At 43.8% G+C, this 72,089-nt stretch overlaps 1 protein-coding gene across 2 annotated transcripts; it reads left to right on the top strand.

The window, feature by feature from the left end:
* The first annotated feature begins 12,646 nt into the window (after positions 1–12,646).
* On the top strand, positions 12,647–54,073 carry LOC147619926 (thylakoid lumenal protein TL20.3, chloroplastic-like). 2 transcript variants are annotated; one of them, XM_086825784.1, is made up of 7 exons: positions 12,647–12,894; positions 51,451–51,613; positions 52,941–52,970; positions 53,092–53,198; positions 53,309–53,343; positions 53,434–53,562; positions 53,711–54,073. In XM_086825784.1, exons 1-7 carry the CDS (start codon positions 12,696–12,698, stop codon positions 53,903–53,905), a joined length of 858 nt encoding a protein of 285 aa, XP_086681910.1. In that variant the 5' UTR covers positions 12,647–12,695; the 3' UTR covers positions 53,906–54,073. The 2 variants fall into 2 exon arrangements, with proteins under 2 accessions (XP_086681910.1, XP_086681911.1); XM_086825785.1 differs by lacking the exon at positions 12,647–12,894 and adding an exon at positions 45,726–46,693 and having other exon boundaries at positions 51,438–51,613.
* Positions 54,074–72,089: the final 18,016 nt, after the last annotated feature.

Genomic DNA, 72,089 nt, shown 5'->3' with positions numbered 1-72,089 from the left:
AAGAGCTATCAGAAGATGTTGATATGGTGCAGGAAGTAGAACTTAGCGGAGAGTACTACAAGGAAACGGTGGAGGTCACGCCTAAATATATTGTCCTACAGAATAACACGACACTACCTGTGTTACAAACCACAATACAATGGAAGGGTAAGGACATGAACTCGAACTTGAGAAGAGGACCGCTCTATAATGTTTTGGCTACGGAGGGCCGCATCGAGTCGCCGAGTGTCCAAACAAGAATATGGTTCATACGCACCAACCCCAACAAGTGGCTGTTATGCCTAATGACATGCCAGCACTCACCTGTACTAAATGTGGGATTGATCATTTGATCAAGGATTGTCCATACCGCGCAAGTGGTTCAACTTCTACTGCCAACAATTAGGCCACCATTCGGACCATTAGTGTATAACCTGGAAATATCACACCACTCAATGTCCTAACAAGAGCGCAAGCTCAATTAGAGACAAGGGAAAGAACTGAGCGTGAATGTTTCCAGAACAAGCCATAGGAGGAGTGAAAAAAGTGGGTAAGGGTGACACAAGGGTCACAATCCAAGATGGATCCTAAGAAGACACAATCGACACCGGATCCATCCAATCGACGGAAGAGGGGGATCAAAGGATCAATCACAAGGAGTCAAGCCAAGAAGAGCAAAGGAAGTAACCAACAACTCCTAAAGCGGTTGGTGAATACCCCAATGCCGACAACGAGGAAATAAGAAATCTCAAAGCATCAGCACCGTAGAAGAGTGCCAACGGCTTCATGAAGCCAACAAGCTAAGGGCCAACCAAGTCAAGGATACAATTTATCCACACAACGAGCCAACCAGGGAAAGGGGGGGGTTAGCATCATCACAAAACGTTGTTGGGAAAACTAGGGGAAACCTGATCTAAAAAAGCAAATCTAATCATTAAAATGGCTAACAGAACATTTTCGAGGCCCATTGGACTTTTGGAGGAATGTGAAATTCAAACTCTTTACGTTTCGCTACCATTATACATTTGTGGTCATGGACTTCCTATGCCAGCCTGATTCATATGACATAATATTGGGAAGACCCTTCGTAAGGGAATCCAAATTGGTACATGATTGGGCCTTAGATCACGTGTATGTACGTAGGGATTCACAAATCTTAAAGATTGATCTGAGAACATGGAAAGCACACCCCATGGAAGGGTAACTATTTGGTAACGATTCGATCACGATGGAACGGACCACCTCTGTACACAAATATGCAAGCCTTCGGTGGGAGATCCCAAGGAAGAAGAGGAAATGGAAACGTATGCGTCACTTCCTCCTTCGGACTTCAGTGAAAACTAGATGCATGTGTTGGCCACCATAGATGTGATGATGCGACCCAGGGGAACCCATGATGTGGAATTTGGAACTGTCCCCACCACGACCTCTATTTGTATGTTTAATTGGCAGACCATTGATGAAGCATCAGAAGAGGAGACATCGAGTACAAAATGGAAGGCCATACGAATCCCCAACTCCTCAAACGGTGGCGAAAACAAAAACGATATATAACCTGACGAAATGCCCTATTAAGAAGAAAACCCATTGATGCCTAGTGGTGGCTGAGATACCTTGAGGCCACTAAGGTACACGATGAGTTCTGGGGTGAGGAGTTGAGTAAGATATCGCTGGAGGAGAAAGTCGCCCTTCAAGAGTTAGAAACACCCAAGCTTACAAAAATAGGGCACCGAAAATGCAATAAAGCCTTGGAAGAAGCAGAAGTGAGGCTAGAAAGATCGTGGCTAAAACCAAAAGTGAAAATAAGGACAAACGAGACTTGCTCTCAATACCCGACCACTTCATAACCTATACTATTGGTGAACGGAAAGTGGTCCGCCGACTAACAGCAACAAGGGTCAAGGAGGATGGGCTGTCCACACATCATATGATAGCCCGGCAGTAGAAGTCAAGGAAGTGGATATTGTGGGACCAGGGGAGGAAGCTCGACCCGTATACATTGCTAAGGACTTGACTTTGGCTGAAGAAGATGAGCTCGTCGCTCTCCTTAAGGAATTTAAGGGCTGTTTCGCCTAGAATTACAAAGAGATGAAGTGGGTACCACCTAAGGTAGTACATCATACGATTCCAATCATGGAAGGGTCGAGACCAACTAGGCAGAAACCATACCAAATGAATCCTAAGTATGTGGAAATTGTAAAGGAGGAAATAGACAAGCTCATTGTTACTACGGATTCCATCTATGAAATCGAACATACGGATTGGTTGTCACCAATCGTGATAGTGCCAAAAAAGAATGGAAAACTTAGGGTATGTGTTGATCTTAAAAAGGTCAATGCAGCCACTAGGAAAGACCATTATCCACTGCCCTATACAGAACATGTCTTGGAAAGAGTGGCTAGGGAAGAAGCTTACAGCTTCTTGGATGGATTCTCCGGTTACAATGAGGTGTCCATAGCACTAGAGGACCAGCACAAGACAACTTTTAATACAATGTGGGAGACATTTACATACAAGGTTATGCCCTTCAGCCTCACCAATGCCCCAGCAACATTTCAAGAACGACGATTGATATGCATAGCCTTCAAGGATTACTTACGAAAGTGGTTGGAGGTATTCATTGACGATCTGTGTGCACACTCTCGATGGGCAGACCATCTGGCCATCTTGAGGAATGTGTTTGAGCGATGTCAATTATATCGCATATCCTTAAACCCTTTAAAGTGTCAATTTTGGGTCAAGCATGGTGTGATATGGAGACACATTGTCTCAAAGAATGGTATATCCACGGATGATAGCAAGGTCAAGCTGATATTGGAGCTGCCACCACCCACCAATTACAAGGGTGTGCAAAGATTTATGGGCCATGTGGGGTATTATCGCTGCTTCATAATTTTCTATGCTGAAATAGCTAGACCATTGTACAAGCTCCTCATTCTCTTTGAATGGACTGAGGAATGCCATGAAGCATATGATCGACTGAAGCAAGCATTGGCCAACGTGCCAATTCTACAACCCCCCAATTGGGATCTCATATTTCACGTGCATATTGATGTATCAAATTTTGCTATTGGTTGCGTGCTAGCCCAGCCTGGTGAGTTCAAATTGGACTATCCAGTCTTCTTTGCTAGTCAGCTAAATGATGTGGAGGTGAACTACACCACCATAGAGAGGGAAGGATTGGCCATGGTTTACGCCGTCAAGAAATATCGACATTACGTCTTTGCCAATAAATTTGTATTCTTCGTGGACCATCAAGCCTTATTATACCTAGTGAATAAGCCTTACACCATGGGGAGAATCACACGATGGTTGCTATTATTGTTGGAGTTTGACTTTACAATCATGGTAAGAAAAGGAATACAGCATGTGTTAGCCGATCACATGTCAAGAATTCCAAATGGGGAACCAACAACTAGTGTTGATGATGATCTCCCTCATGCTTGTTTGTTCGTTAGATATGGTACCCGAATGGATTGAGGAAATCTCAGATTATCTAACTTATGGTTTTTCGCAGGAAATACCTTTGAACAAAGATAAAATGCGACGGCTTATCAAGCTTGTTACACCTTATCAACTGATTGCGAGAGACCTATATAAGCTAGGAAAAGATAATGTGGTAAGAAGATGCGTTAGAGAAGATGAGTTCATCACACCATATTGGATGAAGCTCATTCAGGGATAGCAGGAAAGCATTTTGCTGGAGAAATCACAGCTTGAAAAGTGCTTCAAGTAGGACAATGGTGGCCTACGTTATTTGGAGACGCCATAGAATTTGTCAAAATATGCAAAGAATGTCAATATTTCGCTATCCCACATCAAAAGGACAAGATGCCTCTCACCCCTGTTTTTGTAAGACAACCATTCGAGAAATGGGGAATAGATTTTGTGAGACCTATTAGTCCAGTGGCACATCCATCCCCAAGCCCAATACGTGATCGTGGGCCACGGACTATTTCACAAAATAGGTAGAAGCCAGAGCCTCAAAGAGAGCTGATGCACGAACAACAGCAAAATTTTTATACGAGCAAATTATCTTGAGGTTTGGTTGCTCATTAGAATTAGTCAGTGATCGCGGCTCACATTTTATTAATGAGGTGATTGATCATTTACTTGCGGGATTCTTAGTGGTCCATAAAAAATCATCACCTTATTATCCACAAGACAATGGTCAAGCAAAGAGTACAAACAAAATTTTGTGTACTATCTTGACAAAAACCTTGGAAGCAAGTCGAACAGACTGGGAACATAAGCTGACAGCAGCCCCATGGGTGTATCGTCGAACCTCCTATAAGGTAGCAACGGGGTACACTCCCTTCCGTCTAGCTTATGGTGTTGAAGCATTTATGCTCATGGAATCCTTATTCCCAAGCTTAATGATTGTCGTACAAGAATGTCTGACGAAGAATGCATTAGCTTCTGAAAGGCTAATTGATTTATAGAAGCTTGATGAGACCATGTTGATAGCATCACATGGACTCATGGTCGAAAAACTATGCAAGAAACATTGGTTCGATAAAAATCTAAAGCAAAAAGAACTAGAAACGGGGGACCTTGTCCGCATGTATGGTGTTGGAAGCACAAGGAAAAAGAAACTTAAATACCGAGGCCTGGGACCATTCCGAGTATCAGAGATCATACCTCAGGGGTCTGTTCGAATTGAGATAATTGACGGCATATAGATGGAGGGTTATGTTAATGGAAGTAAATTTAAAAAATATTTTGGACCACTGACCCAAGAGATGCTCTTGCAACAAGGACATCTCTTAAAACAACAAAAACAGCTTGCAAAGGAAAAAATCCAGCAGGCTCAAGAAGAAGCTAAGGCTAGGGAGGCCAAAGCCAAACAATTACTACACAATAGACTGATACATGTCAACATGGCTTCTGTGACTCTCTTGGATGAAGAGGAACTAAACATTAAGCTAGTACGACTCAAGGTGGGACTTACGACAGCTAAAGGCCATGCAACAAGCATTGCATTAATAGATACGGGGTCAAATCATAACTTGATCTCATATGAAACTTGGGTGGCATCAGATAGACTACACTTTGAACCCACATGCGAAAGTACGTAGTGTTCACTTGATAACTACGAGAGCTGAGGGATTTTTAAATGTTAACATTTCCATCAAAAATAATTCCTTGGTTGGGAATGTGTTTGTCATGCTTGTAGGTTCCATGGAAGAGGAAATGATTCTAAGGACGATCTTGGATCTGTGCAAGTAAATGCAATATCCAATGGGAAGAAAGTACAGCATTGTTAAGCACGGGCGACAAGGTCATGTCCATACCCTTATGGAGCTTGACGACAGAGGGAAACACATCATAACTGATGAACAAACAACAACGAGTGTAGTGGCAACACCTCATAAAAAAGAACCAACATCAGACAGGCCCACGAAGCATGCACACACAATACCCAACATCTAAGGGTACACAGAAGTGGGTGCCAAAAAATCAACCCGACACAAAAAAGACACCATGGATGATATATGGAGACCACAAGAAGAATCTGCAAAAAATTCAAAAGTCAGACCTTGCTGACACAAATAGATTGGCAGGACTCCAAGCATCCCAATAGACCTCAAAGGTTCCATAAGCAATGGGTCCAAAAGGACTTACTCTGTAAGCCCAAGGATACTACCAAGGCAATACGGTATTATGGATACCCAAACCCCACTCAGTGTGGCCAATACCACAAGCAATTCAAGTCATAAAAAAGAGAGTAGTAAGAGCATACAACATCAACTCCCAACTCAAGCAAGAACCTCGACACAAATAGATTGGCAGGACTCCAAGCATCCCAATAGACCTCAAAGGTTCCATAAGCAATGGGTCCAAAAGGACTTACTATCTGCGAGCCCAAGGATACTACCAAGGCAATACAGCAATATGGATACCCAAACTCCACTCAGTGGTGGTGGCCAATACCACAAGCAGTTCAAGTCATAAAAAAGAGAGTAGTAAGAGCATACAACATCAACTCCCAACTCAAGCAAGAACCTCGTCAACCCCTGTGTGGAGGAAAAAGACAACTCAGCCAAATGGGTTGGGAATTGCCACAGCAAAACGAGAAGTACCCACTCCGATTACAGAACTGAACAAGGAACCTAAAGGTAGAAAAAAAGAAGTTCAATAAAGAGACACAGATAAAAGCCCTCCACCACAAGGCGCAGTGACAACATTGTTCAGTTGGGTGGAAGGAACAAATTGTTCAATTGGGTGTGGAAGGAACAATTAAAAACTCCCACATAGAGCTAAAACAATTGCATCAACAAATGCCCAAAAGTGCCCATGTGACCCCTTGCTTCTCGTGGGCAATAAAATGGAAGGGCGTCCAATGGTTGCACAATGGTTAAGAGGTAAGCAAGGTATCATTCACTCATCATGTGCATGTTTGATTGCTTGAGCATGAAGGAAAAAATGAGAAGGTATCGATCTTATGCATTCAAACTTCGAAAAGATTCATGACGTGAAGAAATTCCAAAATGTTCACGCCGTGAATAGCGGAGAAAGAAGACGAATGGGCATACTATGTCCATAAGGGAATGGAGAACTACTTGAAGGCCCACCAATCCAAAATCTGTAACCCATACCTACTCACACAAGTTCTCAATCACATAGAAAAAAGGCCTCCAAAGGAGCCCGAACCATAGGAGCACATGCAGTTAGCACTACTACCAAACTAACCCAAATTAGCAGTTGAAGATATACAAGAAGGGCAGGCTATCTTGATGGAGACCCAGGAAGTCATGAAGTAGATCAAGAAGGGGAAAAAAAAGAAGATAGATAAGAAGTGCTTCTAAATATAGCTGTTGAGTCACATAGATTAGAGGAGGTGGCCCAGGAAATCCGCACATACTAAGAGGCATTGCAAGAAACCACTCTCAGCCAAGCCACACAGAAGCTCATGCAACAAGTTACTCCTTTGACAAGCCCATCTCAACTAATCTTTATAAATCTATCTCCCCTCAAAGAATCAACTCTCGCAGACACGCCAACATAAACAACGCCCAAACAAACAACACCAATACCAGGCTGAGGAAAGACAAGGCGTTGAGGTGGCCGCAGCTCCAATACAAGAAACAAAGGCCCTAATTGATGCAAGCAAAAGGCAACAAAGTCCAGAGCCATCCAGTCCAAGCAAGAGAAGACAGTTGAAAGATGAAGTAAGAATACCCCAGCTGGCCTCCTTGTTGCAGAACATCGACTATCAACAATTCTTGCAAGAGACCATGGAAGGACAACATGAGAAGCACACACAAGTGCAATCTGGGAGAAGCAAGAACAACAGGTCTGGCAGTGCCACCTCTTGACAACGTACATGCTCCACGATCGTAACGCTGCCCTCTGGAAACAGGTAAACAATGCATCCACACAAGTGCAAAAATTAAAAGCCAACCTGGAAGCTACCCCCATAAGGATGTCATCCTCACATGAAGAGCTTGAGGAGCAAGAGAAAAGGTATAATGCCCTGAAGAGCAATAACATGGTCCTCAGCCAAACAATCGTGCAAAGAATCAAGGGGACAATGTGGACCTCAATGCCAAATTAGAACAAGCGAAGGAGCAGCTTCAAAAAGAGGTCACCCACACAAGGCTTGATGGTCCACGAAGAATGCGAATTTGTTGGCCAAGAGGTAATGTCGATATTTCTTGATGGCGTAAACCATGGCCAATCCTTCCCTCTCTGTGGTGGTGTAGTTCACCTCTCCATCATTTAACTGATGACTAGCGAAGCAGACTGGATAGTCCAATTTGAACTCACCAAGCTCGGCTAGTACGTAACTAATAGCAAAATTTGATGCATCAATATGCACATGAAATATGAGATCCCAATTGGGGGGTTATATAATTGGCACGCTAGCCAATGCTTGCTTCAGTCGATCATATGCTTCCTGGCATTCCTCAGTCCATGGGCGGTGGCAGCTCCAATATCAACTTGATCTTACTATCATCGGTGGATATACCATTCTTAGAGACAATGTGTCCCATTATCACACCATGCTTGACCCAAAAATGACACTTTAAAGGGTTCAGGGATATACAATATAATCGACATCGCTCGAACACTTTCCTCAAACAGGCCAAAATGTATGCCCATTAAGTGTGTGTACACAGATCGTCAATGAATACCTCCAACCACTTTTGTAAAGTAGTCCTTTGAAGACTGTGCACATCAACTGTTGAAATGTTGCTGGGGCATTGGTGAGGTCGAAGGGCATAACCTTGTATATAAATGTCTCCCCACATTGTATTGAAAGCTATCTTATATTGGTCCTTTGGTGCTATGGACACTTGATTATAACCGGAGAATCCATCTAAGAAGCTGTAAGCTTCTTCCCTAGCCACTCTTTCCAAAACATGTTCCGTATAGGGCAGTGAATAATGGTCTTTCCTAGTGGCTGCATTGACTTTTTTAAGATAAACGCGTATCCTAAGTTTTCCATTCTTTTTTGGCACTATTACGATTGGTGACAACCAATCCGTATGTTCGATTTCATAGATGAAATCCGTAGCAATGAGCTTGTATATTTCTTCCTTTACAATTGCCGCATACTTAGGATTCATTTGGTATGGTTTCTGTGTGGTTGGTCTTGGCCCTTCCATGATTGGAATTGTATGTTGTACTACCTCAAGTGGTACCCTCTTCGTCTCCTTGTAATTCTAGGCAAAACAATCCTTAAATACTTTAAGAGTGACGAGCTCATCTTCTTCAAGTCCTTAGCAATGTATACATGTCGAGCTTCCTCCCCTTGTTTCGTAATATCCACTTCCTTGACTTCTGTCGCCGGGCCATCATATGGTGTGGACATCCCATCCTCCTTAACCCTTGTTTGCGTCAGTCATACCACTTTCCGTTCGTCAACAATATAGGTTTTGAAGTGGTTGGGTACTGAGCAAGTCTGGTTTGTCATCATTTGCACTTTTGGTTTTAGTCATGATCTTTCTAGCCTCACGTTCTGCTTCTGCCAAGGCTTTATTGCGTTTTCGGTGCCTCGCTTTTGTAAGCTTGGGTGTTTCTAACTCTTGAAGGGCGACTTTCTCCTTGTGTCTTCCCTCTAGCAATATCTTACTCAACTCCTCACCCCAATCCTTGGAGAACTCATCGTGTACCTTAGAGGCCTCAAGGTATCTCAACCACTGGGCATTCGTGGGTTTTCTTCGTAATAGGGCATTCGTCAGACTATATATCGTTTCTGTTTTTGCCACCGTCTGAGGTGTGAGCATTGGTACGGCCTTGTGCTATGGTCCCTTTTGTACTCAACGTCTCCTCTTCTGATGCTTCATCAATGGTCTACCAATTAACCATACAGATAGAGGTCGTGGGGACGGTACCAGATTCCACATACTGGTTCCCCCTGGGTTGCATCACATCCATGGTGTCCAACACATGCATCCAGTTTTCACTGAAGTCCAAAGGAGGAAGTGACGCATACATTTCCATTTCCTCTTCTTCCTTGGGATCTCCTACAGAGGGCTAGCATATTTGTACAAAGGTGGTCCGTTCTATTGTGACCGAAGCATTACCAAACAATTTCCCTTCTATGGGGTGTGCTTTCCATGTTCTCAAATCAATCTTTAAAATTTGCGAATCCCTACGTACATACACGTGATCTAAGGCCCAATCATGCACCAATTTGGATGAAGGGTCTTCCCAATATTATGTCATATGAATCAGGTTGGCGCAGGAAGCCCATGATCACAAATGTATGATGGGAGTGAAACGTAAACTTTGAATTTCACATTCTCCAGAAGTCTAATGGGCCTCGAAGATGTTCCGTCGGCCATTTTAACGATTAGATCTGCTTTTTTTAGATCAGGTTTTCCCAAATTTTCCCAGCAACGTTTTGTGATGATGCTAACCCCCGCCCCACCATCCAAGATAGCTAGTGCCTGCTGTGCTGGTACCCATTATGATGAATCGAGATTGTCATCATTTGTGTCATCGCTTTCGTACATAATGCCCAGTTGATTAACTGGTATCTTAACGACTCGGGTTTTCCTTGTATGTCTGAAGGTTCTTTCTACTAGAGGTGGCAGAGCCTCATCTATAGTATTGATTGGCTTTAGTCCCCACCTTCTACCCATTCTTTTATATCTGTCCATAGGGTTGGTGAATTGTGTAATACTTGCCCTAATGGCATTTGTACATGCGTGGACAGTACAGCCATGCGACTTTCTATGTCTCTGGATTCTTTGGAGATAGAGGGTTCTCCCCATGTGCGTGACTCACATTCCTCCATAGGAAAGGAATGGATGGACTCCCCCAACACATTTTCCTCAAACATTCTGGACATTGTGTTTGCTTAGGATCCCTCTTCTGTTTCTTCTGGAATTGGGTTAGGTACATCCAATTCCCTTTCCCTGGTTGGCTCGTTTCGTGGATAAATTGTATCCTTGACCCGGTTAGCCCTTAGCTTGGCTTCATGAAGCCGTTGGCATTCTTCAACTAAGGCCCTGGCATCTTCGAGCTTTCTTATTTCCTTGTCGTCGGCATTGGGGTATTCACCTACTTTTTTAGGAGTTGTTGCAAATATCAAAATTAGCAAGAAAAAACAGTGAAGCTCTATTTTAAGACCACTCCACCACACACGTACACAACATCACAACCAATTTCACACGATTTCTTACTACCACACAAATCTTATCCATTCATTTTCTATACAATGCACTACCAGAATGCAAGGGCAATCATGAATCTTATGCAATGGGAGCTGAAACTCCAAGAGGAAGGAAGAAACGAAGGTGTTTCCCCGACAGCGGTGCCAAAAATGTTATGGGCTACCACACCTCCAAGAGGGAACTCAATGCATTCACCTGAAGGATGAGCAATAGATCACAACCATCGTAGGGCACTTACCAATGCTTCGAACTTGAGTCCCTTGAGGCCTCCAAGCTCACTTATTAAGCTCCACCTCCACGCTGTCACCGTAGAGTCGCTCGCTTATTAACCTCCAACCTCCAAGCTCACTTATTAAGCTCCAACCTCCAAGCTCCACCTCCATGCTGTCACCGTAGAGTCGCTCGCACTGTCGCATAAGGCAATCACTCTCTCTCACTCTCCCACACAAGCATGAATCATACAAGCATAGAAGAGGAACAATGCTAGAATTCTCTCTCTCTCTCTCAATCTCTCTCAAGACACAAGGAAGAGCTCTCTCTCTCTCTCTCAATCTCTCTCAAGACACAAGGAAGAGCTCTCTATAGCACAAAGGGGATTGTGTCTTTTCATTATGAAAAAATGCCTTATATACATTTGGCCCTTATTCACACTTGGACGCCCAAAACTTACTTAACTAGGCCTTGGGTGGCCAATATCTCATAATGTACAACTTTTATAGTGCCATTTCATGACACTTATTAATGTCCTCAATTGGAGGATCATGTTTGTTAATCCAAAATGGGATTAACATGCATTTATTAATATGAAGGAATTGATGAGGAGTTGTGGGGCCTTGACCTAACCCCCTCCTGGGGTCCCCACTAGGTGACCTTCATGACCAAGGTTGGATACAGGCTTGAGTCTCCTCCCCCGTTTCCTCTATAGAATTAAGATATATATTCTGCTGCTTATTTAGAAAAGTTTTAAAATGGGCAAAAAGATTTGGATAATACTTTGTTGAAACCCCCTTAGGTTCGGAGGATCATCCATCCTGATCCCAAGTGGGAGGCACACAACTACCCATGAGGGTGATCCCAAGAGGGGGGAGATGGGCTGGGCCTCACATATAACGTAGCACCTAAGTGCACTGGGGGGGTTGGGACTAACATGTTGTGAGGGGATTATACAAATAGTGTTTACTGCAATTTATTTATGTAAATTTAGAGAGGAGAGTTTTAAATTCAAAATCCAAACACAAAATAACAATTGTAAAAAATGTAAAAATTTAAAAATAAGAGTATTTTAAAATACATGCTTGCATGCACATGATGTATGGGTTTTTTATAGAGCAACCCCCTTGAGATGCCAATCAACACTACTAGAGTTCTTGAGGGAGGAGTTAGAAATACCCTTAAAAGCATATTCACCTCTATGAAGAAGTACCATGACACCTTAGTTCATATGAAGTCTTTTTGAGTGAGACCAAAATGTAAATGGGATACCCAATGGTTCTTTTAAGGGGCAAGGCTCATGGCTCATAAGCTATTATTGACGACTTTAGCAGCCTTACCTTGAGCTAAGTGTTTAAAGCCATATAGCCACCATATTGACTAGATGATTTGGAAAACAAGTTTGGAATTGGAGAAATATTGAATAACCCAAGGGAAAAAAATTGTTGGTGCTTGTGGTGGCGGGACTAAGTTTAGAAAGTGAGGGGTTGCCACACCTTTAATCCTTCACACATGTTACATGCAAACTTGTAGGTAGGCAAACACATAGGGTTTAAATTAGGACCAAAGGGCTTCACACATTTCCACTGCCCATCAGCATCCCATGAGGCAGCCAAGTGTGAAACAAAGATTTCCACTGCCCATCAGCATCCCATGAGGCAGCCAAGTGTGTAACGGCAAGCAATCTTAATTTCCAATGTAGAGAAGTCTACATTTCCCAAGTGTGAAGGCCCCATGGATAATGAAATGGTGACAAGCGATCAAAACAAAGGATCATGGCTGCTATCAACATGGCCCTCCCATCGTCTTCCTCCCAAGTGTGAAGGCCCCAATACATATGGATAATGAAATGGTGACAAGCGATCAAAACAAAGGATCATGGCTGCTATCAACATGGCCCTCCCATCCTCTTCACTGCGTCTTGGGTCTTTGAATGCCAATGGAAATCTCATCTGCAGCAGCAGTAGCAATAACAATACCATCATCAGCAATAGAGCGACCTCTCTCTGTATGATCAAGTGCGAGTCCTGCACTCCTAATTCTGGCTCCAGCATCTCCAGCACCAACCCACTTCCAGGTTTTCTTACAAACAACTTCCGTTTTTTTTAACAGAAAACTTCTTATCGACCATCTGCTTTGCAATGCCCTTACCTTATTCTTTTTTCCTCTTTTTTTTTTTTGGTTTTTTTTGGTTTTTTTGGGGAATGAAGTTTCAGACTCTATTGCTTAAGTTCATGCCCTTTTACCCTTAGGTTTAGGCTGATAAGATCGACAAAACAGGACAGAGAAAGAGTGCAGTGCAGTTGACTAGCCGTTAGAAGGGAGATTTTGATCTTTCCAAGCCATGTATATCCGTGTTTTTTGTCAACGCCACATCCATTCATGCGTGAATGGCATCCAAAAGAAGCTAGAATCAGCTTATAGTAAATTGTCTGTAGCTTTTAGTGGGGGGCTTACCATACTTGTCCTGCTACAATGTCGTGCATGCTCTCACTAGCCCATGTTGCATTGCTGGCCATCTTGAGTCCCCTGTCCAGTGCAACCCAGTAGCCAGTGATAAAGTTTCTATTGATCTTTGGTATCATATGCTATAAGAGTCACGATAATGTTTCTGGTGTGGTCGTGGTCCGAAATGCCCAGGAAGTTCCTTTCCCAATAAAAGTGACAGAATAAAGTATGAACGAGGACAATCAACCTTTGTAGATATAGGATGTGTAAACCCATCGTTGCTAGCTAGGTCAGTTGCAGGGTGCAAAAAGCAGTGCCAGAAAGTTCCGGAAGCACCCAGATTGAGTGGAAAAGGAGGTGTAAGGCCATGAAAAGGCGGCTAGTCAATGAAGAATCCTGTTGTGTTAGGAAATGATCAGCAAAACCATGTCAGTGGAAAAGGTAACATGATGGATTGTAAAATCAATCTCTCTCTCTCTCTCTCTCTCTCACACACACACACACACACACAGAGGGTGAATGCACAGGGGCAGCATCTGGCAGTGATGATGTCAGCGGTACGGTGGTACTGTAAGGAACAGCAGCAGGGTGTACAGACCAGCAGCCGGCAAGGAGATGGTGTGGGTACATCTAGGCACAGCAGTATCACCAGCAGCTGTACTGTTTGGCAGGGTATGAGCAGCAGCCTGGGTGTACGGACAGCAGTCGGATTTTTGTATTTAACAGATGCGTGCCCCTGCTGACTAGCCAATTTTGTAGGTGATGATGATTTTCCTTGTTTGATAAGAGAGAGGAGAGAGAGCCTTGGTTGGCCATGCACCAACTCTTTTGTCACGTGTGGGCCAGCCCACACACATGGCCCCACTTGCCCCTTTGGGTATTGGGAACCCATATAAGGGTGCCCAAACACACTCATCCACCATCACAAGAGAGAAGATGAAGATGCCCCTTAACAAGCCTTTTGGCCGGCTGGACTTGCCTTTATTTAAATGAAGTGTCCACCCCCTATTAAACCGGTGTGCAAAACCATCATAGCTTGCAAACCTGTATAAAATAAACCAAGGTTTAGAAACCACACTTACCACTTGTTCACATGGCCACCCTCACATACATGTTTAGGCGGTGTCTCTAAGGGTGGCATCTATGAAACCATCTGATGCCTATGTAAAAGCATCAAACTGTCAAAGTTAACATGCCCAAAATGTGCATGCCAAAGCTCTGCATTGGGCATAGCAGATGTGGCAATCATTGCATGTGCAACATAAGCAACTTTGACATATTTGTCTAACTTGTATAACCCATGGCATAATGTACCAGATGCCACAATCATATCACCATCATTCCTGTCAAGAACTTGTCATGTGCACAGTGTGTATCTACCGTGTGCTATACGCATGCAAGACTAGTTTCGAGGCTTGGGGAAGCTTGGAACTAGGCAGGCTAATTGACGAGCTGAGTTAGGGAAATACTAACGAGCGGGCACCCAAGTATGGACGGGCGGGCGGCCAAGTGTGGATGCCCGATGACCGGCCAAGAGCCTATAAAAGGGTAGCCAAGGTTAGTTATTGTAATATAGAGAGTCTCGTGAGTTTGTGAGAGCTCTATGGTCTTGGAGCCTGGATCTAGTGCAGACGTGCACCTGCTTTGTGCAGCCGAGGGGCCGGCAGCAGTCTCGAGGCCCGCGAGGGCAGCTTCGTGGCGGTATGGGACGTCGCGAGGAGGAGATTGGTCGGTACGTCATCCTAGTTAGCTCAGCTCGTGGCTCGGTGGGGACAACCAAGACTGTGGGCTCGCCCACGGCTGTCATGGTTGGGAGGTGAGTCAGGCCTGCACCCCCTTTGTTGTTTGTTTGTTCGTTTGTTTGCAGGATTCGAGTTTCGAACCAAGATCGATCACGAGGGGATCCGTGGGGATTTGACAGTGGTATCAGAGCATACCTCGTGAACGAGCAAGTCGATAGGTAGAGAAAAAGAGGTCGAAGAAAGGTACGTGTTAAAAAGCTTGCTGTTTTTTTTTTGGTGCATACTGCAGATTTCAGAATAGTATGTGTTTTTCTTCATCAAAGACACCCATGTTGATGGGGAGATGGTAGATGGAAGGGTTGATTGCGTTGCATGAAGAAGAGGCCTGAATCGTTTGTGCAGTCGCATGTATTATAGAGAGAGAAAAAAGAAAAAAAAACACGTTTGCTTTTCGTTGAACACGTAAGAGAGAGAGAGCGACATAAGTGCTGGTTGACGTGTTGCTGGCGGGTGTGCATACTAGTCGAGTTGGGCACGGTTGACAGCCGCCCAAGGGGTTGAAAGAGGTCCTGCTGGGGGCGCCCACGGCTGTGTAGGCAGATGCGTAGCCAGCCCAGGCAGCGCAGCAACGCCTACGCTAGGCGGCCAGGCCTGCCAGGCATGCGGCCAAGCGTGCGCAGCTAGCCCAGGCAGCGCTTACGCTAGGCGGGCAGGTACCCCAGCCAGGCCAGGCAGCGTAGCCAGCCGGGCAGCGCCCAGACCAGGCCTGCGTAGCCACCCAGGCCACGTGGCTTATGGCCAGGCCTATGAGAGGATGACGCAGGCGACGACAGCGCATCCAGCGACGGCAGCCAGCACGCCGGCGGGTGAATCCAGGGGGGAAGACAAAAAAAAAAAAGCTAGGAAAAGCTTACGTCATTTTTAGAGCTTTCGTTTTTTTTTTTGAGTTTTTAAAATTTTTTTTAAGGTTTAAAAACTCCTCCAAGGTTTCCAAGGTGTTTTATTTTTTTTAAGACAATAGAATATATATATATATATATATATATATATATATTCAAGAAAAAAAAGCACAAAAGCAAAGAAAAAGCCAAGCATAGCTTTTGGGGGCTTTTAGTTTTTTTTGGGAAACCTTTATAAACCCCCTCAAGTGGGCTTCTTGCCACACATCTCTCAAGTTCTCAAGTTTTCAAGCTCTCAAGCTCTTAAGTTCACTCGCACTTTTTGTGTGCAAAGATCGAATTTTCTCTCCACGTACCGTCTTCACGATGTCGACCCAAGAATCGGAGTTGGAGCCTCTTGTGGAATGCGAAGGCTTGCCGGCTACGGAAGGCACCGATGCTGATCTTTTTGACGAAATCAGATTTCCAAGAGTTCAAAGTAGCTCTTGAAGCTTCTTCGACGGAACGTCAGGCACAAATCGTAGCCCAGATGCAAGCTTTGCAGAACTCCATCGCTCTATTAAGCACTACCCTCTCTACTTTCTCGGGAATGGATACCTTGGCCTCTGCTTTAGGCCCTAACATTACTTCGGAACCGTTCGGGGGCGAGCAAAAGCAGCGCACCAAGGAGATCGTGGACACGTGGCTACACAAGTGGCAAGTTCACTTTCAGTTTCATCCATATGATGATGGAAAGAAGATTCAGTTAGCAGCAGCTTTCCTGTCCGGCAAAGCTTTACTTTGGTGGAAGGAACTCAACCCTAAGCCAACGACTTGGGCACAATTCGAAGACGTTTTCAAGAAAGAATTCCTCAAGAAAGAGGATGATTATGATGTTGTTGCCCGGTTTTCCGCTTTGACCATGACCTCGCAGCACCTCACTTATGAGGTCTACCTCGAGAAGTTTCGTGACTTGCAGATGAAAGCTACAAAGATGGATCCCACTTGTCATGACCCTGTGAAAATGGAACAGCACAAGTGTGGGCATGGTGGTTGCTGAGCAAAAATATTAAAAGATTCACATTTGGGGTGCCCGGACAAATGAGAATGATGTGTGGACACTTCAGATGTGAAGGGGGACCAAAACATTAATGTTTTTAATGTTTTATTTATGGTTGCCCCTAGGCCTTAGTGGCCCCTAGGGAACTTTAATGTTTATTAAAGTTGGGGCCCTAGGATAAGTTTGGAGAGGGGGCAACTCCACTTTTGGAGTTACACGCCTCTCTCATCCCTCTCTCTCTCTCTTTTGGAGAGTCGTGCAAGTTCTCAGGCGTGGGAGAGAAGCTGGTGGACTGCATACGTTTTTGTTGCTGTGAGAGAAGAACTGCTGATTACTGTGTGTGAAAACAGGCCGTACAACACTGGGGAAACTGCCCGTACAGAGCTGTATGACAGCAAGTACTGCTGCAGGCCTAGGCGGCGGTTGTGGAGCAGGTACAGACCTGTAGGTACTGTTGCAGGCGCAGACCAGTCCAGCAGGTACACACACGTGCAGCTTGTACTGCTGTAGTACTGTCCAGACAGTTGCAGGCGCAGAACTGTCCAGCAGGTACACACACGTGCAGGGTGCACTGCTGCAGTTCTGTACAGCTGGTACAGATAGAGCCGTACAGTGTTGTACAGCTGCAGGCTGCGCCTCACTTGGTACAGTCGGCGCATCATCAGAGAGCTGCAGGTACAGCACTGAGGCGGCTGCAAGGAGGAAGGTACAGATAGGTACACACACGTGTTGCACATGCAGATTTGTACAGTCAAGTGCACGTGTGAAGCAGAGTTGTTGAAACAAGCGACTGCAAGTACAGACAGGTACAGTCACTTCCTCCGGTGTAGATTCACGAGCTGATTTTGGTAAGCTCTGAACTAGTCCATCTATCTTTCTTTCCATTGGCTTATGTCTGCTGCAGAGTTGTGCTATCTGGCCCCTTGTGAGAGGAGGGGTATGGCAGATTGAAAGGGTGGAAACAGAGATTGGACAGTGAATGTATGTATGTGCTGTGTTGTGGAACCATCTACATGGGATATGCCAGATGTGTGCTCAAGGCTGCCCTGCTGAATAGTCTTGGTTGATTAGAGGGGAACACAGAGTGTTGCTTTTGTGGGACACAGATCTGTGTGTGTATCCTCTGTGCTAAGAGGTATTGTGGGCTGCCAGATTGGACATGCAGGTGTACTCTCCTGGCTGGTTTTGTTGTACTCAGCTTTACATCTTTTTGAAATTGAATAAAGAAATACCGAAAGGGGCGCCAAGCTTTGGGGCCAATAGGTGTCGTTCTCTTTTAGTCTACCGCACTTTGGTTTCTACCAGAGGCCCGTTTCAAGGTTCTGTCCCCGGGACCAATTATCAACTTTCTTAAGGGGGTGAGCTCGTGGTTGACTCGAGGAAAGTCATCGCTGAAAAAAAAAAATTCAGCAACATGTCTGATACAGAAGATGAGTACTTTTATCATGAAGAGGAAGAGCAAGAGACCTCTCTTGAGAGAAATGCATCTGAGGATATTCTTGCAGGAGAACAGGCGGCAGATGATGAGCATTATGAGGATGTAACACAGCCAAGAGATGTGCTTGGTAAAGAGGAAGATGATGCTCCGTTTAAAAATCGTTTGGCTGGTGTTATGGATGTGTTTATGCAGCTCACACAAAGTGAGAAGTTTGCTGAATTTATGAGATCCCGTACAGAGCCTGAAAAGAAGAAGAAGTAGGTGCGTTCTAAGAACCTTCCTCAGGGTCATAGTGGTGCCTTCCCACAGGCTCCATCTTTTGGACAGTTTCCAAACATGCAGCATGCTTATGGTGCTAACTCTCAGAGTTCTTTCTTTGGACAGCCATCTATTCCTCAGCAGACAATGCATCCAGGTTATTTTGGTGGTGGCTCTGTGTTTCAAACTATGACAGGGGGTTATCCTCAGGGAGGCATGGGTATGCCAGGGCCTTTTGGAGCTAATTTTCAGCTTGGAATGCAGGGGAATATGTATGGTGGTATGCAGTCCGGAATGCAAGGAAACATGTTTGGGGGCATGCAACCTGGAATGCAAGCAAATATGTATGGTGGTATGTAGCCCGGTATGCATAATGGAATGTTTGGAAACATGGCTGGAATGTATGGCATGCCAGGTGTGGGAATGGGTAATGTTGACCCTATGATGGGTATGAATGTTGGGGGCAGCAATCTTGCGAAGCCACTTCCATACGATAATCTAACGCCTATGGGAAAGGTGAAGGATTATAAGGAAGGGGGAGTTGCAGTGAAATTTGATACATTCAGTGGGGCCAAAGATAAGTTAAAAGCACTCACCTTTTTACAGCAGTTTGATGCAGCTTTTTCTGGTGGTAAAATTACACAAAGTCCTCAAAGGTGAGAAAAGCTGCGACTTTTCTCAAAGGCAATGTATTGCAGTGGTGGTCTACTCTTCTTTTGCAGGGCATAGCACCATCTACTTGGGTGCAATTTAAACAGGTTTTCTCTTCCGTATGGCTCACATCTACGTTTGAGGTGGATGTAATGACTGCATGGCACAAGTTGGATGCTTCAAAATGTGAAAATTTGGAAGATTACAATAAGAAGTTTTGGGAAGCTTTACTCCCAGTTACTTCTTACCGTGCAGTGCCTTTGTCTGAGCAAGTAGAGAAGTATTGTTGTGGGCTGCCCAAGGAGGTGCGTGACTATTGTATTAAGACTCCAGTAACGAACATGTCACAGATGATTGAGAATGCTATGACAGCTAATGCGTTACTCACTGGAGTCTCATCTGGATTTAAAGGCAGTAAGAACTCGAGCAAGAAAGCTGAAAAATCTGGGCATGCTTCGCGTGATGCCAAAGGGTCTACAGAGACACGGTATAAGAAGTTGCCAATGCCCAAGAGAACTTCTGAGGAAAGACAGGCTTTGAGAGCTGCTCGGAAATGTTTTTACTGTACAGAAGAGGGACATATGTCTTTTAATTGTCCCAAGAGAAAGTCCCAAAAGGACTCTGACAATAAAGGAGAGCCCAAGTCAAAGAAACCAAAACCTTCTGTAGGGTTAGTTCCTGATCTTGTTGGGGAACAGCCAGGTGGTGAAGAGACAGAGTTGTGCAGGGCATGGGGCAAAGTGAGATCAGAATGCCTTGATATTCTTTGACACAGGTGTTAGAGCCAACTTTATTTCACCAGATTTGGCTGGCCGATTGGGGATTCGTGCAGAGGAGATGGGGCCGTTATATGAGGCTAACATGGCTTGTCCAGGGTATGTAGAACCTGTCACTCCTATCATTGGGAAGCTCAGGCTTCATTTGCAGGATTATGTGGATAGCGAAGAATTTTTCATCATGCCTCTTGATGGCTGTGATGTTTTGTTGGGTATGTCATGGTGCCACAGAGTACATGCGGTGGTGGACACATACAATAGGAAGATCACTTTGACTCATAGAGGAAAAGAACATGTATTGGATGTGAAACTTAAAGGGGAATCTGTTCCTATTGTATCCGCTTCGGCAATTTCATCAGTAATGAAAAAGCATCTTTCCGCGTACTTGATTTATGTAAAGGATGCACAAGATGATGAGTCTAAGTCTAATTTGTCTATGTTAGATAAGGAGAGGACTGATTTCTTATGTGGGTTCCGAGATTTGTCTTTCCGAGTCATTGCCAGGGGAACTTCCTCCGGAGAGGCCAGAAGATCATGCCATTGATCTAATTCTTGGTAGTACTCCACCGAATAGACCGTCGTACCGTGTTAGTGTAGCCCAACAAGAAGAAATTATGAGTCAGGTGCAGGAGCTTTTGAATAAAGGGTTGATACAGCCTAGTTCATCACCCTTTTGCTCACTTGTACTCTTAGTGCAAAAGAAGGATGGTTCTTGGCGCATGTGTATTGATTACAGGGCGCTGAACAAGAATACCATCAAGAATCGATTCCTCATTCCGAGGATCGATGACATTTTGGACCGCTTACAGGGCTCCACAGTATTTAGTCGCATTGACTTGAAAAGTGGGTATCATCAGATACGTATTAGACCCGAGGATGTGCATAAGACAGCATTCCGAACCACGTTCGGGTTGTATGAGTTCTTGGTTATGCCCTTTGGTTTGACAAATGCACCTGCCACATTTAACAGAATGATGGACAGGATTTTCAGGCCTCATAGAGCGTTTGTGGGCACATTCTTTGATGATATGATTGTGCATTCACAAACTGAGGAAGAGCATAGAAGGCATTTGGCCATTGTGTTTGCAGAACTCAGGAACCATCGGCTGGTTATTAATGGCAAGAAGAGTGAGTTTTTCTTGCAAGAGATACACTTCTTGGGGCATATTGTGTCTAAGCATGGAGTCCGTATGGATCCAGCGAAGGTGGAAGCAATTCTAAATTGGCCAGATTTGAGGACCGCGTAGCTTTTTGGGATTGTGTTCCTATTACATGCGGTACATACGGTATTTTGCTGAAATTGCTTCGCCCCTTCATGCCTTAACAAAAAAGGCAACTCCGTTTAGATGGGCTGATCGGGAAATTACAGCCTTTAAAAAGCTTAAAGAAAAGCTTACTTCGGATCCAGTATTGGTATTACCGGACCTCCGAAAGGCTTTTGTTGTCCAGTGTGATGCATGTGGAAGTAGCATTGGGGCAGTTCTCATGCAGGAAGGACATGTGATAGCCTATGAGAGTAGAATATTGCAAGATGCCGAGAAGCATTTACAGGTTTATGAGAAAGAGATGTTGGCTGTAATTCATGCTCTTTCTACATGGAAACACTATTTGCTTGGGCCTGATTTCACTGTGCAGACAGATCATCAGACCTTGCATTATTTCCTCACGCAGACTAAGCTTTCAGAGAAGCATATGCGATGGGCAAACTTTTTGTCTATGTTTCACTTCCAGATTGTGCATGTGGAAGGCAAAAAGAATGTTGTGGCAGATGCTTTGTCACGTAAGCCACAGGTCTCTGCAGTTTCACTTGCTTATCATCATGAGCTTGATGAAATGAAAGAGCAGTATGCCCATGATGAGGACTTTGGCAGGGTGTATGATCAGATGTCTGAGGGTCAGCGGCATGAGCACTATACTCTCAGAGATGGATTTTTATTGATGCATGGCAGACTGTGTGTTACCAGGCCATTGCGACTCAAGGTTATGATTGAAAGTCATGCTCCACCGTATGCAGGTCATAGAGGTATTGACGCCACGGTAAAAGCAGTGGAGACTTTCTTTTATTGGCCAACCTTGAGAAGAGATGTTGATGCCTTTGTGAGGCAATGCATCGTATGTCAGAAGGTAAAGTTTGACCGTCAAAAGACACCAGGGTTATTACAGCCTTTACCTATTCCAGATAGACCTTGGGAGAGCATTGCCATGGATTTTATATTTGATCTTCCACGGACACAAACGGGCAATGATGGCATTTGGACTATCATATGCAGGTTCAGTAAGCAGGCTCATTTCATTCTCGTACGTAAGACGATCAAAGTGGATCATATGGTGAAGTTGTTCATGGCGAACATCTTCAAGTATCACGGCTTGCCTACGTCTATCATTAGTGACCGTGATCCACGGATGACGAGTTTGTTCTGGAGAGGGTTGTTTGACAACATGGGTGCAACTCTCAAGTTTTCATCGTCATTTCATCCACAAACAGATGGTCAGTCAGAAGAGGCTAACTCTACAGTGTTGGATCTTCTTAAGTGTTATGTATCAGAGCACAAGCAACAATGGGAAAAGTATCTTCCTTTGGTGGAGTTTGCATATAACAACACTGTCCATACCTCGACGGGCAAGGCGCTTTTTGAGATTGTGGAAGGAGGGAAGAAGGTACCACCCATTTTGCATACAAAGGATAAGATCTTTGAGGCTGATCAGTATGTGGAAAACATGGATGAAGCTTATCGGAGAGTTAAGTTGGCACTCCAGGAAACTCAGCAGAAGCAAAAGAAAGCAGCAGACCGTCACAGACATGCATTAGAGTTTGCATTGGGTGATTGGGTTCTTTTGCGATTTGAAAAGGCTAGACTCAAGAAGATGAAGGGTAAAGAGCGCTTATTCCCTAAGTTGAGCATGCGTTATTATGGGCCTTTTCAGGTATTGGAAAAGATTGGTGAGGTAGCCTATCGTTTGAAGCTACCAGATCACTGGAAGATTCACAATGCTTTTCACGTGAGTCTCCTTAGACGTTTCCGTGGGGATGTGCCTGAGGATGTATCAGATGAGGCTCAGCCGGAAGTTGAGGAACTTGATGAGGTTCTGATTCCAGAGCAGATACTGGCACATAAGGAAAGAAAGGTACGACTCACGAGGTACAGTTTCCCGTCGCTATCTTGTGAAGTTCAAGAACTATTCACCGATGGATGCGAAGTGGATGGAGGAAGGTGACTTGACAGATTCACCTCAGGTTTTGCAGCTTTATCTCGATGCCTTTGAGTTAGAGCCGACTCTTGTTGTGGCTCATTCAGGTTCAGCAGAGCATGGGTCTGGAGCATTACTTGATGCTCAAGAGGGGGGTAGCACCTCCACTCCCTTGATACAGACAGGCTCAGATGACATCTAGAGGTCGCTTGGTGCAGATTTTGTCTCACCCGAAGGTACTGATGGCTGACAGTACATTTGTTTATGGGACTTCTATGATATATGTGTACTAGTCACTTTGGATATTGTGGTTGTGTATGGTTCACAGTGGTATACAACTTGGACTATTACTACGCCATTGGTTTGCAGTGAATGATGTTACATGTGCATGGCTTAGAGAGATTGGGACGTTGATCTTGCCATATTGTATATTTCACTTTGGATATTTTGCTGTATCACCAGAATGCAATCGAGGACGCTTGCCATTTTTCAAGAGGGGGGTATGTCATGACCCTGTGAAAATCGAACAGCACAAGTGTGGGCATGGTGGTTGCTGAGCAAAAATATTAAAAGATTCACATTTGGGGTGCCCGGACAAATGAGAATGATGTGTGGACACTTCAGATGTGAAGGGGGACCAAAACATTAATGTTTTTAATGTTTTATTTATGGTTGCCCCTAGGCCTTAGTGGCCCCTAGGGAACTTTAATGTTTATTAAAGTTGGGACCCTAGGATAAGTTTGGACAGGGGGCAACTCCACTTTTGGAGTTACACGCCTCTCTCATCCCTCTCTCTCTCTTGCTTTTGGAGAGTCGTGCAAGTTCTCAGGCGTGGGAGAGAAGCTGGTGGACTGCATACGTTTTTGCTGCTGTGTGAGAGAAGAACTGCTGATTACTGTGTGTGAAAACAGGTCGTACAGCACTGTGGAAACTGCCCGTACAGAGCTGTACGACAGCAGGTACTGCTGCAGGCCTAGGCGGCGGTTGTGGAGCAGGTACAGACCTGTAGGTACTGTTGCAGGCGCAGACCAATCCAGCAGGTACACACACGTGCAGCTTGTACTGCTGCAGTATTGGCCAGACAGTTGTAGGCGCAGAACTGTCCAGCAGGTACACACATGTGCAGGGTGCACTGCTGCAGTTCTATCCAGCTGGTACAGACAGAGCCGTACAGTGTTGTACAGCTGCAGGCGGCGCCTCACTTGGTACAGTCGGCGCATCATCAGAGAGTTGCAGGTACAGCACTGAGGCAACTGCAGGGAGGAAGGTACAGATAGGTACACACACGTGTTGCGCATGCAGATTTGTACAGTCAAGTGCACACGTGTGAAGTAGAGTTGTTGAAACAAGCGACTGCAAGTACAGACGGGTACAGTCACTTCCTCCGGTGCAGATTCACGAGCTGATTTTGGTAAGCTCTGAACTAGTCCATCTATCTTTCTTTCCATTGGCTTATGTCTGCTGCAGAGTTGTGCTATCTGGCCCCTTGTGAGAGGAGGGGTATGGCAGATTGAAAGGGTGGAAACAGAGATTGGACAGTGAATGTGTGTATGTGCTGAGTTGTGGAACCATGTACATGGGATATGCCAGATGTGTGCTCAAGGCTGCCCTGCTGAATAGTCTTGGCTGATCAGAGGGGAACACAGAGTGTTGCTTTTGTGGGACACAGATCTGTGTGTATCCTCTGTGCTAAGAGGTATTGTGGGCTGCCAGATTGGACATACAGGTGTACTCTCCTGGCTGGTTTTGTTGTACTCAGCTTTACATCTTTTTGAAATTGAATAAAGAAATACCGAAAGGGGCGCCAAGCTTTGGGGCCAACAGGTGTCGTTCTCTTTTTAGATTTGGGGCACTCTAGCTCCAATCACATTTGTTTTTATATCTGGACTACAAGTGGAAGGGTGACTGCTAGTCTACCGCACTTTGGTTTCTACCAGAGGCCGGTTTCAAGGTTCCGTTGCCGGGGTCGCTCGGGTGAGAGCCGAGTATCCTGACTCTTTTGGGGTTTTTCGTAGCTGGTTTACCAGAGTCGTACCGATTACAGGTTAAAAATAACAAATGTAAAACATTGGACGAGGCCATTCATTCAGCTCATATCTATGATGATACGATGGTCTCTTCCAAGTCGAAACCTGTTAGCGAGCAGGGGAACAAGCATAAAAGAAAGTTCTCTGCACCTATGGCTAACACGACAGAAGGAAAGTCTTCGGACCAACCTTCGAAGAGTTCCAGTTCGACACTAGCGAAGAAGAAACGACTCCTTAGGACACATGCGTAACGAGTGCCCGAAGCAAAAGGGTACCAAGTCAAACGCAGGACCCAAGCCAAAGGCAGCTAACCAGTTGTCTTTGACAGGTAAGTCAATTACTGTACTTTCTCGCCCTAGTACTTGTTCTAATTGTCTGTTCAATTCTAAGGTATTTGGCTTGCATGATCTTCTCCGAGTTTATGGAGAAGTGAATGGCTATAAAATTCACATTCTTTTAGACCCTGGCAGTTTGCATAATTTTGTTAACTACAAACTTTTGCAGAAATTGAGTCTTGATACGACACTCAGCGACCATACCTATGAGATACGCCTACCTGCGGGAAGGCAAGTTTGGGATCGCAAGGTGGAGAGGCTTCCAATCCAGATTCAAGACTACAAAGACACTCTGGAATGCTATGTTATGCAGCTGGAAAATGTAGACTTGTTATTAGGGATTGAGTGGTTTAAGACTCTTGAAGTCCAGATAGATTAGTCTAGTCATATTTTTTCTTTTCAGCATAGGGACACCAGTATTTTAGGTGATTGTATTCATCCTTCTCAGGGACCTCTTGTAAATACAATTGATTTTGAAAATATAATGGATTCTTCTTTGTATACCGCTTTCCATTGTGTATTGATTCCACTTTCTTCTTTTCTCATCCCTTCTTTGGATGTAAATGAATTAAGTGTGTTTGAAAGCAAAGAATTACAGAAAATACTTGGTTCGTTTCAAGATGTATTTCCTAAGGAACTGCCATCGGGTTTACCATCTGAACGGGCAGTAGTGCTCATCCTGTGAGTATTTCACCTTATAGGATGAGCCAAGCCGAGGAAGATGAGTTGGCTAAACAACTTGCAGATTATATTTGAGGATGGGCCAGATCCGTCCAAGTAAATCACCTTGGGATGCACCTGTGTTGCTTAGGAGAAAGAAGGACAATACTTGGAGAATGTGTATAGATTACAAGAGATTGAACAAGCTGACCGTTAAGAACCGTTATCCTCTCCCTAGATCAGATGACCTGATTGACCGGTTAGCAGGAGCGAAATATTTCACGAAGATAGATTTACGTACTGGCTATCACCAGATACGTATTCATGAAAGGCATGTCGAGAGAACCGCCTTTCGGACTAGGTATGGCCATTACGAGTTTCTCATATTACCTTTTGGGTTAACCAATGCTCCAGCCACTTTACGGCAAATGATGAATTATCTTTTTCATGAACATTTGGGAAAATTTGTGGTGGTGTTCCTGGATGATATTTTGATTTATAGTCATACTCTTGAGGATCATGTCAGACACCTCACGATTGTCTTATCTATTTTAAGACAGAATCGACTATATGCTAAGTTAAGTAAATGTGAGTTCTTTATGATCGACATCATTTACTTGGGACACAAGATCACTAGAGATGGATTGAGCATTGACTATGACCGAGTTCAGAAGGTTTTGGACTGGCCTACACCGCGAACAGTGAAACAACTTCGTTCTTTTCTCGGTTTTGTTGTTTTTCTTCGGAAATCTGTACGGGAGTACTCTCAGCTCACACTACCGATGACCGACTTATTGAAAGGTCGTGGACGTAAGTCAAATCAGCCTATCACTTGGAATAACGATTTGGATATGGCCTTCAGACTTTTGAAAGACAAAGTCAAGGAAGCACCTATCTTAGCATTACCTGATCCTAGTCGGCCTTATGTTCTTGAAACTGATGCCAGTGACTATGCTATCGGGGCTGCTTTATTTCAAGATGGTAGACCGGTTGCTTTTGAAAGTAAAAAGCTAGACGACACTCAATCTCGTTGGCCAACCCTTGAGAAGGAGCTTTATGCTGTGATTCATGCTCTCAAGGTTTGGAGACATTATTTATATGGCTCCAAGTTTGTGGTATTGACTGATCATCAGTCAATCAAGTATGTGTGTGATGCGGATGATTTGAGAGGCAGGAAAGCTCGTTAGGCAGAGTTAATGCAAGATTTTGATTTTGAGATCCGTTATCGGAAAGGGTCCATGAATAGTATTGCAGATGCGCTTAGTCGAATTAGAGAGGTGAATTCTTTGTCGTTCATCGAGATTTCTACTGACTGTTTGCAGTCATTGAGAGGGCTTTGCAGGACTGATAGTTATTTTGGTCCATTCTGGCAGAAGATCCAAGACGGAAGCTCATTGATTGACCAAGACTCCATGACTGAGCAGTCTACTATTCAGGCTATAGGAGACTAGTGGATGATTCGGAATGGTTTACTGTTCCGTAATGACAAAATTTGTGTACCACAGATCCCGGACATTAGGTCCAAGATTCTGAAGGAGTGTCACGATGCTCCTTCTGCTGGACACCCTGGGGTACACAGGACACTATCGTTAGTGAAACACACTTTTTATTGGCCGAAGATGAAAGGGTATGTAGAAGATTATGTTCTCAAGTGTCAGATTTGTCAGGCAAATAAAGCTGAACGCTTTAGACAGGCTGGGTTGTTGCATCCTTTGCAAATCCCAGGTAATAAATGGGAAAGTATTTCCATGGATTTTATTACCGGATTGCCAAGAACACATCAAGGCCACGATTCTATTTGGGTTGTGGTAGATCGCTTGACAAAAATGACTAGATTTTTACCGAGCCGAAAGACTATTACAGCTACGCAATTAGCTCGGCAGTTTATCGAGCAATTGTTTAGACTGTACGGGTTACCGCAGGACATAGTCAGTGATAGGGACTCTAAGTTTACGAGTGATTTTTGGAAACTTGTTTTTGAGAAGTTGGAAACAACTTTGAATTTGAGTTCCTCTGATCATCCTCAATCTGATGGCCAGACTGAAAGAGTGAATCAGATTTTGGAGGATATGCTTCGAGCATATGTATCCAAAAGACAGAGTTCATGGGAGGATTATCTTCCTATGTTAGAATTTGCATATAACAGTACTAAGCATACGAGTACAGGGTTTAGTCCTTTCATGCTTATGTATGGTTTTCAACCTAGATCACCTGTTACAGTAGGATTCTCAGGACTTCAGCATGATGCAGCACGTAATTTTTTGCAAGATATGCAGGAAATGTTACAAGTTGCAAAGGAATCTATTAGAAGTGCTCAAGACCGAGATAGGTTTTATTCTAATAGACATCGTTCACTGAGAGAGTTCTCTGAAGGAACGATGATGTATTTGCGAGTTTTGAAAGATTCCGAGACGTTACGGACAGGTTGATCTCCGAAACTATCCCCTAGATACTGTGGACCATTTCGTGTTACACGACGGATTGGTTCAGTTGCATATGAATTGGATTTGCCTTCTCATGTGAAAGTTCATCCTGTATTTCATGTCAGTAGACTTAAGGAAGTACTGGGTGGAGCAGATCAGTTAGTTACTCCTCAAGAAATTATAGATGTCGAGGACATGACATTTGTTTCGCACGAACCTGAAAAGATTCTTGGATTTCGTGAACGAAGATTGCGTAATACGCTTATCACGGAATACAAGATCAAGTGGAAGGATCTTGTTGAGGAGGACGCTACATGGGAGACATTGACTACTCTTCAGAGAGATTACCCTGGCTTTTTAGTGAGCTCAGGAGTGAGCTCTTAGAGGAAGGGCAGTATGTCATGTGCACAGTGTGTATCTACCGTGTGCTATACGCATGCAAGACTAGTTTCGAGGCTTGGGGAAGCTTGGAACTAGGCAGGCTGATTGACGAGCTGAGTTAGGGAAATACTAACGGGCAGGCACCCAAGTATGGACGGGCGGGCGGCCAAGTGTGGACGCCCGATGACCGGCGAAGAGCCTATAAAAGGGTAGCCAAGGTTAGTTATTGTAATATAGAGAGTCACGCGAGTTTGTGAGAGCTCTATGGTCTTGGAGCCTGGATCTAGTGCAGACGTGCACCTGCTTTGTGCAGTCGAGGCCGACAGCAGTCTCGAGGCCCGCGAGGGCAGCTTCGTGGCGGTATGGGACGTCGCGAGGAGGAGATTGGTCGGTACGTCATCCTAGTTAGCTCAGCTTGTGGCTCGGTGGGGACAACCAAGACTGTGGGCTCGCCCACAGCTGTCATGGTTGGGAGGTGAGTCAGGCCTGCACCCCCTTTGTTGTTTGTTTGTTCGTTTGTTTGTAGGATTCGAGTTTCGAACCAAGATCGATCACGAGGGGATCCGTGGGGATTTGACAAAACTCGACACTTGTCATCATGAATGAATTCTACCACAAGACCTGCTCTTGTAATGGTAGACACTAAAAGCAAATTTGTCTTAATGCTAGGGACATATAACACTTCTGACATAATAGTGCCGTTATCAGTGGCAGTGAGCACTATTTGCGCGCTTCACAGGATATGAAGAGTCGTTAGCACACAAATCACTTCTGCCTTGGTGTGCATGTCCAAGAGAAGTAACCTCGACGTAATGTGCCGAGAGGCACCACTGTCAAAGTACCAAATTCATCCTCCTCTGCAGAAAGCATGCATCTGCCTGAGAGGGATCATAACTACATGCAACAATGAAGGGTCAATCTTCTTGTACAAGGTTTGCAGATTGGTCTTCCTTCTTGGTAGTAGGGGCTGATTTGTCATCAGTAGACATACCAGCATTTTTCCTTTGCGAGTCTCTTCTTGCACTCATTAATGTAATGACCGGGCTTCCGATAGTAATTACATTTGTCTTTCTTCTTAGTTTTCCAAGCATCACTTTTGACTTTCTTGATGGCTTTCCAAAATCAGCTTTTGGCTGAAAACCACCATGTGAAGGTGCCTTCCTGTTGCCCTTATTTGCGGCTGCAAATGCTTGAGCCCCACCATGCATGCCGGACCTATTAGTCCTAGTCTGCTCTTCCTGTAATAGTAATGGCACCAACTCCATGTGATGGAGTTAGGATTGCCCCTCATTGTCAGGTTGAAAGTGGTGTGAAAAGTACTGTAAGAGTTGGACAAAGAGTGAAGAGTAGTAGTGACAAGGTGGCCTCATCAATATCGATGAGCTGTTCTCTCAAATCCTTGATTTTTGGCAGGTGCTCATTCATAGAGTTGCTCTCATTCATCTCCAAATGATCTAGCTGCCTCTTCAGATAGGCGACTCTCGCTTCATTGCGAGTCTAGTAGAGGGCAGCCAATGCATCCTCTTCACAGGCAATGCAATGAGGGAATGAGGAGACATCATGCATATCCCATCTCCTCTGCTCATGTGTAGAAGGGGGGGGGGTGTAGGTTTTGCAAGTGGCTGCCCACCACATTGTTGGGCGAACTTCGTCCAATGTAATGATTCCTGAAAACCCTTTGGCTACAAGCATATGCCGCATGATGTATGTCCATAATGCATAGTGCGACCCCTCCAACGTGTCGTCCTCTGCTGTCAATATCCCAAATACATCATTATGAGCCATTTCAGATAAAATACCAAGCACAAAATGCAAGCTGTCCTCTGTTAAAATTCGTTGCAAGTAATGATGCCAAAGCTCTCTAATTTGCACCAAACCACTGGCACTTGCAAGAAATTGATTGAAAAGCAGAGAACATTGACGATTTTTGAATTAGTGAAATTGATGGTTGCAGACGAAAAGCCCCAAATTTTTTATGTTGCAGGAGCTTTGATGCAGAAGGCTGATTTTTACAAAAGCCACAAAGTTCGATGGATCCAAGAGGTCCAATTTTGTCGGTTTTCACTCAAAATTGAAAAATCTTCAAATTAATTTTCGACGTGGCAGTTGCAGGTACAACATGTACAGTATGCAAGCATAGTTACAACAAGCGGGTAGTACGGACAACATCACGCATTATGGATGCAATACGGACAAAGGTGCAGGTGTACCGACAACATCACAGAGTATGAATGCAGTACGAACAAAGGACAGAGGTGCTTAGGTGTATGGAAATGCTACGTAGGTAGTACGGGTGGTACACGATGACTGAACGGACGTCGCGCGAGTATGTACGGAAAAAGTACGAGCTCGCACGCATACGAACAAGTATGGGTTTGCACATGTGTGCGGTCGTAGCACGAGGATGTATGGACAAGTATGGGCTTGAACAAAGCAAGCGGAACCGTTTGTTTCTGATGCCACTATTGGGTTTAGGGTTAGATTTAGGTTTAGCAAATGAAGCATAGAATGCACAATGAACAAAGAGAGTGAGAGTGAGCTTGCACGATGTACACACAATAATGACATAATGAGGTAAGGTACAAAGTACAAGATGTGACCTTTAAAGGTTAGTTACACAACGTAAGGGTGTGTTCACATACGAGGGAAAAAAACCCTTTGATATACAAAGGTAACAAGTGCCTTGTGCGGAGAATTATTACTCCTAGTTCACACGCCACTACACTTGCATTCACCAAATTTAGAAGTTCACCTGCTTTTCTTGCATGTGTGTCAAGTATATATACGTCTTCTGGGGTACACACATACATAGTGTTAGACACTCTTTATGGCGTCCTTGTTTCTAAAATTTGTCCACCTTGCTTGTGAAAAGCATTGTCCATCCTTCATTTAATGTAATGTGTACTTGAGACTCAAACATTAGTAATAAAGGTGAAAAAACACTGTTGCATGCGCGGAAACCTTGTGTATTGATCCACAGCCCTAAGCTTGATTAAGAACAAGATGCTGATTTATACATGATTAAGACAAAGGAGAGAGAAGAAGAGAGTGATAGTTGGTGTCAGGTTTTCTTGTATTTAGTATGGTACGAAAAGGTGACTGAATGCTTGTACATGGTTAGGCCCTTGGTTAGCCCCAAAGGGGCAACCTCTGGCCCGTACATGAGTTCGACTGACTTTCCATGATAATCAAATGATGCATGACTTGATGGAAGTAGTGAATAATGACTTCATGCTTTTATATATGCTTGGAGGAGCTGGTGGGCCTGCTGAGGTGTTGTCAGCCAGTTCTTGGACAAATAAATTCATGTAATGCTTTGATAAATGTTGCACTTAATTCTAATGCTTGCCCACACTAGTTGGCCTTTACACGGATGCTGTCGATTGGATGTTTGGATCCCCCATGGGTTGCGGACATGGTTGTTTTCGTACGACGTACGACGGCATATTGTACGGCACGATACCGTACGTACTTGTACAGATTTTTTCTCAAGAAAATTTTATTTTTTCCAAAAAAAAAAGTCCAAAAATTTTTTTCCCCAAAAAAATTTAAATTTTTGGTAGGTAATGGTCTTTCTTTTGCTTATCTATGGCTGTTTGAGCTTCCTCTATACTATGATGCTTCCCTCCTTTCTAAAATACTCCATATCTGGACTTGGAAATACCTAAGTTTATAAGTATTTTTTTTAAACATCGTATTTTATCGTACGATAAGAATTTTTTTTATATCGTATCGTATTTTCTCGTACGGTATTGTATCGTACGAACCGTACGGTATCATACCTGACAACTATGGCTGCGGACTGCAGCTGGTATGCTCTTGATGGTTGCCGACAAGGTTTCCAAACCTTGCATGGTGATGTTGATGATGATGGTGCTGATTTTGATGCTGATGCTACTGTAGATGATATTGATGAAGATGATACTATGGATGACCTAAAATACTATCCTAACTAATGGATTAATTAAGGATTAATGTTGTTCATGCTGGAGATTAGCCATGGCACGGGCGTGCATGTGACAAACACAAGCATCCACGGGGTGCTTAGGTGTCCCTTGTCCCATGGACATTTGTACGCAAGAAATACCTAACAAGTTCCACACAGGGTCATCGTGAAATGCATTGCGCTTCTTATGAAACGCGAAACGCGAAACGCGAAACGCGAAACGTGAAATGTCCATGAAACGTTTTTGTCATGGACTGAAACGTTGGGCATTTCAGGGCAGCTTTAAAAAATATGAGGAAAAAAAGTGTTACGATACAAGCTTTCTAGCGCGGTGCCATGGCTTAACCTGCTTCTCTCTCATCTAGGAATCGCTTCTCTCTCATCTGGGAATCGCTTCAACAAGGTAACCCTCTCTCTCCCCCCTTTGACACACTCTCTCTCTCCATATGACTAGGATTAGCTTTTCATTTCAGTTTTTCTTTCCATGATACTTAGGACATGGACTTGTTGTATACAGATTTGTCTCATAGGCCAATCTAGCCTTCCGTAGTCGTTAATATATCTTTCCTTTTCTTTTCTTTTTTCTTTTCTCTCTTTGAGCGGATAGTCAGTCGACTGTCCCTCTCTCTCTATTTGACTCTCTCTCTCTCTCTCTCTCATGAATGTAGTGAACTCTTTCTCTCGTATTTTTTTGCAAAAATTGAAAAAAAAAAGAACTCTCCTCGTAGCTAATTTTTTTTCCCAAGGTTATCAATTTGTTTTGTTTTGTTTTGTTTTTTTTTTTTTGGGTAAAATGGGTAAAACAATTAGTTGCCCAATTCGAGCAATCCCAAATTGGTTGCCCAATTCTACCAATTCGGGAGTTTGGGCAAAACCCCCCAAGTTTTAGATTTGTGCCCGTGCCCAAATTAGAAAAGGCCCAAATTTCAATTTGGGCCTTTTTAATTTTTATTCTAATTTTCAACAACAAATTACAATTATAATTTATGGTTGAACTATTGGTGTGTATACTTTCAACTCTTTTGGCACCATGGTTCGGAGGGGAGTAGCATGAGGCTCATCGAGAGGGAGATCTTCGGTCGGAAGGGACCCATGGCTTGATACGGTGGTCATTACCGAATACAGCCGTTCAAGTTCTAGGAACGCGGTCTGCATTTATTGTGGGCAAGTGATGTTTGGTGGTGTGACACGTGTAAAGTCACGCATTGCATGGGAAGATGGCAGCAAAGGCATCAAAGGCATGTGTTGGAGTCCCTGAGCACATCTTCATAGCACATGGCGGTGGGTTGCTTCCTTGGTAGACAATGCCAAGGAGATAATAAACTTTGTGACTCGGAAGTCATTTGCGCTTGGCTTATTCCGATCCCACTGCTAATGGGAATTGGTAAAGCCAACGAAAATCAAATTTTGCTACATCTTTCTTGTCTTGTGCCGGTAAGTCTATTTGGATATCGAGTCTTCTTTTTGCTTGGTTTTCTTAGGGCTTAGGGTTTTTTATGATCTTTCTTAATTCTTTTACATATTCCAAAAGTGCAAGCTAATAAGGAGCAAGGATGCACTACGGAGTATGGTAGTTAACCAGGAGTGGATCGAGTGGCCCGAGTCTACCATGCTTGCTGCCATAAGCATCCAAAACACTATCTTCGACCATGAATTCTAGACGGAGACTGATGGGTTGCAGTTAGCATTACTGCCTATGGTGTCTATGCTACGACTCTCTGATGGTGAGAGAGCCACCATAGGACTCTTTTACAAGTTCATGGAGAGGCTTCAACGAGCTATCACAGGGTTCATGACTATTAGTCTTGATAGGTATTGCTTGAATCATATTTGGATGATTCAATATTCATAATTTAATCATGATTCATAAATAAATCATAATGATCAAAATTTGGAATGCTCATTTGTGACACGTGCAAGATTTCTCTCATGTTGAGGATTTTTGAGAAGAGATAGTCTTGGTTTCGAAAGCCGATCCATTGTGTTGCACACATCCTCCATCCTGCATATGGAGAAGTGATAGCCAGAGGTCTGATTGTGTGCTTTTGATTGCATGGAATGAGTATATGGAGAAGGTTATCCTGATGGGGCCATGTAAAATTAGGTTGTGGAATACCTCTTAGAGTACAAAGCTAATAGGGGTAACTTCTCTCGCCAAATTGCATGTGATCTGGAAAACCAGGTATTGCTTGTCATCTGGTGGGAGAAGTTTGGTAGATTGAACCCCACATTGTAGAGATTAGTCTTGCGAGTTCTTTTGCAAGAGGTGAGCTCATGAGGCTCTAAGAGACTGTGGAGCATTATGGTGACATCCACACAAAGGATCTGTTGGGGTAAAGGCATTATGTCCACCCTTATAGTGTGTACTAGCCCATAAGTTTTATAGTACATAGTACACTTAGTACTTTTAATGTACTAAGTGCACTATGTGTACTAGAGCAAATATACATGTGTGATAGGGGAGTCACACACTCATATATTGTGAGTTGACTTATCCCCACACATCTCTCTCTCTCTCCCTTCTTCTTTGTGTGTGTCTCCCACATGAAACCCTAACTCTCTCCCTTCAACTGGTATCAGAGCCTACAACACAGTTCATGGCCTCTGCAGCTCTGCCTCGCCTGCACTCTCTTGACAGCACGACTCTCTAGCAGCTGCTTTGCAAGGCCTCTGAGTGCCAGCTGTCCACGTCCAATTGGCTCTCTGTTCCCAGCCAAGAGAGTCGTTGAACCAGTCGCAGGCAGGTGGTCAATAAGCGCACGCAGGCGTTGGGCGGATACACGCATGCAGGCAAGCGGGTATGCATACTCAAGCGAACACGTAAAAGTAGCTCCAGTTTGCTATCGCCATCTATACTCAGGCGAACACGTAAAAGCACCCCCTTCAACTGGCGCCGGCGTGACTTCGACTCCGTGCGCGACCTCATCGCAGAGGACTGCATCTACAAAGACCTTGCGTACTGCGCAACTGACACAAGCCCGTACCTGCACGTGCTCACGCCTTCTGCAGTGCCTGGTGCCACCCAAATTCCAAAGCCCCGTACCTGCTCATCCGACAGCTCCTCGTGCTCATCCTTACCTGCACCGCCGCAGCAGCAGCAGCAGCAGCAGCAGCAGCAGCAGCAGCTTCTTCACAAGTCAGCAAATACGAAGCCCAACGTCAATTTTCTACAGTTGACGACATGTAACCACACTACCGTCCACCTGCAGGAATACAGCATCCGTACCTGCACAGTCAGAAAATACGAAGCCCTCCCCCTTTTCTGCAACATAAATCAGCTAATTTCAGAGGTATTTGCTTCAATTTGGAATTTGCATGTCCATTATCATCAATTGAGCAGGTACAGGTCCAAATGGCTCAGATTTTGAGCAAAATTGGCAACATTGCGTGACATTGGTCACATTCCAGGTCAATTTGCAGGAAATTGGGTGTCAACATTTGGGGCTTTTGATGTAATTGTGCCATTGGGCATTCATACATGTTGTATGATGTGAGCAATCTCACATTCGGGCCAAAATTGCAGGAAATTGGAGTGCAAATCAAAGGGCTTTTGTGCCAATTGGGTTGATTTGCATGCAGGCACTGGCATTTGATGCTTTGGGCAATGTGTTGATGCCTGTCAAGCACTCAATGTGCCAGTAAATCAAGGGGCTTTTATGTATTGGATGTATATGTGGCCAGGGGGAAGCATTGTGAAGACTCTGGATGCCTTCATGTGCATTAATGTACCATTTATGATCAGAAATTGATCTTGAATCAAGGGGCTTTTCAAGATTTTGTGCTTGTTGAGCTTGGCAAAGCAGCAGGGAAGATTTTTATGCCTTGAACCCTCAGTAATCCACTTGCAGTCAAGGGGCTTTTGCCCAATTTTTGTCCGGGATTGTTGTATGCAGTGGTGGGGACTGTCAAGGTCTGATTTTCACTCATTTGGACAGCAGGAAAAGGCTCATTTTCAGCTGCTATACTTGCCGGTACAGATTTGGTACATCATTGGTGAGCACTTAGTACTGTTGTACAATACTTTGGAAGGGGAACAGAGCACATCTAAGGTGCTGTCATAAATCTGCAGCAACCAGATTTTGGTGATTTTATCACATTCAGTGGGAGGAGAGTTGCATTCGTGCTTCCGCAGTGGGAGATAAACTTTGGGAGAACAACTGTGAGCACTTTGTGTGCTTTGGTGCAGTGTTTGCACATCTTGCAGGGAGTCAGGCATTGACAAAGGTTGCATATTGCTATGGCAACCACAGGTGAGAGCTCTTCATTGCTTCACATCAAGAAGCTTGAAGGCTCACATAATTATGACATTTGGCAAACCCAGTGCTATAATGTGTTGCTCCAGAAGAAGCAGCACAAGCCCATCAAAGAAAGGGGTGTAATGCCCGCTTCTCTTACTGCTGAAGAATGGGAAGATATGGATGAGCTGGCAAGATCCACCATGATGTTGTCTGTGTCAGACTCTTTACTTTTCAGCATACGTGAAGAGAAGTCAGCTTGGGGAATGTGGCAAAGATTGCAGGACTTGTATGCCCAGCAAAGTGCCTCAAGCAAAGTGTATTGGTTGAAGAAACTCATAGGTCTTCAAATGAAGGAAGGGGCGTCTATGACAGCCCATCTAAATGAGATTAATGGTGTTGTCAGCCAGGTCATCAATCAAAAGTTGGCAATGGACGATGAGTTCAAAGCCACCTTTCTCTTATGCACTTTTCCAGAGAGTTGGGACACATTCAGGACAGCCACTAGCAATTCAAATGCTATGCTGTCATATGCAGATGTGGAGGGTGCTCTCCTTCAAGAGGAGATGAACAGAAAGAACAACTCTGTTGGAAAGTCCAATGCAATGAATGCACGTGGGAGATCCCAGCAAAGGGGTAAAAGCCAAGAACGGGGAAGGAGCAAATCCCGCTCCAAAAAGGACTTGGAATGCCATTATTGTGGCAAGAAGGGACATATCAAAAAGCAATGCTACAAATGGAGGAATGATCAAAAGCAAAAGGGCAAAGGAAAAGACAAAGACAAAGATGCAAAGCCAAAGGGCAAAAGTGGAGTCAAGATTGAAGAAGTCAATGTGTCACATGCAGGTGACAGTGAGGATGAAGTCCTATTCACGTCTTCACTTGATGCCTATTCACTCCTTGCAGGAGATGGTCATGGTATGCACTCATGGATCATTGATTCAGGTGCATCCTTTCATGTCACAGGTTGCAGAGACTTGTTTGTCAGTTATACTGCTGGCAATGAAGGAGTAGTTTATTTGGGTGACAACCATGCATGCAAGATTCTTGGCAGAGGTGATGTGAGGCTTGTGTTTTCAGATGGCTCACAGCTTATGCTCCATGATGTCAGGCATGTGCGTGAGATCAAGAAGAACCTGCTTTCTACTGGACAGTTTGATGATGCTGATTATGTTACCACCACATTTGGTCGTGGAAAGTGGAAGATTAGTAAGGGCTCACTGGTTGTTGCCAGAGGCTCTAAGGTGGACACTCTTTACTTCATGCATGCTGGTGTTTGTCACCATGCTAATGTAAATGCAACCGAGCTGCCGGAAATCACTATGTGGCATAGCCGGTTGGGACACATGAGTGTCAAAGGAATGGAGCAATTGTCTCGTTTTGGTTACTTGCCTTCTCTAAAGTTCTCAAGTTTTCAGTTTTGTGAGCATTGTATATATGGCAGGCAACTCCAGTGCCCCCACAAGAAAGCTCTTGGACAGAAAGATGCTCGGTTAGAGCTTGTGCATACAGACGTATGTGAGATGCCTCAGCTTTCTTTGGGAGGGGCAAAATATTTTGTGTCTTTTATTGATGATGCCACACGCAAGGTGTGGGTTTATTCTCTTCGTTTGAAGAGTGATACATTCTCAGTGTTTGAGAAGTTTGTTGCTCATGTTGAGAATCAAACTGGCAAAACACTGAAGGCTTTGCGTTCCGACAATGGTGGAGAGTATATGTCCAAACAGTTTCAGGACTTCTGTGATGCTAAAGGCATCAAGAGGGAGCTCTCTACTCCTTATGATCCTCCACAAAACGGGACAGCAGAGAGGATGAACAGGACCATTCAGGAGAAGGTCCGTTCTATGTTGTCACATGCTGCGTTACCTCATGGTTTTTGGGCTGAAGCTGTTATGACAGCCATTCATTGTATAAACAGGTCACCTAACACGAGGCTTGGTGGGAAAGTGCCAGAGGAACTATGGACAGGGAAGCCTCCGTCCTACAAGCACTTGAGAGTGTTTGGTTGCGTTGCGTACGTGCACATACGCAGGGAAATACGCACCAAACTTGATCCTAAGTCTCATAAATGCATATTCCTAGGATATGGTGACTGAGGTGAAATGGGGTATAGACTTTGGGATCCAGTGAATAGAAAAATTATACGCAGCAATGATGTCATTTTTGATGAAACACGCATGTATAAGGAGCCTGCAAGGCAACAGGAGCCCGGCAGAGTCATCTTTGATGATGATGGACATCATGGACAGCAACCAAGGGCTGTAAATCAGCCATTACAGCATCAAAACCAGCCCTTAAATGGTGCTGAAAATGGTCCAAATGGACAGCCAGAGATGGTAGAAGATATCCCTATGGATATCCCACAGTTAGAGGAGATACCGGGCATGATCTTTCAACCTTATGGCATGGAACAAGAGCCACCAATAGGTGATATGCAGGCTGGACAGCAACCTGCAAATGATGGTCATTGGGTACGGAGGTCCACAAGACCCTCCAGAATCCCTGACAGGTTTGTTCCAGGGGTTGACTACTTGATGCTCACTGACTGTGGGGAGCCCTCATGTTATAAGGAGGCTTTACAGAGGGCAGACAAGGCTCTTTGGGAGCGTGCTATGAAGTTAGAGATGGATTCTCTGCACAAAAATGGAACATGGAAGTTGGTGCATTTGCCTACAGGCAAGAAGGTTTTGTCATGCAAGTGGGTTTACAGGCTCAAAGTTGCACCTGATGCAAAGCCAAGATACAAAGCCAGGTTAGTGGCTAAGGGCTTCAAGCAGGAATATGGTGTGGACTTTGATGAGATCTTCTCTCCAGTGGTCAAAATGACCACACTTAGAGCTGTATTAGCTTTGGTTGCTCATGATGATCTGGATTTGATTCAGATGGATGTGAAGACTGCTTTTCTTCACGGTGATCTCCATGAGGAGATATATATGCAACAGCTAGAGGGTTATGCAGTGAATGGAAAGGAGAAGCTTGTATGCAAGCTGAAAAAGAGTCTTTATGGGCTCAAACAGGCACCAAGGGAATGGTATCATAAATTTGATACATTCATGAAATCCCAGGATTTCAGGAGTGACATAGATCACTGCTTATACACCAAGAAAGCTTTGGATGGCAGTCTATTGATCCTCATCTTGTATGTTGATGATATGTTGATTGCCGGGAAATCTCGTAAAGAGATGGATGCCTTGAAGAAGAGGCTGCATCAAACCTTTGATATGAAAGATTTGGGTGATGCAAATCACATTTTGGGTATGCGGATACTTCGGGACAGAAATCAGCATGTGTTGTATTTGTCTCAGAAGGAATACATTGGCAAAGTTTTGCAGAGGTTCAATATGGAAGGGGGGAAGAAGACTAGTACTCCTTTGCCTCCATATGTGATACTCAGTGCTATGGACAGTCCACAGTCGGATAGTGACAGGGCTGATATGGCCAAGATTCCGTATGCTTCAGCTTGTGGCAGTCTCATGTATGCCATGGTTGCTACCAGGCCGAACATTGCATTTGCAGTGGGAGTGGTTTCTAGATACATGGCCAAACCTGGCAAGAAGCATTGGGAAGCAGTGAAAGGTGTCATGAGATACCTGAAGGGCACATAGGATATGTGCATTTGCTTTGGCAAACAGGATGCATTAGTGCATGGTTACACGGATTCGGATTATGCCGGTCATCCAGATAACCGGAAATCTACTACCGGTTATGTGTTTACATTCACAGGAGGTGCTGTGTCATGGATATCCAGGATGCAGAAGTGCAATGCCTTATCTACTACAGAGGCCGAGTATATTGCAGCCACAGAGGCTTGCAAGGAGGCATTATGGCTATCTCGGTTAGTGGTTGGTTTGGGTTATACAGGGGATATTCCATTGTTGCATTGTGACAGTCAGAGTGCCATCCAGTTGGCAAAGAACCCTGTCTTTCATGCAAAGACGAAGCATGTGGATGTGAAGTATCACTTCATCAGAGAGGTGATAGAGAACAAGCAAATTCAGCTTGTCAAGATTCATACGGATGACAACCGGGCTGATCTGTTGACAAAGAGTTTGCCTCCAGAGCGGTTTGCTCATTGCAGACACTTGATGGGCATTGGATGAGGCCAGTTTCAGCCTTGATATAGCCTTGTATATTATCATGTACATGCTGATTTTTCTTTTCCTTTATTTAAGGGCACTTTGCTTTTAAGTGGGAGGTTGTTGGGGTAAAGGCATTATGGCCACCCTTATAGTGTGTACTAGCCCATAAGTTTTATAGTACATAGTACACTTAGTACTCTTAATGTACTAAGTGCACTATGTGTACTGGAGCAAATATACATGTGTGATAGGGGAGTCACACACTCATATACTCTGAGTTGACTTATCCCCACACATCTCTCTCTCTCTCCCTTCTTCTCTGTGTGTGTCTCCCACATGAAACTCTAACTCTCTCCCTTCAAGATCGAAACATGTATAGTTTGTTTGTAATTTTAATATGTGTATTATATAATATAGACAACATTATGTCTGAGTTTTAACTCCCAACTTGTTTTTAACATAATTTTAGACTGAACACAAGCCAACTTGATAAGTTGATTTATGTCAATGCGAACCTCGGAGTGTTGGAGGTTTGGTTACTATGGCAGCATTGAGTTAGATGGCGGAGCAGATGAATTATAGAAAGATTGATGTGAGACTTACCGATGTGTCACAACTACAGCCGAGGATAATGTCTACGACCTCATCGTTGACGAGGACATGATGAGATTTACACGTCAGACACACTTCTTCACACGCCATGCAGTCCGTGCTCATGAGGAGGCATCCATTGGAGAGACATTTGCAACACAAGCCCGCCGAGAAGGCCATGGAGATGTGGACAGTCTATCTAGATGGACTAGAGAGATGGATCCTTTACTCTCTAGATCTACTTCCACTCCCTCTAAGCGACTAGGCTAGAAGAGCCTAAGACTTTGTCCATGTCATGGTCTTTTTTGATGAATTGCACACTTGTTTTTGGACTTCAGTAATGTCCATTCATCTGTTAGATTTCTTATTTAATCGTTCATGCCATTGAATCATGAGGTTAAAACTTTAAGTTATTGAAATCTTAACTTGTCAATGACTCAATGGTCATGACCTCATGAGACATGTTTTTTTAAATATAAATGTTACATATATGACTCATTATTAGGAAATCACTATCCATGGATGTAATCAACAATGTATTATAGTTTTAAATTTTGTTTGGTAATTGCCAATCGGTTACAAGATTTTAGTACTTTTGTTTTCTTGATTGTATGTTATTAAAGTAAATAAGTTTGAAGGTCCAAATTTGAAATTTCAGATTTGGGCTCCCAAATTGGAGGGAAAAATTACATTTCCTCTCTCCAATTGAAAGTTCCTTGTCTACTCCTCATGGAGAAGTAATTCAACGAGCTCCTCAAAGGATATAGGATTGCCTCCTCCTCTCATAGAGAGATTCAGAGAAGTATGGAAACTTTGATAGGACTCAGGTAAGGAGTTAAGAATGGTGGTGACCAATTTTTTGTTTTCAACTGTCTCATCTATATTTATGAGTTGTTCTTTTAGGTCTGTTACATTGGTAAGGTGATCTGCAATGGAATCACCTTTGTTCATGATCAAGTTGTCCAACTCCTGCATCAAGTACATGATTCATGCTTCATTACAGGATTGGAACATGGTCTCGAGAAACACCCAGGCAGCCCTTGCAAAGCTGCAGGATCGGATGTGAGGAACAATGGATCGCTTGAGTGAGAGCAATCATGGCCATTGCTTGAGCATCGCGGGCATACCACCATCTTTGATCTTCAGTGGGTCCAGGTGGCGGTGCTGAAATGCCTAACACTAATTGTGCCACATTTTGAGTCCCCCTAGATGCTGCCACCAACATTTCCTTGGGATCTTACACCGGTCTAGAGTCCTTACTTGGGGAAAGTGTCTCTTGCGTCATTTTCAATTTCGGAAGCTCTCGGCATCTTTGGAAACCTTTGATACCCTACAATTTCTTGCTCTCATAGACTAAAAAGTGTCCATCTTGCTACAACCCAGCACCTTATACATGGTTGTTGGCATCACACATTACATGAGAGTTTATGTAACACGCGGAAGCTCTGGGAGTCTTCTTTCAGCCCTAAACACTCTTGGAAACCTTCTGATGCAAAAACGCACCATCTGATGCAAAAACGCAAGTAGAGAGAGAGAAGAGAGAGAGAGTGAGAAGTGCTGGAATTTCAGTATATACTATGGTACAAAAAGGTACATATCTTTGCAGCCCTTGGCTGCCTCCTTGAAAAAGGTGGTTAACCCTAAAATCTGTCCCCTATGGGACCTCTAGTGATCCCAACCCCTAGTGGGTTTGAATGAGTAAGACATTGAGCAAGGGGGCTATTTATAGCCCCTTGGAGTACATGGGAACTGGCCGACTGCTGGTCGGCCAGTTCATAATTCATTAAATTCCATTTAATGCAGCCGACTGGATCTCTTCCATATTCCTTGATGCGCCTGCTGCTGCCCACTTTGCTGACATCAGCCGACAGCTACTCTGGCAACCAGCATCCTTTTTCTTGCAGCCGACAGCCCCTCTGATCCATGCTTGGCTCCAAGTTCTGCTCCATGTCCATCTTCTACTGGTTCATGGTCTTTATCTGCTTGCCCCTTCTGGATTTAGTCTTGAGAAGGTCCATGGCATTGCTGATGCACATGACATCCCCCTCTGCTAAACTTGATGACGGGAATCCAACCTGTTCTTGGATGACTGTCATCATCCCAATCCTGTTCCGAAGTCCCTCTGTCATCATCCATCCCTGGCAAACCTTTTTCTCTGAAAATCCGGTCTGTTCTCCAAACCACTCTGTCTCTGATGAAGATCTATGCATCTGGTCTTCCTCTAGTCCACAATCCATTCCTGCCCTGACTTTGAACACGGTCTTGGTCTGGAACTGAGTCTGGCACTCTCACATCACCCTTGGAGGATCAACCTCCCTTGGGACCGTAACTTGAGAACCTATCTGGCTCTCGGAACTGCCATCCCCATCTGGCACTGTGGAACACCACCAACAAACATCCTGGGAGTTCTTCCCGATCTGTGTTCCCGCCTTGGGCTTCGAATCCGTGTACTTTCCTGTACCTTGAACCTGTACACCATCATCTGGGACTGAATAAGTGTTTAGCTTTGCTGAGCCTGATGCTCTGATACCAATGTAACACGCGGAAGCTCTGGGAGTCTTCTTTCAACCCTAAACACTCTTGGAAACCTTCTGATGCAAAAACGCACCATCTGATGCAAAAACGCAGGTAGAGAGAGAGTAGAGAGAGAGAGTGAGAAGTGCTGGAATTTTAGTATATACTATGGTACAAAAAGGTACATATCTTTGCAGCCCTTGGCTGCCTCCTTGAAAAAGGTGGTTAACCCTAAAATCTGTCCCCTATGGGACCTCTAGTGATCCCAACCCCTAGTGGGTTTGAATGAGTAAGACATTGAGCAAGGGGGCTATTTATAGCCCCTTGGAGTACATGGGAAACTGGCCGACTGCTGGTCGGCCAGTTCATAATTCATTAAATTCCATTTAATGCAGCCGACTGGATCTCTTCCATATTCCTTGATGCGCCTGCTGCTGCCCACTTTGCTGACATCAGCCGACAGCTACTCTGGCAACCAGCATCCTTTTTCTTGCAGCCGACAGCCCCTCTGATCCATGCGGCTCCAAGTTCTGCTCCATGTCCATCTTCTACTGGTTCATGGTCTTTATCTGCTTGCCCCTTCTGGATTTAGTCTTGAGAAGGTCCATGGCATTGCTGATGCACATGACAGTCCCACTATGCCATGGCCACGCCTAGTGCTTGTACAGTAGCGTACTTGATCTTGTGGGAGGCTACACCACCTTACCCCTTGCATAAATTTTATGTCTGCTTTGAGGAGTTTTGATGACAAAACAACAATTTTTCGAGTGGAGCGTGTCTTCTAGTAGTGTGAGCCGCCACAGCTCTGCACCCGTGTCAAATATTAATATTGATTAATGTGGGAGTTTACAAGTGCTCGGTGGTTGTGTAAACTAGCACTGTATTTAGGCTTTAAAAAAAGCGGTTCCAATGTGTGTGAACAACCACTAGTGTGTATACGTCTTTTATGTGGGAATAGCCTCTTAGAAGGATATTATGTAAAGTGGTGATGTGTGGCAAAGTGACACCTATTGGGGACACTTGGCATCATATTTGGCATATGGCATATGTGGTGGCAGCATATGCTTCACCTCTGTAAAGGGAGTCTCTCCTTTAAAAAGGACCTATCGCTATAATAAATTTATGCTTTCCACTACTCTTGTATTCCCTCAATCCCTTTGCCCTTGTGCTAATATTCTTGTTGGTCATCATCTCTCTCTTTTTTTTCCTTTTTTCCTTTTTTCCTTTTTTCCTTTTTTCTATAAAGGTAAGAATGTAATATTATGCAAAGGTAATGTACACAGGCCTCATGGCCAACAGCTGGGCTGGAACACAAACAAACTTAGAAAAAGGGGGGAGGGGGGGATAGAAATAGTAGACAGTCCAGACAACTAATACATTTTCCTGAGTAGTGACGATGCCACTGGGAAAAAACCCTCTATGAACTATGCACGCAATGGAACTGTGCGGACGATCGGAACCAAGAAGCGGCCAAATCTCTCTCTTTCTCTCTCTCTCTCTCTCTTCTCCCCACTGTGTGTGTACTTGCACACTTACCCTAGGCACACCTCACCAACAATTGGCGTCATAGCCTCTGCCTAGCTACAACCACTAGAGCTCCACGCACAGAACAAGCCTTTGTGTTCATTTGCCAATCCAGAGCCATGTCGTGCGCCACCGCAGCGCCACCAGTCCAGAGCCGTGCGCCACCGTTCAGAGCCCGCCGCCACTAACCAAAGGAGCGGTGCTTCTGTGCAGCTACTCGCCACCGTTGGCCAAAGGGGCTGCACACTTACCCTAGGCACACCTCACCAACAATTGGTGTCAGAGTTGTTTGCTGCCCCTGCCTAGCTGCAACCATTGGAGCTCCATGCACAGAACAAGCCTTTGCCTCCATTAGAGCAAAGCATTGCCGTGCACCACAACAGCGCTGCCAGTCCAGAGCCATGTGCGACCGTTCAAAGCCCGCCGCCATCAACCAGATGGGCAATGCTACTGTGCAGCTAACCGCCGGCCAAAGGGGCGGCACTAGTGCCCAGCCAACCGCCACCGCCGGTGGTCAGCCTGCCTCCGCCTTCTGTCCACCCAACGGCTATGAGATTGTCTCACTGCCGTACTTCTGCCCATGTCCGGCTCTTGGACAGCCTCTGCTCGAGCCCTGTCAAGATATCACAAGGGACTTCTTGCTGTGTCTTGTGCTTTTGAGGGAAAGAGAGAAGGAAGTGGATCAACTCGCACCCCACCATCTTGCATCTTGTTCAAAGAGGTACATGTATTGTAGGCTTTCTTTTGCTTACACCTTTTTTGACATATTCAAAGCTTCTATGTTGCATATTTGGGGATTCTTGTTCATAAGGGGAAGATTTGTGAAGTGGAAGCATCCATAGGCACTCTTGTAATTGTTCATATCATCTAGGCACTCCTATTCCTGTGCAACACTCTCGGAGTCTTGTATTAATTCATTCAAATATGCACCTTGTTTTTGGTATACTTTGGCGATCGTGTTGGAGAATGCACAGGTGGAAGCATAAACAAAGCTAGACACACCGCGCCCATAATCCCCAACAGTGGACGGAAAACACATCACGTCCCAAATGTAACACGCGGAAGCTCTGGGAGTATTCTTTCAGCCCTAAACACTCCTGGAAACATGCTGATGCAAAACGCAGACATGAAGAGAGAGTAGAGAGAGAGATATGCTGGAAATTCAGTATATATCATATAGTACAAAAAGGGTACTCTTCTACAGCCCTAGGCTGTCTCATATAAAAAGTGAAACATCACCAAAATCTGGTCCCTACTTGGACCCTAAGGACCCAACTCCTAAGGGAGTTGAATGCTAACAATGATGAGCATCCATGCTATTTATAGTCACTTGGGAATATTGGGCTGCTGGCCGACCAGCAGCCCTCTTTAAGTCCATAATCATTGCCGTCTGGTCCTCATGCAGCCGACAGCACTCCTCTGCTCCCAACAGCCTCCAACGCAGCCGACAGTCCTTCTCATGCGTTTGCTCCAATCCCTACACTGCCAAACAGCACTCTGTGCTCCATGTCCTAGTTCTAATACTCTTTTTCTTGGCTGCCCCTTCTGGATTTAGCCTTGAAAATGTCCATGGCATTTATCATGCACATGACATCCCCCTTTGCTAAACTTGATGACGGGATTCCAACCTGCTTTGTTGAGCTTGATGCTCTGATACCAATGTAACACGCGGAAGCTCTGGGATTCTTCTTTCAACCCTAAACACCACTAGAAACAATCTGATGCAAAACGCAGACATGAAGAGAGAGTATAGAGAGAGAGATATGTTGGAAATTCAGTATATTCTGATGGTACAAAAAGGTACCTAAATCTGCAGCCCTAGGTTGCCTTCATACAAAAGGTGATAGACACCAAAATCTAGTCCTAACTTGGACCCATTCCCTAAAGGAATGAATGACTCTCACAATGAACATACATGCCTATTTATAGGCCCTTGAATAAACAAAGTGCTGGCCGACCAGCACTTTGTTTATTCACCATCATTGGCTGCGCCGCCTGGTCTTCTTGCAGCCCACACAGTTCCCTGCTCCCGACAGCAACCAACGCAGCCGACAGTCCTTCTCGTGCCTTTGCTCCAATCCCTACACTGCCAAACAGCACTCTGTGCTCCATGTCCTAGTTCTAATACTCTTTTTCTTGGCTGCCCCTTCTGGATTTAGCCCTGAAAATGTCAAAGATAACCATGTCTTGCCAGATGTCTAATGCTTGGAATTGCGAATCACGGTCCCCATGCACTAGAAAGTGGAACTGTAATCAGTCCCCTCTCCCACCCACCACAAGCCTCCTTTGGGTGGAAGCACATGGGGGGAAACTGCATGTGTACTAGAGAAGTACACCATCTGGGTCCTCTTGAGCCAGAAGTGCCTTGGGAGCCCTAGAAGTGGTACTAGAATCTGTATCACTGTCGTGTGTCGTGTCTTTGCTCTTTCTTTGAGATGAAGCCTTGCCCTTGGTCTTGTCCTTCTTGGACAAATAATCCTTGGATAGATGTCCTCTTTTCTTGCAAGAGAAGCAGTGACTCTGGCCTTTCTTCTGAACTGAGGAAAGTGCCTGGTCAGAACTGTTGATTGACACCTTCAACTTATCCCGTGAGACAAGGATGGACTCTTCCTCCAATAGAAGGGAGCTAAGATCATCAAAATCCAACTGAGTGGATGTGACCTGGCACTGTAAAGATTGAGAGATCACATCATAGACCGGGGGAAGCTTGGTGAGGATAAGTGCAGCCAACTGAGCAGAGGACAAAGCAGCCCCCATAGCCAGTAACTGGTCATCGATAACCTTGGCCTTCATGAGAAACGACTGCAGGGAAATAACAGACCATAGAGCCGCCCTTGCAAGGTAACTGCCCTCATTGACAAATCTCGAGCAAAGAGATCCTCCAATATAGACCATACCTGATGAGCATTGGTGAGAGTTTGCACGGCCGGTGAGACCTCCTCTTTGATGGTCCGCACAAGCACCGAATGCGCCTTCGAATCCCGTCCTAGTCTTGTAATTCCGCAACGAATTCATCCTCTTGATCCCGAGTCCACGTCCTAGAGTTCTGAGGACACTCGGGCTTCCTCTTAGTGCCTTGAACAATATCCCACAAACCCTTGTGGATTATCTAGATCCGTATTTGAAGCTTCCAATGAGCATAGTTGGGTCCTTTCAACTTGTCATCCTTGCAAGGTTGTTTCCGTACGTACGTACGGATCCGTACAGTACGGTACAGCCATACGGCACGGTACAGTACCGTACTGTACGGATCCGTACGTTTCCCCCCCCCCCCCCCCCCCCCCCCCCCCTCCCCCCCCCGAGGCACATGACGAGGATGCACTGGAGCTTGTTGCTGCTGAGCCAGAGTTGGATGAAGAGGGCAATGGTATCAATGATGGAGGCATGCTCTCTTCAGAAGACTCATCATCTTCATCTGATGATGAGATTTGAGACTCTTGCGTCTAGACTCTAGAGTCTAGACTCTAGAGTCTAGACAACTGTAGTGTTTCATTGTTTTGCTTTTTGCACTTGTGGACCAGGACATGTGCTGGCAGCTGTAGACATGATATTTGTACTCTCTTTTATCATCTGTGACTTTCATGGTTCTTACTTATATCACTATGACTGTTAACATGAGGTATTGTGTAATGGGCTTGGTAACTGATAATTGATTTAAACTTTAAGTAATGAGGTTCAGTCTCTTTATTTTAAGTATTTTGGTTGCTATGTCTACAAAATATTCAGGTTTCTAGGACTGTTTACAAATGGTACGTACTGTTTACGTACCTTAAAATTTGTTCCGTACAGAAGTACGTTCCGTACGTACTGATAGCGTACCGTACACTACGTACCTTACCACCTTGCATCCTTGTTCGTACAAGGGGGAGCCATATCCACAGCAACAAGAAACACAAATCTCAGCTCTCAAAGACTCCTCTCAAGTGCTTTCCAACGAAGCGAGGCTCTAGAACCAATCAGCCCCCTCTCAAGCCTGAGAGAGACAGAGGCTGGACAGCATCAAAACAATCGGAGAAACCACCGGGAACCTCCTATCGGAAGGTTAGGGACTCGTGGAGGAGGAAGAAGATATACAGCCACTTGTCTAACAACTCCACACGCAAGAAGCTCACCACAACTGATGCTGAAAACAGAAAACACAGCCAATAAATCCAACGCTTGCTTCTGAAGAGCAAAACGCATCCTGTAGGGCTGACTGGACCAAAAAACGCTGCAAGGCAGTAAAACGCAGCAACTGGATATGTTGATCTGTAGCCGGAGAAGCTATGGAAGCAAAACACACAGTAGAATAGAAGAGAGGGAGCAGTTTGCAGAAGGATGGAGCAGCTTGAACCTAAGTGAATGATACCATGTTGGAGAATGCACAGGTGGAAGCATAAACAAAACTAGAGAGAGAGTAGAGAGAGCTTGTGGACAAGATCACCTTTTATACTTGAAGCTTTACAATGGCAATAGCCAGCAAGAGAATGTTGAACTTGTGCAAGGAATGGATGGGAAAGTGCACAATGGGGAGACTCCTTTTATAGTGTAGTGTGGAAGCTGGCCGACAGCTCCACGACTCCTAAAATAGGAGAAAAATGACTAAAATACCCAATAAATGGGACAACCCCAAATACACTGAGATGCATAAATTCTACCAAATCACACCTTCAATCCCATCATATCCTGATGCCTTGTCTCTCCTCCTCTTACTTTCCCAAGAGCTCACATCAAGGGGGGCTTTCCTGTTGTTCCCAGTACCCTCTCCAACTTTGGGAAATCCCGTACTGGGAGGCTGTCGCAAAGAGAAAATACCACTGATGTCTCCAGGTTTGGTGGGCTCATGACAATTGAAGATCGGCTTGACGGTCCCAACTACTCACTATGGAGCTTTATGATGAAAAGTCTACTAATAGCAAGGGGGCTATGGGAGATCGTCACGTGGCAAGAGCCTCGTCCTGTAGAACCAACTCCTGGCACCTCCCTCCCAATTATTGTATGATTGAGAAGGAAGCCTTTACTTTTGGGTCAATTTGGAACTTGCTTGAGGCCGACAACCACTCATGTAGCCTTGGATGAGGCAAATTTATGTACTACAATTCCCCAAAGCTCAATATTTAATGTCTTAGATGTAGCACTGTTGCATTGGCAAAACTGCATTCTTTGTTTATGCTCAAATATGCAACTGATTATATGGTTTACTTTTATCTCCTGTAATATGTCTAGCTTGGAGAAGTTTTGTATATTATTCTTTGATCTCAAACCAACAACATCCCCCCCCCCCCCCCCCCCCCCCCCCCAAACCAACAACCCTTTATTTTTAGGTCTCATATATTTAGATTTTTCGTTTGTAAAATCAAGATCAGAATGGTAGTTTCAAGAGTGTTGTGCATCAAGTAGAAGTTGTTGTTAGAGTTTTGCAGTATGGAGCATTCATAAACCTGCTACAAGCATCTCCATGCAATGTGATCTAAGCTTTGTGACAGGGATTGCTGGCAGCTGCAGAGCCAAAAGTCCTTGGAAGGTGTATAGCTGCAGCCTTGGCAGTGGCAGTTCTAGGCTCCACGTACAAGGCAGAGGCTGATCTTAACAAATTTGAAGCTGACATGCGAGGTGAATTTGGAATAGGGTCTGCTGCACAGTTTGGCTCTGCTGATCTGAGGTATGCTGCTCTATATAGACTCAACAATGTCTTTGAGCTACAATTTTTGAAATCTGACTCTTGTAGTAGTCCTTATTGGTGTTTTATGTTACTTGAATTACCATCTTGGTCATATGGCTGCTGTACTATTGTAAAACATGTGAAAGGACGTGAAGAGAGGCTTTGGTGTCTTGTGGAGCTACCATCTTGATGGTTAGTGGCACAAATAGTTTTCAGGTGTGCAACATTGATTTGAGGGTTTTCATGATAATCAGTCTTAGGTTGTACAGGTGATCTGCCCAATCAAAGGTCAACGAAAGTACTTGTATGAGATCTCAACGTTTAATCCTCAAGCCAATGTAGAGACGGGCAATTTATGGTATGAGTGCTATGGGCAGTTGAGTAGTAAAACTCTCCCAAGAAATGTAGAGAGGTAATTTAGAGCATCTACCACCACTTTTACAAATATCAGATGTATGTGAAGCTTGTATGACGGGCAAGCAAGACTGGAAACCTGCTCCACAAGAGGCTAGTTTCAAGGCAATGCTTCTCTTCAACTTGTTCAAGTTGATCTATCTGAAAAAGCATAGCCATATGGAGGTTCTTCAGGCTTGAGAATCTTTGACAATGTCTTCACCTCTAAGGAGGCCACTGCACAATTGGACTTCATATAGAGGTTCTTCAGGCTTGAGAATCTTTGACGGTGTCTTTGCTTTTGAGGAGGTTACCTCACTGACAATGTTTTCACCATAAGAAGGCCACCACACCTTGCATAGGCAGTTTTCGACTTTAAGAAGGCAGGGTCCATTGGCCTTTTAGTATGAGACATCATGTAACAATGGGATTCTTGTTGTGCTGGATAGAGGGAGTCACACAACTCTACTCCTTGGCATTAGCCAGGTGTTATGTTAGGCTTCCTAAAGCTGTAGGAGGGACATACATAATTAGCTATGTTGATTTTTCTCATAACATGAATGCATAGATCCCATGGCTTAAAGGACATAGTTTATCAATTGTCAATCATGAAAAAACTTCACATGCGAGAAAGAAAATAAAACCACAGAGGTATAGAATGTAATGTTGGGAGAGAGGTACTGGTCCTAGTTGGGTTCTTTATTAGGGCATTATTGCAGTCTTGAACAAAGCCTTTCTTGATGATACAAGCTTGGAACTTGAGGTATTTGATGGCTAGGGATTGTGGTGCTTTGTTTCTAGCTCGAGTTGATACACAGCATTTGATTTTTTCTTTCTCTAATAATATATTTGCTTAGTTCGCATTTTGTGCTTCTAATGTGAGCTTTCTCTTTGGTCTATACTAATGCCAAGGGTACACATTGTCTTACTGCAGGAAAACTGTCCACACAAATGAGAATTTCAGGTATTTTTTCCTCACTTTATCGAGGACCTTTATAGTTCGCTTTTAATAGATTTTTTTTTTCTGATTTATAGATTTTCTATCTTACTAACAGGCACATTTCAAATTGTGTCTCTGTTTGTAGGCGGGCTAACTTCACCTCAGCTGACATGAGGGAAGCTGACTTCAGTGGTAGCACCTTCAATGGGGCATACATGGAAAAGGCTGTTGCATACAAGACTAATTTTGAGAGTGAGTTTGTGACATGTGTATGCATTGGTGACAGTAATAGCCCAATTTCTTATCCAACTGAGCTATAGACGGTTTCATAGTTGGAATTAATCCTGCTTTATCCTTTTCAGATGCTGACTTGAGTGACACTTTAATGGATCGGATGGTAAGAGTTGATTTAAAACAAAGTTAGATCTTGTGCTTTTCATTCTTGGTTGGCTGGAAAACATGTGAAACGTAATCAATAAACTGGCAGGTGTTGAATGAGGCGAATTTAAAGAATGCCATTCTTGTGAGAGCAGTTCTCACCCGCAGTGATTTGGGAAGTGCTGTTATTGAGGGGGCTGATTTTAGTGATGCTGTTCTGGACTTGCTTCAGAAGCAGGTCAGCTTTACCCAAAACCCAATACCCTTTTTCGGAGTGGCATGTTTTTATCAAGTAGGCTTGGCCCTGAGGCATACATATTGTCTCGTCACTACTGAATGGAGTACGGCTGGGCTTGCTGAACTGTTAAGGTTTGACATGGTATCAGGCCCTTTGCAAATATGCTGATGGAACAAACACTGCGACCGGCATGAGCACGCGGAAAAGTTTGGGATGCTCGAATGCACGTCGGAATGCCTACGGCTCTCCATCTTCTCCTCTCTTGAGTGCCCCACCTGTGAAACTCCTTGATAGGGATGGCTTTTGTGACGAGGCTACTGGATTGTGTAAGGCTTCTCCATAAAAATGAGTGAGTAAAGTCTTCCAAATGGAGTAGCCTTATATGGTTCTATCTATATTTTCCACCAAATTTGTGAGTTGTTGTAAGAGTTGCTGGTCGACGCATGCAGGGAGTCTTGACTAGCTAGCTTTGTATGTATGCCATTATCAAAAAGAGAAGAGGCATTTGAGTGTATTTTAGAATGTGTATATTAGTGCTCAAGTTTGGATGAATTGTATGCACATATGGAGGGAAAAAGGTTTGTGTAGATGGGCTGGACAGATGTTTCTTTTAAATGGCAGTGGGGCTCTACAATGGAGCTTAAAAGCATCAATAACCTTTGGCTAGGCATGCACATTATAGTTTCCAGTGTTATTCTGTAATGATGTCAACATCTGTCTCATATGTTACCTAATTATGAGTAAAGCTGTGATTGTCTACTATTGCCTGATGATAAGAGTGTTTCCTTAACTTTTCAATAGAAAATGAGCATCAGCAACTTGCTGCTATGGGCAGCCCGGCAGTGTGGAGGAGCTCATGCCTGAAGGAAGAAGACCAGAAGTGCCTAGAAAGAAAGAAAGATGTTATTTACGTCTACAAAAGACCCTAAGTGTCTATGAGACCAAAAAGATGCTTGTTTGATGGGGTCGCCTGGCTCTGTCATGGTCCATATTTTGGGCAGATCTCGTATGGCTGAGTGTTGGACAGGGCTCTGTGGTGAGGGCCAAAGAAGTTGGTGATAGATGTTTGTGCAGTATCCCGCCTCTTGCATTGCTGCAGTAGTGTGTCTCTGTGGTGCCTCAGCTCTAGTAGGTATAATCCAAGACAACTCTGACTTTTGTATTGCATCACTCATGACAGGCCAACATATCTGTGTGTCCTGTGGGATGCCCTGTGCTCTTACTGTCTCAATTCAAAGGCAACATGATGACACCCTAAGCGGCAATCCTCATGGCGTGGGATGTGTCTCTGGAGATAACTGGGCCTCTCAGTGAATCCATCCCTAGTGACTCTGAGGAAATGCTCACCCCCCCTGAGGCCTGCAGGCCTGCTTTTTTTGCTGCTCTTTGTCTGTCTGTCTGCCAAAGTGCCAATCTCTACCTTAAATACTGCCCGATAAATCTTGGCCAACGTATGGCCAATCATGAGGGTGGTGACACGTGCAATTCAATCAATGGGCTTGCAGCAGAGGTGGTTTGGTGGTATTCTCGTAGGCACCACGTTGTCAGATCATTCGCTAGTTGTACCTCTCCTGGAGGATGCGTGGAGACCAAAGCATCAGCAGAGTGTCCGAATCCCTGACGGCGTGGTCCAGGACCGTGTTCGCCAACCGCCGCCTGTTTGGCTCCTGTGTCCGCCACCTATTTGCCCGCACCTCGCTAACTTGCTGCTGCAACCTGCTGTGAACCTGCCATGCTGCCCTAGCTTTGGCTCGCTGCCACTGAAAAGCATCATGCCCATCTTGTAGCAGAAGATAACCTGATAGAAGAACAAGAAGAAAGTGAACAAGAAATGGCAACCACCGCAGTGCAGTACATGGTTTTTCTATTGCTGAGAAAGACTATGATTGGGCTTTCTAATCAGTTTGTGTGTGAGTTCGTCCCCCAAAAATGAGATGTAATAAATTGTGTGTGTAAGGGCCTTGAGTATATAAAAGGCTCCATTCCCATGACATTCCCTCACCTCTTGCTACAAACTATTGCAGCAAGTTACGAGGATGAGGGTTTTTTTTTCTACAAGGGAGCTCTTGAATTTTGCAGCTCTGGTGGAGCTCCTTTATCACGCCTCGTTGACCTGAGGTCCAGGTTTTGGCACTAGTGTGGAGTCCGGAGGCCATCATTGATGCTGTTGCTGAAGGCTTTCTTGAGCTCTTCTCCGAATTTTCTTCAAGGGGGGTTTCGTTGGGATTCGGAGCTGTGTGTGTAAATCGGCCCTTTGCAAGTGTGTGTGAACCACCTCTTAGTGTGTATAAGTGTGCCTATGCGTGTGAACAAACTCTCAAGGCTAGAGATTATGTGTGTATGTAGTAAGCAGTTATATCACATGTGCCATGTGTCACTGTATTAGTGTGTGAATGGGTCAAAAGATAAGGCTCTAAGCCTACAAAAGCATTGTACTTGGTGATGGATTCACATGAATCTAATCATCATTGAGTCGTGCAACACTCTTGAGCATTGTCTGTCTCTCTTGAGCTTCTCTCTCTCTCTCTCTCTCTCTCTCTCTCTCTCTACATGGATGTCTTCAATCCACCATAGCTTGAACCTTGCAACCCTAAGCCCTCAGGCTCTACCATTGTGCAACTTCAATAGAGATTTGGTGATATTGGTTGTGGTGAATAGGAAAGTGATGATGAAGGCAGCATGAGGGGTGGGATACATCATGTGGGGGCTAATTTGGGATATATTAAGTGGGGGATAATTTGGGATGCCGAATAGGTGGCGTGTCTCAGTCTCCTACATGAGAGGCTTGTGATGGGCGTGGGTGTCTTCTCCTTCTCCAAGATGTGCCTTGCATATGAGGTCTCTGCACTCACGCTTTGCCAAGAATGCACGCTTATTTTGGCGGCGGCGAGCGAGGCAACAAAAAACTCCACACTTTTTTCGCGGAAAGATTTGTCTAGTATCCTATTCCCAAAGGAGGTGAAGCTGCATGACAATGCACCACATCATCATACCACCCGTTCGGAGGCTGTGAGCACATTGAGGGTTTGGTAGCGGAGCAAAGTGTATGTACCTGATGCAAGCCATATGGTTAGTCGACCTAATATGGGGGCTAGGAGGCCTAGGGATTAGGAAAAGCAAGCTAATTCTAAGGGCTAAGGGTTATAAGTTAACAAAAAGGCTTATAAGCTAATAATGATGCGTATAAGTTAACAATCCCATAAGTATAGCTTTTATTGGAAAAAGCTATATAAGTGGGTGATGTAATGAGTGGATTGTCATTGTTGTATTGTCTTATGACAAGATGGTCTTTGCCTAGACCATGGATGCAATCCATTCCCAGTTGTCTCTCCTTGAGGAAGACGGTCCGCCGATGGCCCCTTATGGTGGTATGTGACACCAGGGCTGACTGTTGTGGTCTATATGGATAGAGTCTTAGCCTGTATGCTTGGGGGAGATTTTGTGTTGTATGAGATCTATGGTTGCATGGTGAGCTAGCTTGCATAACCTTAGTCTCGATTAATCTTGTGCTTGTTGAAGGATTATGTCATGAGAATCCTTGATTCCTTTGCATGGATCCCTTACATAGGGTGTGAGGGAAGATGTCTTGGTATGTAGGATAGGTATGTGGTAGTGGGATGGTGACTTCCTAGATATGTCGCATAAGAGTAGTTGACCCCATCAACTAATCCACTGTGCTAGACCCATTCCGGTGAGGGAAACAAATTAGGCTATGTGAGGTGGGCCGACAGGCATCCTATTGTAGATCAAGAGCTTATGCATGGCTTTGCGTGTGAATTTTTCTATTATTGTAGATAGGTGAATTTTGAGACTCTGCAAACCTGTGAGGGCGATGGTCTAAAGCTTGCAAGTATGATCTCATGTAAAATCAAATGCTTGATCCTAAAAAGCCCATACTTAATTGTTTTCATCAGCCTCTCAATCTTGGATGTGAGAATGGGTATTAAGCCCCTAGATGGGAGAATATAAATAGCTACATTATGTGCAGATAAGGTACAATTCAAATCATGTCCTTGGCCTAGATTCCTTTAACAACAAACTTAGGCCGTTTCATATAGACTTGTGTGTGTGTGAGAGAGAGAGAGAGAGAGAGAGAGAGAGAGAGATTTATGTAGTGTTATGTATTTTTTGTATAATTCTCAAAGAACCCTTGATCGTGTCCCAACGTGCAAAAAGAGTGCGAGTAACATTAGCCCAAATAATTCATGATGATTAGGAATGGAAAGTGTCACACACACAAAATATGCATTACCTCTTTATTTTTTTGAGTTTAATTAATGCATTATGCCTCTGTTTTTTGAAGGGTATATACTATATACTATATTATCGTATATTAGCATGTCAAGATCTTTATTCATTTTTCTATGTAAGTGATCCATAATCATATATTGAGTTTATTTCATAGCAAAGTTTAAGCAAGAAATTCATACCTTGCAAAACGAAGTGTTTGGTGTGTAGGAAGAATGGATGGATTTATGGCAAGCAGATGGAAAATTGAGAGAATACATAAACACATAAATTGATGTGAGCAACTTATGCTTTAGATTATTGAGATGCAAGGGAGTTGAATAGATATTGAGAAGCAAGAGGGTGAAACATATGAGATGACCTTGATTATGGTTGAACGATTTTTAGATGCAGAAACTCAACAGTGGCAAGGAAGGACAAGCAATACGCATGGGATGGAAAGGTCTAAGAACTCGAAGTCAAAATCCAAGTGAAACTCAAGCAATTGAATCAAAGGGTGCTAATTCAACTTGTAGTTTAATGGGCTCTAGGTTGAGTGGTGGAGGATATGTAAATTTTGGGAAGGATCCAAATAACCTAAAAAGAGGAACTAGAGTTGTCTAGATCAAAGTAACCATGCAGTGTATCCGCTCCTTGCTTGAGAAAGGCGATGAAGGTCAATGAGGTGGAAACAGGATGCAGTATTGGAGATCCAAAGATTTCGATTTAGGAAGTTTTAGATGAGTTCAAGGGTATGATGCCCATGAAGTGCTCAATGAACCACAAGATTGAATTGATTTCACAACAGAGTCCTCCAACAAAGGCTCCGTATAGGATGGATGCCATTAAGCTTAAAGAACTTAAAAATCAGTTGGGAGAGTTGGCAAGGAATGGGATGATCAGGTCAACTCATTCGCGATATAGGGCTCCAATTCTAATTGTCACCAAGAAGGACGGGTCTACAAAAGACTATGTGTGGACTATTGGGCCCTCAACAAGATATCCATTTGTTGTGATGGAAGAGTTATTGGATGCAAAATCCAAGTATTTCGCAAGGATTGATCTTAGGTCTAGCTACCATTGATTCCATATTCTTGAAGAAGGTATTGAGAAAACATTTTGCACAAGATATGGGAGTTATGAATAGCTGGTGTTGCCATTTAGATTGACCAAATGTCCTGCATCCAACATTTTGTACAATGATGAGTGGTATTTTTCAAGAGTACTTGGATGACATACATTGATGACTTGCTCATTTATAGAAAGACATTAAAGAAACAGAATGAGTACTTGAGGAAGGTCACGAGATCGTTGAGAAAAAAGTAAGTTATTTGCAAAGCCTTCTTTTTTGGCAATGTTCAAAGTCAAAATTTTGGGATTCCGTGTAAGCAAAGAGGAGATCATGCTAGACCCACAAAAGATAGAAGATGTGGTGAACTGGGATGTTCCAAAGAATGTGTGTGAAGTCAAGGAGTTCGTAGATTTCACTTAGTTTTATAAAAAAGTCGTTCAATATTTTAGCAAAATAGATGCTACTCTCACATATATCACTAAGGAAAGGATCAAATGGTTGCAATGAGAATAATCAACTTTTGAAAAAATGAAAGTGGTAATGTGTTGTGTATTTGGGCCGGACAGTTGGACAAGTCGGAACACCACAGTCGTGGCCAGTCGGGCACTTGTAACAAACTCGCCTTAGTCATGATGAATGTAACAAAGCCGTTGCTCAAAGCACGAAAACTTCTCTTTTTGTAACTGCACTTAGAGCAGTATAAATTGGTAATGAAAATCAAAACAATGGTTGTTGTTGGCCAGTTTGATCAATCAATTATCTATTTTGTATATTAGTCTCTTTTCTTTTTCATTTGGTAATACATAAGTGCCGATTCATCTCTTGTAATTTTATTCATCTCTTGTGAGTCAATTTATGCATTGTCTTCTACTCTTTTCTGTGTATTTGTTTGGCACTACACTGGTGTATGATGCGCACATAACCAAAGAAAACTCACTAGGTTATTGGGCAGCAGTCACCTGATAACACTTTGGCGACCACAATGTGTCTTGCTTTTTTGCATGTTTTGCTGTCTATGTGATTTTCTTTGACTTTAGTCTGTCATTCTTCGCATGGCCAAGAAAGCCCATGTCAGCACGCAAGTAGCGCTATTTAGCGCATCTGCACGCTCGACCACTTTTGTTTGCTGAATCCAGCTCAGAATCATCACATGATGATGATTATAAGGATGCATCAATAGCCCAGGAGGCGGGCTTGGAACTGTCAAGAGCCCTCTTAGTCTGTCCAGCAGTAGAACTTCACTTAGAGGAGGATTCTGAGGAAGAGGAAGAGTCTGTAACTCGTCCATCCTCTCCGGATGTCGGAAACAACCGCCACCACAAAACTCACCACAACACCCCACCCCACCACACCCCACACCCCCCGCCCCTGCCACCCCCTCCTCGATTTCATCACTAGATAATGCTTACATGACTAGCAGTCACATAGTGAAGTATCCAAAATTATCTTGGAAATCCTCAAAAGATGCGGATGCACACATTCTTCTCTTTGACAGTGCTTGGCATGTGAATGTTCCACGGCCAATTGTTCAGAATTTGAAGAATGCAACTTTTGTACCAACCTTACAAAAAAGTGTGGCTCTCTGGGTTACTCAATATGAGTATGCTCACTTTTCGACCTATGATGCAATCAGAGATGCATTTTTCTAGAGATTTTGGGAGGATAAGACCTCCGTGCATGTGCTGGATAAGCTATGCCAGATAAACTAGAAAAAGTTGATGCGGATGCACACATTCTTCTCTTTGACAGTGCTTCCCATGTGAATGTTCCAGGGCCAATTGTTCAGAATCTCAAGAATGCAACTTTTGTACCAACCTTACAAAAAAGTGTGGCTCTCTGGGTTCAATATGAGTATGCTCACTTTTCGACCTATGATGCAATTAAAGATGCATTTTTCTAGAGATTTTGGGAGGATAAGACCTCCGTGCATGTGCTGGATAAGCTATGCCGGATAAACCAGAAAAAGTTGATGGTGGAAGACTATGCGACAAAGTTTTGGAAGCTCTGGATGTGGCCAATCGACCACAGTAGGCGAGATCCTCAATTCCTACTTCATAATGGGATTGAGTAAGCAACTAAAAAGGGCAATTTGTTGGTGTGGATCCCATAACTCTAACTCTGGAGCAGCTGCTGTTGGTGGACTCAGCAGTCATTAGCGTGAAGAGAGCTGGTGACATCTGTCAAAGACAACAACAAGAGCAAATGCAAAAGCAAATCGAAAAAGTATACTTCCGAGTCTTCAAAGTCCCCTCAAAAAGTCTGATCGAGCACTTGGTACACCAGATGTCGGAATCACAGTCATGTGGCTGAGGAATGCGACTTAAATGTGCTCTGGTGTGCCATCAACAAAGATATCAGATGAATCCAAACTAAAAAAGAGTGGAGGAGGATCTAGATAAGCTACTACATATCGAATTCATATATCCGATCGATCGAGCACTTTGGCTATCTCCAATCGTGATTTGTCTCCAAGAAAAATCAAAATCTCAAGGTCAGTGTGGATGTCACAACTATAATAGAACCCTTCCCTCTATCATTCACAGATTCCTTGTTGGATGCAGTAGCGCCACGAAATGTTATCATTCCCAAATGGATTCAATGGCTACAATTAAGTCCAGATGGCACAAGAGGATCAGGAGAAGACAACATTTGTCACATCGAATGGGGTGCTTGCATCCAACATGATGACTTTTAGGGCTAAATAAAGAAGGCCCACCCACGTTTGAGCGGTGGTTTCATGAAATTTTTGAAGGGCAAGTTTCCTGTGGGTGTTCATCGATGACTTCAGTGTCTTCGAGAAGTCATGTCAAGACTTGACACATCTGGTGTTATGCTTGTCAAAATGCAGAGGTTCCACATTGAGCCTGAACTCAACAAAATGTGCATTTACACTCCAGAGTGGTATGCTCCTTGGCCACAGTGTGTCTCTCAGGAAGGCATTGCAGTAGACCGGCCAAGGTAGAGGTGATTCGAAAAGCTCCGATTCCGACAAATGTGAGGAGCTGAGAAGATTTTTGGGGCAAGTCCGATGGCATAGCCGGATGCTGCAGTACCTAGCACATGTAGCAGTGCCCACTTAACCAGACTGGCACATGTAAACATGCCACTTACCCAACACCTGAAGCACGCCAACCTGGAGTGGTCGGAGGAATGCGACATCGCATTCAAACACCTCAAGCTGATGCTGACTAAAGGGCCCCCTTGTGCAAGCACCCAATTGGGAATTGCCATTCCATGTGTTTGTGGATACATCGGATGTGGCAATTGGGAGTGTCTTGATGCAGGAAACTAACAAAAAGTGGTTCCACCCAGTCTACTCGAGATGATTTACTCGGTCAGCAAGTTCCACCACTACCAGCTAGGGCAACAAATTTACATTTCATGTGGATCACTCTGCATTACTCTATCTAGTAGGTAAGCAGAGTTTCATAGGAAAAATGGCTTAATGGATGCTGATCCTATAGGAGTTCGAGTTTAGTATTGTGCACACCCCGGGAACTAGCCATGCAATGGCAAACTACGTGTCTCGACTGGAGACTAGTGAAGCTCCAATCGGCATTGCTAACAGAGGCAGTCATGCCTATCCCTTCGACTTGGTACGATGAAATGTTGCAATTTGTGGCCACAGGTTTGATGGAGGATAACCTTTCTTCGAATAAGAGGAAGTGGTTGATTGTTCGGAGCTTGAATTTCCAAATGATAACGTCGAGAAAAAATTTATGGATGACGTCACCCAACACTTGATCATCCATAAGAAGTCCACCATCCATCTATTGCCAATCTTGGCCAAGTACAGTCCACAAACAAAATCTTGCAAAATGGATCCTCAAGAAGCTGGTGAATGAAAATCACACAGATTGGGATGAGAATCTGTATTCGGCATTATGGGCATTCCGAACTGCCTATAAGGTCTCTACAGGGATGACTCCATTCAAACTAGTGGTGCCAATGGAGTTCCTAGTGGCCCAATCCGAATTGTCATAGAAAAAAAAATGAGTTTGGAGGAATCCCTACAGCAACACCTGGATTAGCTCATGCAGTTGAATGAGGACAGATTTACTAGTTTCTTCATTACCACCACAGTGATCCAGTAGAGGAGAAAGAAGTCAGCTCTTTAAAGAGGAAGACCCGGTCCTCCTGATCCAATCATGGATGGGTCTACATCCGGGGAAATTGAAGCTTAGGTGGCGTGGAGCATTTTGGATAGTAGAAAAGATCTATGATGGAACCTTCCTACTCATAACACTCACAGGGGAGCAGTTCTAGAAGCCGGTGACGGTTACCACCTTTGAACGTACAACGCGCTGATGCCACCAAATCCTTGCCTTCCTACTTGGAACACTCACGGGGGAGCAATTGTAGAAGCCAATGAACGGTTACTGTCTTCGACCGTACAACGGGCTAATGCCACCAAATTCTTTCATTAATGAGGCGGCGCCGACTATCCCCACTACCTGGAGGTCAAGCAAATTAATGAGGGCGCACTTCAAGAGATCATCATGGCACATTTGTTTGAAAAAAATATTTTTTTAATACTTCTTAATCATGCCACCTTGAGGGCGACGTGGCAATCATGCACATCATAGCGCATGAAAACTATTTTTAGATTATTATTGAATGCTGTTACTTTCTCACTGTCTTCTACTTTCTTGCATGCAAAAAAATGCCTCACACCCTATCCTAGCTCTTTTTCAATCTGCCCTAAGCTTCAAACCCATCATAGCTGCTCCTGCAACCATGATTGCTGAATTCTATTCTCCTAGCACAACACTCTACACTCTCGACCAACACATCACAGGCGTAGGCACCATGGTAACGTTTGACCCCTTCACCAACATAGCAACAGATGCTGAAGGTGTGCATGCATGCTGGAGAACCCCAAACTAGTAGACTTCATGAACATGTTGTGGCATACAATCCCGATGCACACCCAGCCACCAAAAAGCTCATAAGGTTGCTACGAGGGAGCAACAACATCACACTACAGGAGGTGAAGATGTAGCTCACAGAAGCCTTAGTAGCAGAAAGGCTCAAGCTACCCTTAGAAGGCCTCACAGATATTGCCTCGGTAGGGCTGCCCCGGTAGGGCATGAGTTAATGGTCCGGTATTTCGAGGAAAGGGTCAATGGAGAACATAGGCTGGCAAACCACCACCACAGCGCCACGAAGATAACCTGCTTACTACAAGATGTTTCTGGAGAAGTTGTGGTTACAAAATAAGACCAAGCACATATCTCTGCAACAACCGTGGGGTGGATACAGAAGGCATAAAAGGGCGAGGATGTCAACTGGGAATCCCTATGCTTCACGAAGTTGCAGAAAGAAATTGACCACCTGGCAAAAAGCAACACCCACACCAAGGTGAGCCAATTGCTATGACGATTCTCTTCTCGTTTGGTGAGACAGGCCGCAAGCGAATCCACCTAATGAAGCAAAGGTGCAACCTGCCTAAGCACAACAAGTCTAGCAAACAACACCAAACCCTGCACAGGTAGCTAGCCCAGAGCAGATGGTCAGCCAAACCTTCGACAAGGGGAGAACCGGAGCCAAACCTTCGACAAGGGGAGAACCGGCTCCACGGCCATATGACCTCATAGTTCAAGCGAAAGCTTGTATTGGCCTCCCTCTCCACTAAGGAAAAGAAGCAGCAGGTGCTAACAAAGCTTTCGGCCACACGAAGAAGGCCGAAACACATCAACTAGGTCAAATAGCTTTGACTTAATCAGTGGTCGTCGTCTCTAGCCCAGCAGGTCCAAGCCACCAACTCCCAACAGCCAAACATTATGCGGAGTACCTGGTGCGCTACTTTGATGGGGAGGATCCATTTGGAACGAGGCAAGCAGAATCCCGAGTGCTTCGCCTACTAGAAGAAACGATCACAAGGCTCCAGCCGAAGAACACAAACCTCCAACAATAGGTTGGCGAATGCCCAAGAGGAGGTAGCAGACACAAAGGAGGAGGGGTTAAAAGCAGCCACCATCTTTACGAACTTCATGGACTCCATCAAAGATAGAACACAGAAAGATCAAACTCGAACGAGCTTCCTCGAGGCTCAAATCAAAGCCCTCAACGACCCATCCTCTAGCACCATCCAGATAGATACGGAGACACTGGCCAAGCTATCCGACACCCTGCAAGATTTGGCCGCTCAATGGGATAGCCTCATGGACTAACCCCGTCTAATCCTCCCATGCCAGTGCAAGCCTCTTGCCATCCTCCCGAGGGACGAGGCCGACTCGAACGATGACGAGGATGCCCATTCGGGAGCCCCAAGCAAAACACCGATACACACCCAAAGCATTGTATTAAGGATAGCTCCGACCCAATCTACTCCAAAGGGATCAACTCCTTCAGCCCCACAAGATAATCTCCTGCTAAAGATAGAGCAGCTGAGCAGGAGCTCACCAGGTATAAAGATCAAAACGCAAAGTTGACCGCCCTGGGAAAGAGGCCTCTCCAAATCCAAGAGGAGCAGGTCGACATGTAGAACCTGCAACAATTGGCCATGGTGTCCGACTCTGGAGTAGCATCTCAATAGCAAACTCGGCCATGGCAAAAGACCATGCGGCGGCCCTCCAAAATAACTACGATGAGTTACATGATCAAATGGTCGCCACATGAAAATGGCATACAAAGACAAGGACAAACAGGCCCTGAAGGATAAAGATGACATGCAAGCTTATATTGATGAGCTGAAGACAAAATTGGCCAACAAGTAGCCTCCGGCTTAGTGAGGGAAGCGCTAAAACACACATGAAGATATTCAGGAGGCCATCGCAACCCTTGAAGAGGCCAAAATTGTAACACTCCGAGCCAACCTGGTAGCTGCTAGAGCGGAGATCTCTAACCTACAATAAGAGGCAACATATAAGTTGGCAACCTCACTTAGATTATTTGCCAAGGGTGTGCCTATGTCCAAATCCTCGCAAGTGTTGTCGTTGCTACCAATCTCCTTGAACCTCGGGCATGGCGTCAGATGGATGCCTTTCTGCTGATGAGCAGCATGCCCGATAGTGCAAACCCTCCCACCCCTTGCCCCGACTATGGCCCCTCCACCCACTTTGAACAATCCAATCTGACCTGGTGCTAGTGGTGTTGCTACCAACGATGTTGCCGCCATGGCGATGATGAGATGGGTGGAGTGGAGGACTAGAGCCTCCAAAGGTGAGGGAACATGAATGTGCCTAAGCGTGTCCTAGTCAGAATTGCTCAATCGCAAGCGCAGTGCTGATGAGGAGGATACCAAGGAGTAGAGGATTAGAGCCTTCGGAGCCGAGGGATCATGAACGTGCCCAAGCGTGTCCGAGTCAGAATTGCTTGATCGCAAGCGCAGTGTTGAGGAGGATGCGAAGGAGTATCCCCAGTGGACCCAATCTCCAGGTGATTTACACTACCGACAACCTCAAGGAAAGACTGTGGGTTCAAGTCATCGCATTGGGAATCCGACCCACCGAGTGTGCTAACTGTTGGGGCTGGATAGCTGGACGAGTCAGAACACAATAGTCGTGGTGGCCAGTCGGGCAGTTTAACGTACTCGCCTTAGCCATCATGGATATAACACAGTTGTTGCTCAGAGCAGCGCGAGAACTTCTCTTTTTGTAACTACCCCTTGAGCAGTATAAACTAGTAATGAAAATTAGAACAATGGTTGTTGTTGGTCAGTTTGATCAATCAAATGTCTACTTTGTATATCAGTCTCTTTTCTTTTTCATTTGGTAATACATAAGTGCCGATTTGTCTCTTGCAGTTTTATTCGTCTCTTATGATTCAATTTATGCTTTGTCTTCTGCTCTTTTTTGTGTATTTGTTCGGTGCTATACTGGTGTATGCTGCATGCATAACCAGAGAAAACTAAGTAGGTTATTGGGCAGCGGTCACCCAATAACATTGTGTCTCAACCCTAAAGTTGCCAAAGTTTGTTTGACAAGCCATTTGAGATACACACAAATGCATCAAATAGAGCTTTTGGGTGGAGTGATCATGCAAGAAGGACACCTGATAGCCTATGAGTCAAGAAATCATTCAAATGTGGAACAACATTAGTGGATGACACATGAGAAAGAGATGATGGCAGTAGTACATTGTTTAAGGAAATGGAGACATTACGTGCATGACAAGCATACCAAAGTTTACATTGCAACCTTATCTCTCAAGTACTTTTAGACATAGCTTAGGTTAACTCCCAAGTAAGGGAGATACCAAGATTTCATAACCAAATTTGATATAGAGATTGTGCACAAGCTAGAGAAACATAATTTGATGCACGATGTGATGAACAAGATCCCTCATGTGAGATAGTAAGATAGCATAGCCAAATTTGATATAGAGATTGTGCACAAGCCAAGGAAACATAATTTGAAGCCCGATGCGATCAACAAGATTATGTAGTAAGCTTGGAAAATAACAGGTGTTGGATACTATAAAGGAAGCCAACAAAACTACTGGATGCAACCATGCAAGGATGATCATCAATTTTCAAATGGAAAAGATAATAGAACGATTGTTTGAATACAAAGATGGTTTGTTGTATGCACAAGGTGTATGTACCCACAATGACCATGAACTTAAAAATATATTGCTATGAGAAACACATGATTATAAGTTGGCTGGCCATGGATGGCAAAAAAGGTCCCTTGGAAATTTGAGAAAAACCTTCTTTTGACTAAAATGTGATAGAAGATGTGAGAGCTTGCCCTACATACTAGCTAGTGAAGTCCCAAAGAGTTAAGTCGATCATGGGACATTGTTGTGAGTATGGAATTTTTCATAAGTGAGTATGGAATTTTTCATAATAGATCCACCATAGTAACATGGGTGTAGTGGTTGATTTTTTTTCACAAAGCAAGCATATATCATTCCAACTGCCCAACCTCTCACAAAATACTAGGAGATAGCAAAACTATAATTCAATCATGTGTTTAAATATCACGGTTTGCCAAGGGAAATTGTCATATATAGATGGCTGATTCATGGGCAATATGTGGAGATAATTGTTTAAGTTATTTGATATGCAACTACAATTTTCCTTAGCAAATCACCCACATATAGATTATTAAACATAAAGAATCAATCAAGGAACTGAAGATTCCATTACGGTTATGTCAGCATATCAAAATAATTGGGCAAACTACTTGGAATTGTTTGGGTTTCATCATAACAATTGAGGTCACAATGCAATGGGCTTCACATCATTTGAGTTAGCCACGTGCAAAATGGTAATCATGCCACTCGCTCTATATCTATTACACACTTGGCATAAGAAAATAAAGATTATAAAGTATAGTTTAGAAAAGAGCAAAGTGAGATGTGTGGAGTCAACAAATAAGAAGAGAAGACATGAAGAGTTTCATCAAGGTGATCGCATGCTTATTAGTGCTCAGAACATTTCCTTACTTGTGAATCTCACACCCAAGTTCTATAAAAGATATTAAGGCTGCTACAAAGTGCTCCTCTTCTTCAATGGATTGACATTCATGTAAACATTGACAATGCACTTCATGTGATCTTACTTGTGAATCTCACACCCAAGTTCTATAAAAGATATTGAGGCTGCCACAAAGTGCTCCTCTTCTTCAATGGAGTGACATACATGTAAACATTGACAATGCACTTCATGTGATCTTGCTATAAAAAGATTCCAACCGGATCAAACTGTGAGTGTACCTTCCTAGAATTGGAACTGTTATTGGTGAACCCTTCATAGAATTGGAAGCAATGTACAAAATGTATTGCCATATGATCCAAAGGCCATTCTCAAAACTCGGCTAAACTGCAAGTTTAGACCCAATTTCTATGTTAAATGGAAGAATCACCCCATGACGAATTGCACTTGGATCCAAGGGGATAAAATGATGGAAGTGGCAATGCCCTTGGATCTCCAGTTTTATAACATTCCCCCTCATGAGCATGACACGATCCCAATGTAGGGCTTGAAGAGCGGCTTGAAGAGGGGGTGTCTGTAAATGAGATTTCTATCCATGATGCCTTCAAGGTTTCCGACCCATTTACTATTTCATGTATCTATATGTGAGTCCCTTGAAGGTGGAGTAACGTGGCCTAGCGTGACCTATCCTACCTATGTTTTGATACATCGATCTTGGGGACAAGGGATACCCATGCCTTGAAACTCCATAAGCTTTCTCTCATCCCTTTTTGTAATTTGGTCGCATTTTGGAAATCATTTTGGTTGAAACATGTCCATTTGTGTGATCTTAGATTTTCTACTTTAAAAGAGAAGTTTTCGATCATAAATTTTGCTATCAATTTTCAGTGTTTTAAAGCTAGAAACAAGGGATAGTGGGAATAGAGAAAGGTTTGTTTTTAATAGGCATGTTTGCACAAATTTTAACATTAAATAGCTCTTGTTGTGAAGTAATTGTTCTTGGCATTTGCATTTCCTGTTCTAAGATTGCCATCCATCCAATGCTTAGAGTAGTCACAGATGCAAAGAAGGTTGAAGCTTACAATGGAAAGAACAGATCCTTGAATGAATCCAATGCTCACTTAAAATCCGTTAAAATCACCAACGAAGCAATGTCTACCTATATTGAAAAGGATTCATATGTATCGCATCATGAGAACTTAAAGATTGTGTAGTTTTGAACAGTTCTTTTAAATAAATCAATGAGTTTGGTGTTATTTCATTTATAAAGAATTTATTTCATAGGACATCTTATATTGGTGCCATATCTCTTAAACACAATGCTTGGATAAGACAATCTGGAAGGTTTAATGTTCCCTTTTAAATGGATGCTATGTTCTTCATAAGGAATACAAATTGAACCACACATCCATTTTTGGTGGACATATAGGGTACACATTAACCTTCTCTATTACTTTAAGCATTGTTTAATACAAACACTATGCTTGTCCGGTGTTCTTAGGATTTGAAACAGAGAATGAATGTGATTATTTAAAGCAATTTGAAAGATCCTATGCTCAAGATAGGAAAGAATGGGCTAAGATCTTGCCTCTTTATCTTGATGGTCCTGCTATAACTTAGTTTGAAGCTCTTTCCCAAGGGATGAAAGAAGATTGGGCTCTACTCAAGAGAGAAATTTTTTATAAATATGAGAGGCAAGAGTCTATGGGGGCTCAGCTTCAAAGGGTGGAGGGTTATATGAAGGATCCAAAGGAGATAATGGTAGCTTTTGCGGGATAATTATATAAAGACTTGGTTGAGGACTTAGGGAGGTGAGGATGGAGCACAAGGTCTAGGGGACTTAAAATTGGCAAGGTTTTCTTTGGATTCTAATCTCTAGATCAAGGTGAAATCAAGGAATGAGAGTGCTATAGATTTGGCAGAAGAAGATTTTATTAAAGGCTTTAACGAGTGTTACTTCAAAGACTTTACCAGAAGTGAGTAGACCACACTCAACCTGATACAATTCTTGTGCAATCTCATGAAGTCTCTCCCAATTAAAGCTGCTCTTGATAGAGTCACCAAGGAGTTTGTAGATCTCAAATTGCATTTGGTATAACTTCAAGGTCAAGTAAGGCTGGAGCCTCGGCTTATTTATCATCCTCCTTTAGAGAGGAGATCTATTGTTGAATGTTATTATTGTCATCGATTGGAACACATGCAACATGAATATCCAAGATATTACTCCTCGTCCATCTATCCACAAAATCTAGATCAAGCTGGTTCTTCTAAAGCTACCTTGATGGAACTTGTGGAAACCTCTTCAGCTAGGGAAGAGATCAAGAAGCCCAAACTTGACAAAGGTAAGGCCAAAATGGAGGAAGTGGAGGTTCTAGCCAATAAGAAGGGGCATTGTTCTAAGGAAGGCAAGGCCAAAGAAGTTGAGGACAAAGACTAAAGAAGGGGTTCATACAAAGAGGAGAAAGTAGAATAAGGCTAGAAGAAGGCACATTACTATGCAAGATTTCTCCTTAGGGAAAGGTGAGGAGCCATATAACCTATGTGATGACTTGAAGAATATGAAGGTATATGTCAAATTTCCACAACTTTTGGGTTTGAGTTATTCTCGTAGGAGGAATATGTCTAGCCTATTGAGGGTTAGGAAGAAGAAAGAGAAGTTTAGGGAAATATAAATCAAAGGAATTAGTAAGGAAAGGAAAGTTAAAAAGGATAAGCTTGGGTTGACTAACATGGTGCCAATTTGCTGATGTGTATGTGAATGGTGTATGGGTTTAAGGGGTAACTGATGGGGTGAAAAATTTAATGTCATGACTAAAGAGACTATGGAGAGCATAGTGTTAGAGTGTGGTGCGAAACAAGTGTTAATTAATGGGGGTGCAGAAATTAATGTCATGATTGAAGAGATAATGGAGACAGCATAGGGTTAGAGTGTGATGTGAAACACGTGCAACAAATTAGGCAATTGGATACGAAGACGGTCCAAACTCTCGGTGGTATTAAGTCAGTAGAAGTTGAAATAGGAGGTGTTAGTTCTAATTTACCATTTCATGTAATTGCTCTTAAGTCTTGGTAGGTTAAACCTTACCCTCTTATCCTTGGAAAACCTTGGTTGATCCAATCAAATGTTACATAGAGATGGGAAGGAAGGGAGTTCCTCATTGGTGACAAAAGAATAAAATACAACAATCCTCTACAACATGATACTTCTTCTTCTAGTGATGATGGTGGAAGTTATTCAAAAACTAATGGGGATTCTTCTTCAAGGTAAGCCTGTGAATCTGACTTTGATTCTACTTTTGTGGAGGTTTACAAAATCTCTTTGTATTCTCACCAAAAGGAAGTAAGGGCTGCCTAGAAAGGAAGAAGATTGTTAGTTATAACCTCTATGGGGATGCCCATTATTTTATTTCGAGATATTTTATTTAGGATGGGCCTTTTATTTATATCATTTATACCAAGATTAATGTCTTTAATCATCTATGTGCGCTAGTATGATATAGTAAGGATTAATGTGTTCTATCACAATCTTTAAGACATTGGAGAAGAATTCAAATTCTTAATCATAAAAGTTAGAGCATAGCATAGACTTTACACAAATTAAAAGAATTAACCTTACATAAACAAAATAAAATAAATATAAGAGCTAGAAAGTTGGAAAGAGATCACCGTCTCAACACAAGATTGGGTTGAATCTCCCTTGGATGAGTGTGGCATTTGTACCACTCACCTATATTTATATGTACTCTAATGCTTGCTTTTCAAAAAGATAACTCCAAAAACAAAGCACAAGCTCTTTTGAGTTTTTGAGCGTAAAAGTTCTTACAAAAATATAGCAAGCTACAAATA

Source organism: Cibotium barometz, chromosome 32, assembly GCF_041138505.1.
Source record: "Cibotium barometz isolate CiBa-2024 chromosome 32, ASM4113850v1, whole genome shotgun sequence".
Classification (NCBI taxonomy): Eukaryota; Viridiplantae; Streptophyta; class Polypodiopsida; order Cyatheales; family Cibotiaceae; genus Cibotium; species Cibotium barometz.
The sequence above is the reverse complement of the archived record's forward strand: the minus strand, read 5'-3'. Positions and strand labels throughout refer to the sequence as shown.

Excerpts from the sequence above, each read along its gene's own strand:
- LOC147619926 (XM_086825784.1), top strand. The coding sequence starts at position 12,696 with ATGGCTGCTATCAACATGGCCCTCCCATCCTCTTCACTGCGTCTTGGG. Across the intron at positions 12,895-51,450 it reads CAGCACCAACCCACTTCCAG|CTGCAGAGCCAAAAGTCCTT; the intron begins GTTTTCTTACAA and ends GATTGCTGGCAG. Across the intron at positions 53,563-53,710 it reads TGGACTTGCTTCAGAAGCAG|GCCCTTTGCAAATATGCTGA; the intron begins GTCAGCTTTACC and ends ACATGGTATCAG.